Source organism: Carya illinoinensis, chromosome 2 (assembly GCF_018687715.1).
Source record: "Carya illinoinensis cultivar Pawnee chromosome 2, C.illinoinensisPawnee_v1, whole genome shotgun sequence".
Lineage (NCBI taxonomy): Eukaryota > Viridiplantae > Streptophyta > Magnoliopsida > Fagales > Juglandaceae > Carya > Carya illinoinensis.
The window spans coordinates 25,506,056-25,578,144 of NC_056753.1; the positions used below are offsets into that span (position 1 = coordinate 25,506,056).

Genomic DNA, 72,089 nt, shown 5'->3' on the forward strand with positions numbered 1-72,089 from the left:
TTTTCGGCTAGTGTTCATTCTCTGGCTTCACCGTTTTATCTTCTATGTTCCCAGTTTTATTTTTTTTTTCTTTATCGGTTCGCAGTTTATTTTTCCTACAGCTTTTTTCATTTGGATGTTTTCGTGATTATCGTTCAGCTTGTTATTTTTATTCTTTTACATTTATTTTTATATATTAACTTAAAATATTAGCGTTCTTCATTTTTAGACATTTTTCTAATTTAAAAATTATAGGTTAGATTTTTAGCTTGTGATTCAATGACTAACTTATGACCGTTTTAGATTGAATTTTCTTTAAAGTTATAGAATTTTAAATGATTAATTTGATAAATTATATTTCATTTTGCCTATGAGAAGGATTAAAGTTCTATATTCTTGAACTTAATCGATCGCAGATGTAAAGACACATGCTTGAACTTGTAACAAGATTTTGATAGCTTTCTTTCACTTTTATACTTACTATAAAATCTATCAAGCACCTTAATTATACTTAAAAATGTGCTTATTATTTAATTAACCAATCATAATCTCTTGGAATGAGAAAATGGTTGAGAGAATATAAAATTATAGGTAAATTTAACTTCAAATTAGAAATGGGAGAAAATTACATCCCAAGTATTTGTTTTATTGCTTCTTACAAGTTTAATTCAACTTCTATACATTTTCCTTAAATTTCTTGGTTCTTGGTAATTTTAGAAATATAGATTCTCATTTATTTTCATTTCTCGTAGTCGACATATTTGTTACACAAAAATCTCACAAATGCTTTGATAATTCTTTGTCCCTATGGAATACGATCCTGGAATTATTCTTGATACAACTTAACACTTCTACACTTAGAAGCACATTCGAGACCGAGTCAAAACCTGACAAAGCAGAGGGCTACAAGAGCTATTTCTCTTCAGTTTTCCAATCTTCCATGCTAGAACCAGAATGTGTAGACCAGTGTATTTAGGGGATAGAACCTCGAATATCAGTTGATTTGCAACAATATTTAGAAAAGGCTTTTACAGAAAAAGAGGTGAAGGAGGCTCTCATGCAAATGTCCCCTTATAAATCCCCAGGCCTAGATGGATTTAGTGCAGGTTTCTACCAAGACCATTGGAAGTTAGTGGAGACAGATATAACTCAAGCTGTCTTAGAATTTCTGGAAAAGGAAAGGCTGCCTTAGAACCTCAACCACACCTATCTGGTATTAATCCCTAAGGTAAATGCCTCAAACTCAGTGCATGATTTTTGGCCTATCTCCCTGTGCAAGGTAGCTTACAAATTGATCTCCAAAGTTCTGGCCAATAGAATGAAATGGGTTTTGGACAAGGTGATATCTTGAAACTAAAGTGCCTTCATCCCCAAGAGGCTGATCTCGAATAACATTATGGCGGCTTACTAGCTACTTGATTACGTCCAAAGAATAACGCGGTAGTTGTAGCACAGCTTTGGGATGTCGATTCCACAGGGAGACAAATTAAAAGGATAGCAAGAGGAACAAAGAAACTAAAGAAAAAATATTAAATAAGTAATAGAGAACAAAGATTAATTTTAAATGTAAATTCAAGTGAAGCAAAGTGATTAACAGAAAAAGTACTCAAATTTAACAAACAGTAGAGCGTCGGGAATCCCTTGCACAAATCTGGTATTTTAATTATTCTTAATTCATTGGATAACTTAATTAGGAACTCAATTCCCGCAATTCCCAATCGGAAGGTATAGATTTATAAACCAGACTTAAATCAAATGTAACCCTTTGAAAAAAACATTCACCACTTTTAAAAAACCTGAATTACTACCCCTATTGATAAAATCTAATGACGACAATATACTCAGGAAGCGATATTGCAGCAAAAAACTAAATCAATATAGATAAATAATTGATCCAAACATAATCAAAGAACTAATCCATTCAATAGAAAAAGCATGACTGAATCCATAAACACAATAAATTCTATGATTATTCGGAGAAGAAAACATCAATGATGAATTGAGAATGATAAAACAAAAGAGTTTTAGCAATTGAAAATCAAATATATGAATTAAGAATAAATTAGAAATACCATCTAATGTGCAAGTTCATCCCTAACCCTACTTGAGAATTTAGTTACCCATAAATATAATGGACAACAAAAATCTCCAGAGAAAACTGAAGCGAACGGTGGCTATGGAAGTGATTTTTTCCTCTCTTCAGATCTGCCTCTTGTGCCTCTTCCTCTCCTCCATTTCGTGCTAATGATATGCTTATATAGGGTAAGAAAGAAATCCTAATGTCCTCTTGATTTCCGCATAAAAAAATTGCCTAAATTTTAGGACTTATCTTGGCAGCCACGTACAGCCTTCAGGAGTTCGAATTTGGAAATCCTTATTAGAGAAAAAGTTATAGCCCTTTAAGATAGCTTTCCAATGTATCAATAAAATCATCAATCAGATATATGAGTAAAAAGATACAGTTAAAACACTAAAGTATGTCCAGATTGTCTCCTAGCGAATTTCGGACTTGGACTTCTTGTGGTTTCATTTTGTGATTTTTTTCTTTTTCTTTTCTTCAAAATTGCTCTCAAACCCCATGAATGTCCTCCTTTGAATTTGGTTGGGCTTGACTTGCTCTTTTATAAACTCTGAAATTAGACATAAAAAAACTGCTTAAGAGTATCCCAACGTAAATAGAAATTCAATTTAAGAATACACATTAATTCATATGATTTCTATTCACATTTTAGTATTTTAGTCCAATAATAGGATATATAGAGTGCACTTTTGCACACTCATCACACCCCCCAACTTACTCCTTGCTAGTCCCTAGCAATTTTCATGTCAAAACAACGAAAGAGACCAAAGAAAATCACACATAAAGGCCATCAAGTCACACTTTCCAGATTCACATATCAAAACAATCTAAGGAATCCAATAACCCATCAAGATCAATCCACCTATAGCAATCCACAGAGTGTGTGTATTCTCCAAGCCATAACCATCGTACCACTAACCTTGACACATGCAACATCAAGAACATCTTAAGCAAAAGGTTCAACTCCATAACTCACGGGTATAATAGTGTTTCGTGTAAGGGCTCTCTCTATGGAATTGACAATGGGTGTATATACACTCTCATTAAAAATTAGGCAATTATGTACAAGCAACAAGCAAACATTGATCTTATGATAGGAACACTAACAAATGAGACTTCCATTAATCTTTTCAACAGCTTATTTAGGATCAGAATGGTCAACACAAAAGGTTATAATGTGGCTTGGTTTTGGGGTTATATGAAAAAAAAAGGATGAAAGGGATTCAAAAACTTCCAAGTACATACAAATGGAATTTTATTAAATATCTCAATAGACCACACTTCTCACTTAATATACTCTCCAACTTTTCAGATCATCAAATAATAATGCTTTTCCTTCTTCTTCATTTTTTTTTCAACAATTTGATGGACAAACACATGCCACTTTTGTATTCTTTCCATCTCTACCAACTTCTTTTTTTTTTTTTTGGAGCTCACTCAATTGAACACTTTGCAACTTGTACTCTTCTCTTTTTTTCCGTCGTCTTCTTCTTCTCTTTTTTTTTAATTGAAAATGATAAAATTAAAGAAAGAAAATTCAAATTCCACACCTAGTATACACTTGGAAGTAAAAATGGTAAGAAAATCTGTGTATAGGTTATACTCAAATGTGGAGAGACATGGATGATATGGGCATATGAAAAGAAAAAGCTACAAGTGTTTTATTGGCTCAAAGTTGGCTACTATGGGTCTATGATGGAAAGGATAGTTTGAAAGACTCAAACGTTAATTCTAAGTTGACCTTCGTCATATCCCAAGTATATCCACCATTGTACCGCAAACCATGTAATAATATTCTCAAAAGAAGTGCCCAATTCAATAGATCAATGAACGCTTATCACAATTTACTGCATTTGTATGCTCTCAATCCTCTCCAAACTCACATGAAAACTTAAGCAAAAGAGTTCTCTAGCTACATGTGTCAAACCACTATCTTACCACAAAACTTGGATAAGTGCATTAAGGATTATGTGAATGTTTCAGCAAAAAATGATCTGGTGGGTTTGGTGAATTCACGAAGATGGCTATGAATGAGAATGAGTACACGTGTGAAAATGATGCACATGTGATGCAAATTAAAAAAAATTGACACATGAAAATATGTCACAGAGTGCCAACAAGCATTTTAAAAACTAAATTTGCACTACCACCCCCCAACTTAAATGAAACATTGTCCTCAATGTTTAAGAATCAAAATTGAATGGGGAGTAATTGAAAATGGTAGAATACACCTGATAAGTGATGTGGGTAGCTCCCTAAACACCAAAGATGATAATATGAAATGACGAAATGAAACTATCCTGCAATCAAAAACAAAGAAAACAACAGCAAACAAAAAGGAAAAGAAAGAAAATAAGAAAAAAACAAAAACAAAACAAAGCAAAACAAAATAAATAAAGAAACACATACCTTGGTGGTGTGGTCAAGGTTGATAGACTGGATCCACAAGTGGAATGTCTTCCACTTCCGGAACTTGCCTATCAATTAATATTTTAAGGCATTGACCATTTACTTTAAAGATCCGACCATCCTTAGGATCTTCTATTTCTACCGCCCCATTTACAAAAATATTTTTCACTAGAAATGGGTCAGTCCACCTAAACCGAAGTTTTCCTTTGTGCTTGTGAGATCCAAAATCACATAAGCATATTCGGTCATTAGGTTTAAACCTCTTCCTAAGAATATTTTTATCATGAAACGCTTTCATTTTAACCTTATAGACTTTAGACTTAGGCAAAGATTTCAATTTAACTCTTGGTGCTTTCATACTTACAGGAATCTGTTTTCCACATTTCTTAGGCAACTCCTCAAATTTCTGTTGCCAAACCTGTGTGCCATAATCCTGAGTTTCATAAAAAATAGCGCAAATATCAATAACATCAGATGAATCACTAACAGATGTATTAAACTCAGAATTCACAAGGGAATATTCAAGGGGATCAAAATCATGAGTTGTGTGAACTCCCTTGTCTATGAGTGCATCAATCATATACGTTTGGTGGCACTCGTCATCTGTTGGCTGCTTCTCAATATGGAAAATGTTGACCTCCATGGTCATGTTTCCAAAAGATAACTTCATCAATCCATTCCTGCAATTTATAAGTGCATTAGCCGTAGCAAGGAAAGGTCTTCCTAATATGAAAGGAACTTTAGAGTTAGACTCAACAACTGATTGAGTATCCAAAATTAAGAAATCAACAGGATAATAAAACTTGTCAATTTGGATCAAAACATCCTCAACTATCCCTCTCGGTTTCTTAACTGAACGATCAGCCAACTGAAGCACGACAGAAGTATGCTTAATTTCACCCAAACCAAGCTGCAAATAAATGGAATAAGGCATCAAATTAACACTAGCTCCTAGATCTAGCAAGGCTTGCCCAAACTCATGATTCCCAATATTACATGCAATGGTTGGACAACCAGGATCCTTGTACTTAGGAGGAATTCGCTGCTCAATTAGAGCACTAACTTGTTCTGTCAGAAATGCTGTCTTCTTAACATGGTGCTTCCTCTTAACTGTACACAAATCTTTAAGAACTTTTGTATAAGTGGGAACTTGTTTAATAACATGCAAAAGAGGAAGGTTAATCTTTACCTGCCTGAGGTTCTCCAAGATTTCATTACTAGGATCCAAAGTTCGCATACCAGATTTTAAAGCTTGAGGAAATGGTACCTTAACTGGACTCTTGATTACCTCGGCATCCTTGGGGAACTCGGTGCTATCATTGCTTTGTTCCTCTTCAACATCCTCTTGCTTATTAGTTGTTGGGATGTGTAAGGACTTACCACTTCTTGTCATAATAGCATGAACTTCTTTTAAATTTTTTTGTGCCATATGCTGACCTTGGGGTGCGGATTGAGCTTGAGAAGGAAACTTGCCACGCTCATTCACACTCAAGGAGCTCATTATCTTGGATATATGACTCTTTATCTCTTTGTTTTCTTCAACAACCTGCATAATTAAAGATTCAAACTTTTGATTAGTTTTACTCTGTGCCTCAATAAAAGCATGCAAAGTGTCTTCTAAAGGACTCCTAGAAGATGAAGGTGCATGATATGGTGCAGGATATGATCTAGGGGGTTGTGCAGGCGGCTGGTTTTCAGATTTCCAACTAAAATTGGGTTGATTACGCCACTCAGGATTGTAGGTATTAGAGAAATGTGTAAAAGGCTTCTTGGACATACCTAAGGCATTACATTGTTCCTCATACATCCCTCTCATCTCAGCAAATGTGGGACACTCTTGGGCAAGGTGATCTACCCCGCCACACACAAAACATGGTCCAAAAGACTCTGCATGATTAGCCACGTGTGTTGGCTTTAAGTCTTTATTCTTCAACACCTCTAGCTCCCTAGTGAGCATCTCAATCTTAGCCTTTAGGTTATCTTCTTCCCTGAGATGGTAAATTCCACCACCATTTAGGTTTCCTGCAGGTCGTGACCTATTTGTGCTCTCAGTAGCACTAGGTCCAGTCCAAGTGTGAGCTTTTTCAGCAAGCTCATTGAGGTATTCTATGGCCTCATCAGGATCTTTCTGTAAGAACTCACCATTACATATCATCTCCACAAATTGACGCTCTCTAGGTGTAAGTCCCTCATAAAAATAGCTCACTAAGCGCCAATTCTCATACCCATGGTGAGGACACATACTCAATAGCTCCTTAAATCTCTCCCAAGACTGATACAAAGTCTCACTGTCCTTTTATACAAAGGTGGAGATTTGTCTTTTTAAAGCATTGGTCTTATGTTGGGGAAAGTATTTATTAAAAAAGACCTGAGTCATCTCATTCCATGACCCAATAGATCGTGGTCTCAAAGAGTATAGCCAACTCTTAGCTCTATCCTTCAAAGAGAAAGGAAAGAACTTAAGTCTCACAATGTCATCAGTTGCATTTTGACTATGAAAAGTCGCAACTACTTCCTCAAACTCCCTAATGTGCACATATGGATTTTCATTTTCCAAGCCATGAAAAGTAGGGAGTAACTGTATCATCCCCGTTTTAAAATCCAATTGGCGAATATTAGCTGGAAACATGATGCATGATGGTGTGGCTGTGCGTGTAGGGTGGAGGTAATCCTGAAGGGTCCTAGTGGGTTGATCTTCGTGTTCACTCATTTTCTCAAAATTAGAAGAATTATCAAACAAATGATTAGAAAAATTAAACTCTGACTCTAACACAGGTCTACAAGCAAACCGACCCAAGGCGTCTCTATACCTGTGCATGCAAGGTAGAGAAAAACCTAACACTAAAAAAAACTACAAAAAGAAAAAGAAAATAAAAAAAATGCAGCAAGCTAAAATAGGGAACGAAGTTACCGCCTTTACAAACTGTTGAAAAGAAAAACTATCTCACAATTCTTCTACCGTCTCCCCGGCAACGGCGCCAAAATTTGATTACGCCCAAAGAATAACGCGGTAGTTGTAGCACAGCTTTGGGGTGTCGATTCCACAGGGAGACAAATTAAAAGAATAGCAAGAGGAACAAAGAAACTAAAGAAAAAATATTAAATAAGTAATAGAGAACAAAGATTAATTTTAAATGTAAATTCAAGTGAAGCAAAGTGATTAACAGAAAAAGTACTCAAATTTAACAAACAGTAGAGCGTCGGGAATCCCTTGCACAAATCTGGTATTTTAATTATTCTTAATTCATTGGATAACTCAATTAGGAACTCAATTCCCGCAATTCCCAATCGGAAGGTATAGATTTATAAACTAAACTTAAATCAAATGTAACCCTTTGAAAAAAACATTTACCACTTTTAAAAAGCGTGAATTACTACCCTTATTGATAAAATCCAATGACGACAATATATTCAGGAAGCGATATTGCAGCAAAAAACTAAATCAATATAGATAAATAATTGATCCAAACATAATCAAAGAACTAATCCATTCAATAGAAAAAGCATGACTGAATCCATAAACACAATAAATTCTATGATTATTCGGAGAAGAAAACATCAACGATGAATTGAGAATGATAAAACAAAAGAGTTTTAGCAATTGAAAATCAAATACTTGAATTAAGAATAAATTAGAAATACCATCTAATGTGCAAGTCCATCCCTAACCCTACTTGAGAATTTAGTTACCCATAAATATAATGGACAACAAAAATCTCCAGAGAAAACTGAAGTGAACGGTGGCCATGGAAGTGATTTTTTCCTCTCTTCAGATCTGCCTCTTGTGCCTCTTCCCCTCCTCCATTTCGTGCTAATGATATGCTTATATAGGGTAAGAAAGAAACCCTAATGTTCTCTTGATTTCCGCATAAAAAAATCGCCTAAATTTTAGGACTTATCTTGGCAGCCACGTACAGCCTTCAGGAATTCGAATTTGGAAATCCTTATTAGAGACAAAGTTATAGCCCTTTAAGATAGATTTCCAATGCATCAATAATCGCATCAATCCAATATATAAGTAAAAAGATATAGTCAAAACACTAAAGTATGTCCAAACTGTCTCCTAGCGAATTTCGGACTTGGACTTCTTGTGGTTTCATTTTGTGATTTTTTTTTCTTTTTCTTTTCTTCAAAATTGCTCTCAAACCCCATGAATGTCCTCCTTTGAATTTGGTTGGGCTTGACTTGCTCTTTTATAAACTCTGAAATTAGACATAAAAAAACTGCTTAGGAGTATCCCAACGTAAATAGAAATTCAATTTAAGAATACACATTAATTCCTATGATTTCTATTCATATTTTAGTATTTTAGTCCAATAATAGGGTATATAGAGTGCACTTTCGCACACTCATCACTACTCCATACTATGAAATTGAAACAAAAGGGTAAGGAAGGCACCATGGCTATTAAGTTAGATATGTCAAAAGCATACGATAGAGTGGAGTGAAATTTCTTAGAAACTCTAATGCTTAAGATGAGTTTTGGTAAGAAATGGATTGACCTTGTGATGGAGTGTGTAAGGTCAGTCTCTTATGCTGTCATTACTAATGGTGAACCTGGTGAGGCCTTTGTCCCATCCAGAGGATTATGCCAAGGTGACCCATTGTCTCCCTACATGTTCCTAAGTTGTGCTGAAGGCCTTAGTTCCCTACTAATTTTTGCTGAATCTAAGGGCCTGATCAATGGTGCTGCAGTCACAAGGGGTGGTTTTAGGATAAACCACCTCCTTTTCACAGATGACTGTGTAATCTTCTGTAGAGCCAAGTTGGTTGAGTGGTACCAAATCCGTGATCTTCTTGCTCTTTATGAGAGTGCATATGGCCAAACCTTGAACAAAGAAAAAACCAGTGTTTTTTCCAGCTCCAATACCAGGGTGGAAGTAAAGGAGTTCATTTTGCAGCAGGTGAATAGTCTAAAGTGTAATGACTATAATCGATATTTGAGTCTCCTAATTGTGGTTGGGAGGTCAAAGTATAATACTTTCAGGAGTTTAAAGGAGAGAGTATGGGAAAGGATCAATAGTTGGAAGACCAAATTTTTATCCTCAGTAGGGAAAGAGATCCTCATCAAGAGTGTGCTGCAGGTAATCCTAGCCTACACCATGAGTGTTTTCAAATTGCCTGGACTTCTCAAAGAAATTGAAGCCCTCTTGGCTAGATTCTGGTGGTGCCATAGTGGGGAGGGGAAAGGAATCCATTGGAAAGCGTGGAGGGCAATGGGAATGGTCAATAATCAGGGAGGCATGGGGTTTAGGGACCTCAGCAGTTTCAACAAGGCTCTTCTAGCCAAGCAAGGCTGGAGGATGATAAAGGAACCAAATTCACAGGTCTTGGAGGTCTTCAAACAAAAATACTTCCAAAACTGCAACCTGTTGGAGGCAAAGCTGAGAGGTACCCCTTCTTTTATTTGGAGAAGCATTTGGTCCAGCTTGGATCTGATCAAAGAGGGGTCTGTATGGAGAGTTGGTAATGGAACTGACATAAAAATTCGGAAGGATAAATGGCTTCCCAGTCCAGTGACCTACCAGATCCAAACACCCATAAATACTCTTGATCCTGAGTCCACAGTGGATGAACTGATTTAGGAGGGCAACTATGCTTGGAAAAAAGACTTGGTAAAGGCAATTTTTAATGAGAATGAGGCAAAGATTATTTTTTTTAATTCCAATTAGTAAGAGAAGAGCTCATGACAGGTTGATATGGATAGGCTTAGGAAAAGATGAATTCTCTATAAAAAGTGCCTACTTTTTGGAGACAGAGATTGAATAGAATGGCAGGAGAAGCATCAACAAGGGGAGAGGATAATGGGGTCTAGAAAGAAGTATGGCAGCTAGAGGTTCCAAAAAAGGCTAAAATGTTTATTTGGAAGTGTCTCAATAATATTCTTCCTACAAAAGACAATCTTAGTAGGAAGAACAATATTTAGAACAACATATGCCCAATCTGTTTAAGGTCTGTGGGAATGCGCTGCTGCAATAGACGTGTAGGGAGGAGAGATCAGGTTGCTAAGCAAATGGAAGAGGCAATTCTTTGATTTCCATATTTTTTGGAATGAGATGGGTTTAAGCTAGGTAAGGAGGTATTGGGGTTGGCAGCAGTAATGTTCTATCAGCTATGGGCTAGGAGAAATGCCTTCATTTTTCAAAACCAGTTTTCCCAACCTAAGTCTGTTGCTATAAGGGCTTGAGATGACCTATCATTGTTTAAAGAGACCAACAAGTCTAGCTCCAAGTGTGCTAAAGGGTCTCAAGTGAGTGTTCCAATTCCGAAGTGGAAACCTCCTGCGTGGCCATATCTCAAATCTAATTTTGATACATCTTTTGACAAAGATAAAGGCAGTATGGGAGGGGAGTAGTGATCAGAGACTCAGATGGCAGATTGCAACCTGTTTTGACAACATATAAGGATTATATCTCGTTTGCTCTCCAAGCTGAGAGTACTGCTCTCTTTAGAGCTATGGAATTTTGCATTGAGCTTGGTTTTAACCAAGTTTGTTTTGAAGGGGATGCTAAAATTGTTGTTGATGCAATGAACTCTAAAAGGAAAGATAACTCATGGTTGGGTCAAATGATAGAGGATATGCAGCAACTGATGAAGCACAACCAAGCATGGCACCTTAATTTTGTTTATAGATAAGCAAACAAAGCTGCCCACATGGCAGCAAAACTTGCTACTAGGAATGTTAGTGAAACCATATGGCAAGAGGATGGTCCTATGGAGGTTTTAATCTCTGTCTAGGGGTACTCATTCATGAATGATGTAGATGCTTCTTGATCAATGAAAGTTCTTTTCTTCAAAAAAAAAAAAAAAAAAAACCTTCTCCCGACACTCAAACCATCCCTACCTTCGTCTCTTAAAAAAAAAAAAAAAACATCTCCAGCACTCAGCCCTATGCACTGACACTAAAACCCATCAAACCATCCCCTTTTCCCCCAAATGTTAAGAATATCAAATGAAGATACAATAACATTAAACTAAAAAAATGAAAATAACACAATGACATTCAAACCCAAAAAATGAAAATTGATTATCCAAAGAATTAAAAAAAAAAAAAACCAAAAAGATCATAACATGCAATTAAAAAAAAATAGAGAAAAGAACTTCAACAAGAGGAAGAAGAATTCCTTGACAAAAACAAATCAACAAATCAGATGAACTAAAAAAAAAAAAAATCAAGATAATAACATGCAACCCCAAAAAATGAAGACACAATAACAGGAAACCCAAAAAATGAAGGCACAATAACATTTTTTTTTTTTTTGAAAATGGGATACTAATTTCATTGATTATGCTGAAAACAGCTTAGACATTACTGTGGATTGAATGCACACAGGGCACTCTTCAATATCATATACATCCTCTTCTAAAAACAAAGAAGATTTAGCTAGCTTATGAGATGCTTGGTTTCCTTCTCTATTGGCATGTGATGCTTTCCAGCTTCCACAACTTGATAATATCAACTTTGCATCTTCTACAAGGAGACCCCCTAGGCTCCAGTTTCTTTCTACTCCCTTCAAAGGTTGATGACTAGCTGTGAATCTCCTTCTAGGTGGAGTTTTTTGAGGCCTATTTCTTTACAAAAGGTGGCTGCCAAAACTGAATCATAGGCTTCTGCTTCTAGTGCTTTCCTTGCCAGAGCCCTTCTTGCTCTTAGTGCACCTATCACATAGCCTTAATAATCTCTAACGAGTACTCCCAGCCCCATTCTACCTGCTTCTATATTGAGGACGGCATCCCAATTGACCTTATAAGTTCCTCTAGATGGTTTCTTCCATGTCCGTGTATTCTGATGAGTTTCCTGTTTGTGTTCCCTCTTTGAGCTATTTACATCTTTGTAGTTGAGGATGTCTGCTTTGGCTCCTTGTACTATGGTATTTGGATGTTTGAAGCCCTTTCCGGAAGGCATAATAACATTAAACTAACAAAATGAAAATAACACAATGTCATGCAAACCCATAAAATGTAAACCGATTAAGCAAAGAATAAAAAATCCAAAAAGATCGTAACATTCAGTTTAAAAAAAAAAAAAAAAAAAAAAAAAAAAAAAAAAAAAAAAAAAAACTTCAGCAAGAGGAAGGAGATGAGCTTCAGTCAGAGAATGAGGGAGAGGAAAAAAATCCAACCATAGCTAAAAAACTAGTGACAAAGGAAAAAAATGAAAAAACTTCGGTGAGAGGAAGGAGAGGAGCTTCAGTGAGAGGATGAGGGAGAGGAGTTTCGGTGAGAGAACACCAGAGAGGAACTTCTGTAAAAAAAAAAAAGGAACGAACTTCAGAGAGAATAAGGAGTAGAGCTTCAGTTAGAGAATGGGGGAGAGGAAAAAAACCCAACCATAGTAAAAAAAACCGACGACAAAGGAAAAAAAATTGAAAGAAATTTGGCAAGAGGAAGAAGAGCAGCTTTGGTGAAAGAATGAGGGAGGGGGAAAAACCCAACTATTGCCAAAAAAATAGGCGACTGAGGAAAAAAAGAAGAAAGAAATTCAGTGAGAGGAAAAAGAGGAGCTTCAGTGAGAGAATAAGGGAGAGCAATTTCAGTGAGAGAATGCCGGAGAGGAACTTCAATGAGAAAAGAAGAAACACAAACCTGAGAAGAAAAGTTAAGAGAAACTCGATGGGAGAAATGCCAGAGTGAATTAGTGAGAGAATAAGGGGATCGAGGAGTTTCGGTGAGAGTGAGATGAGAGAATGAAGAAACAAGATGAAATGACAAAGGAGAAAACAAGATGAAAAGACAAAAGAAAAGCATAATAAATAAAAAAAATCCACTAACAATTATATCCCTAAACTACACGAAAATGCACAACACCCATGTATTGAACAGAAGGGAAAAACCGGCAAAACACAAAAAAAAAAAAAAAAAAATGGAAGGACAACAATTATCGTAGATCACTGTAGCTACCCAATAGCAACTTATTATATATAATGTTAGACTTTTGGTTTTCCTAAAAAATTATGTCTTTTTTAAGGTGGTTCACTTCATCTAAGATGATACACTTCATGTATCAAATATAGGTAATTTTTCTTAATAAATAAAGTGGTTAACCCTTACTATTTTTTTATGGATGAAATAATGAGGATAGCCCAAAGGTTGTAAAAGTAATAAGTAAAGGTTTTTAGTCTTGCCTATATAAAGGGGCTTGTGTTTTCCATTAGACTCATCCATAAAGTTTTTAGTTTAAAGACTAGAAACATCTTCCCTACGGAAAATTTCTTCTCTCTTTTGTAGGCTTTTCAGTTCTCAAACTCAAATGGCTGAAGGGAAAAGTTTCTATGGATCTCTTTATTCTTTTGAAAGAGTTTTACAGTTGGTATCAGAGTCATACCTTTCAGCTTTGTATTTTATTTATTAGCATTTCAATTTTATTCATATAGTGGGCTTTTGAAATCCAGTTTTATTCCTTATTTTATTCTCTCGATGTGATCAATAGATTTTGTCATAATCTGTGTTGTAAGAGAGTAGCCGGGTCATGATTTAGAGTGCATTTTTCAAAAATAAAATAAAATTTTGATAACAAAAGTCTTTTTAGATGTATTAGAACAATGTTATCCATTTAGTCCATGATTTGTGGTCCTTTGTTCAAACATTTGTGGGCTTGATGAATGAGTCTTTAATGATTTCGGAGATGGACTTGAATTTCGGCTTTTAAGTTTTTTGTCTTTGAATTCTTATCTGGATGGTTATGTACTCAGGACTATATTAATAGATTTCAAAGGCATGTTTTGACTTTGGGCTTAATTTCAAGCTTTATACAAATTGATGGGCCTTTGGGCTAATTTACAGTTAATAGTTTTTTTTTTTTTTACCTATTTTAGAAGATGTCCAGTTGTATTTCTTTTGAATAATGAAGGTAATGCTACAACATCCTTATTATTTAAAAAAATACATAAATAAATTTGGAATCTTATTGTAACTAAATCATAAGTTTTAAGAATAAATCCCTACATGGAGATATTTAATTTTTTTGATTTAATTATTATAAGAAAATGATTTTGGGTATTGATGGTAAAATTTATCTTCTACCTACAGGTGTGGATAGTTTTATTTGTTAATATTCGGAATAATTTGTCTTATAAATAAAGATAAGTAACTTTATGTTGTTATGCAACATTTTCCCACAAGAAGGTTAAAATTTACTTGAATTCATATCATTAAAGTTTTTCTTGGTTTTGCAGCTATCGTTTCACAATCCTTAATTGATGGTGTTTATTTTATTCCTACGCTTGATGGCACTAATTATTCTAACTGGAAAGATTCGGTTCATTTTATCTTGGAGTATATGGACCTTGACTATGCACTCTGTGTGGAGCAACCACCTACTACCACGAATACGGATGCACAGGAAGTCATCAAAAATCGCCAATGGTGGGAGCAATCTAATTGCCTAAGTCTAATACTCATAAAGTCTCGTATATGAGTAAGAGCATTAGAGGTTCTATACAGGCAATTCAGGAACAGTTTGTTCGCTCTGACAAGGCTTTAGCTAGCACTCTTATCAGACAATTCACTACTAAAGCCTTTGACAGTTCTAAGGGTATGTGTGTATACATTACAGAAATGAGAGATATTTTTTCTCAACTTAAGGGCTTAAAGATAGAGATATCTGAGCCAAGGAACCATAATATGCCATCAAAATCCAATAGATCTAAAAGCAAAATAGTGACATGCTTCTTTTGCCAGAAAGAGGGTCAGGTAAAGAAGAGTTGCACTAAGTATAAAGAGTGGCTTGAAAAGAAATGTAGCTCTATCTCTCTTGTGTGTCATGAATCTTTTTTCATTGATGCTCCTAAAAGTTCATGGTGGATTGACTCCAGTTCCTCAATTCATATTGTGAATACATTGTAGGGTTTTCTCACTAGAAGGAAACTAACAACAAGTGAACTTTAAGTTTTAACCGGAAATAAAGGTGTTCACAAGTTGTGCAGTTGGAATTTTTAGAATAATTTTCATATTGGGACATGTTTTGGATTTAAATAATGCCTTTTATATTCTAGAATTTAGTAGAAATTTAATTTTTGTTTCTAAACTTATTATCAAAGGTTACAGTTTACTTTTTGAGAATACTATGACTATTTTTAAGAATAAAACTCTTGTTGGTTCTGGAACTTTAGTTGATAACTTGTTTAAATTAGATATCCATCTTGATTTTAAGGAGAATTATCTATCCCTGCATTTAGTTGGCATTAAGAGCCCTGCATTTAGTTGGCATTAAGAGGAACCTTTAGAATGAAAAATCTTCTCTATTATGGCATAAGAGATTAGGACACATCTCTATAGAAAGGATGAAATAGTTAGTAAAAGAATGGGTCCTACAGGATCTCCATTTTACTGACTTTAAGAATTGTCTGAATTGCATAAAGGGCAAGCAGACCAACAATAATTCTAAAGGTTCAAGAAGGAGCTCAAGTGTTCTAAAGATTTACACACAGATATCTGTACACCATTCCCTACCCCTTGCATGAATGGTCAGAGATATTTTATCTTATTTATTGACGACTATTCTAGGTATATGTGTCTCTGTCTTCTTAATGAGAAGGCTCAAGCATTAGATCCTTTCAAAGTCTATAAAGTCGAAGTAGAGAATCAAAATAAAAAGAAAATCAAGATCGTAAGATCTGATAGAGGAGGGGGATATTATGGTAGGTACACAGAACAGGGACAAATGAATAGTCCATTTGCAAATTTCCTTCAAGAGGAAGGCATTGTTGACAAAATTCAATACCTGGCACACCACAACAAAATGATGTTGCAGAAAGAAGAAACCGTATGTGCTAATGGATATGGTAAGAAATATGATTAGTAAATCTAACATGCAACTTTCCTTATGAAGTGAAACTCTTAAAACTATAGTGTATATATTGAATAGGGTTCCATCCAAGTCTGTTTCTAAAACACATTTTGAGTTGTGGAAAAGGTAGAAACCTAGCTTAAATCATATACACATATGGGGTTGTCTTATTGAAATTAGGATTTATAATCCTAAAATAAAGATGTTAGACCCAAGGACAATTAGTGGTTTCTTTATTGGGTATCCAAGTAACTCTAAAGAATATAAATTTTATTGTCTCAGTCATAGCTCTAGAATTGTCGAATCTAAAAATGCAAGGTTTCTTGAGGATGTTGAACCCAATGGGAGTGTAAATTCTCAAGAGGTCACTTTTAAGGAAACACCTAAATATGCTACTTTGCTTTCTTTTGAAAGAAGAATGGTTGTATTAAGGCAAAATAGATCGCAAGATTATGCGGTAACACCAATTCAAGAACAGCATGTCCTCATAAATAAAGTTCAATCTGAAGTTATACCGCATTTACAGTCTAAGCCAATTGAGTTATCTCCAAATGATGAAATAGTGGTGACTCGTGGTCAAATGTGCTTCCAAGTGTAGAAGTTTCAAGTTGTATAAAGGATAAGTCCAGGATCGTATTCCACAGGGACAATGGGTTATCAAAGCATATAAGAGATTTGTGAGTAACAAATGAATCAAGTATGAGAGATGAAAATAAAATTCAAATGCAATGCAAGAAGATAATCGAAGTTGAAATTAGAGTTTCTAGAACAAACAAATTAACAAACACTTGGGTTGGGTATGAGACTCTCTTTATTTCGGATTCTAGATAATTTTCTTGATTAACAATCCAATCAAGGCATTGCTAATCGGAAGATACAAATTTAAGCTCAAGTTTTTCAATATTTTCCTAATGGATTCTCTACTTTACTAGTCAAACACACATTAACAAACAACTGAGAGAGGCCTTGATAGTTTTCAAGCTTTTGTTGTGCCTTACGTCAACAACAAAACAAGAGCAAGAGCCGCAATCTATTTTCAATTTAAATCTGACTAGTAACATAGTAAAATCAACAATTAACAACAAAATATTGCATCGATCTAGAATCCAAAACAAATCAAGCTTCGTTCCACAACCCAAGCTTCAAAAATTAGCTACACATGATAATTCTTACAACAAAGATTAATCTAAGCAAAGCCATAAAAAAAATCTGTGAGAAGAAATAAAAATGAATAAATAAAACCACAAGCTCCACGCCAACTCAACTAAGAACTTTAGGAAAGAAAACTGGGCAACTAAAAAAAATAATAAAACTGAAAATGATTCCTTTGAAATAACAACTGAAAAACACTACAACGTAAAGCAAAAAAAATGAAACCAGCGTCGCAAAGCCACCGTCTCCCCTGCGTCTCTAAAGTAACTAAGAAAGCAGCCGAAAGAACAATGAAACCCGAGAGAGAGAGAGAGAGAGGAGGCCTTTCGTCCAAAATGTAAAAGAAAAAAATTCAAAGAAATAATATACTCCCAACCGAACAATGATCTGAACTAAGAACAAATAAAAAAAATGGATTCGACTCCTCAAATTAAAAGCTGCCAACGTAAACGAAAAGAGTAACTAAAGCTAAAAATTTCCCCAGGTTTGTAAACCTCAACCTGAAAAATAAAAGCAGAAAAAAGAAAACAAATAACCAGCTGAATGAAAAGTAGAAGAAGCTGCCAAGCAAGAGACAGAGTTCCATCCCATGAAAAAGAAAAAAGAAATAAAACTCAGCTCACTCTACTGCTACCAGCTACACGAAAACAAGAATTAAAACTAAGCTCTACTCTACTGCTACGCTAAAAAGAAAAGAGAGAAATAAAATTCTCAAACCGCCAATGTCTAAACTAATAGGAGAGAAAAATAAAATGTTGCCGAATTCCTCAACGAGGTCTGGAACTGTAAAAAAGAAAAACAGAATACAATAAATGAAAACCAGTAGCAATGAGGTCTAGCGTAAACGAAAAGACCACAAAAAAAAAAACACCCGAGCGAAAACAAAAGGAATGAATAAAAACTAAAACAAACCGCCTTCTCTCCAACGGAAAAAGAAATGCAATAAAAACTCTGCACTACTCTACTTCTTAGCGTCTGAAACGAAAGAAAAGCAAAAGCTCCCTCCTATCTACTGTTGCTTCCAGCTAAATAATAGCTAATCTCCTGCTGTTGCTGCTTCCCGTCCACATGAAAAAGAAAAAGAAATAAAAAGCTCTGCTGCTGCACGCTCAAGTGTTCTGCTTGTGTGAGTGTTCTGCAACATGCAGGTTGTGTGCTGTCCGAATGCTTTGCTGGTTTTGCATGTGTATTGCATGTTGGTCTGCATGTGTGCATGTGTTCCTGCATGCGTGAATGGTGTGAGTGCTGTCCAAGTGCTTTCTTTGCACTTTTCTGCATGTGTGAGTCTTCTTCTCTTGCTGTAGTAGCTGCTGCACATCTGAATGTCTGCAACGTGCTGCTTTCCAAGTGTGCTGTCTGCTGTGTTTGTTCTGCTGGTATGCATGTGTGAGTTTGTATGAGTTTGCACTTTTCTGCATCTGTGCATGTGATCCTGCATGTGTCCGAATGGTCTGCATGTGCATTGTGTGAGTCCACTGCATGGTCCGAATGGTCTGCATGTGCATTGTGTGAGTCCACTGCATGGTCCGAATGGGTGGTTGATGTCCATGTGATTTTCTTTCTTCATGTATGAGTTGGTGTGATCCGAATGATGTTGCATTTGATCTCTATTAGATGAGATTCCATAAAACCATAATTAACTTCTCTATTTTCTCATAGGTCCCATTCTTTCTTTCCTTCCATAAATGCCCTACAATATATAAATGAAATGATATTATAGTTTAAGTATTTCAAGGGCAAATATGAGACTTTGATGTGCAAAAATATTGGCATCAATTAATTTGACATTCAATATTAGAATTTGATGCATAATTAAGTGTTCAATTCTTATTTGATAAAATAAATCACTCATTTAAACAACTTAATTATGCAATTCTAACCCTTTATCAAGTGGCTCTAAGAAGATCCTCAAGAATACATAGGCCTGCTATTCCAGATGATTACATTGTATACTTAATTGAGTTTGATTTTGACGTTGGACTTCCAGAAGACCCAATTACATTTTCACAAGCCATGATTGGAGATAAATCTACATTTTGGTTGGATGCCATGAGGAATGAGTTAGAATCCATTTATAAGAACTAAGTCTGGAATCTCGTCGAATTACGAGAAGGGGTGGTAGCAGTTGGCTACAAATGGGTTTATAAAACCAAACGAGATTTTTCTGGTAATGTCAAAGGATATAAGTCTAGACTTCGCTAAAGGATTCACTCAAAAAGAAGGCATAGATTATTATCAAACCTTCTCTCCGGTCTCTAAGAAGGATTCGTTGAGGATAATCATGACTTTAGTATCTCATTTTGATTTAGAGCTACATCAAATAGATGTGAAAATGACTTTTCTTAATGGAGATCTTGATGAAGTGGTATACATGAAATAACCTAAGGGTTTGAGCGACGACAGTCAGAAAGTATGCAAGTTGAAGAAGTCTCTTTATGGACTAAAACAGGCTTCCCGTCAATGATATTTAAAGTTTCACAAAATTGTTATCTCATACAGTTTTATCGAGAATTTTGTTGATCAATGTATATACCTTAAGGTCAGTGGAAGCAAATACATTTTTCTAATCTTATATGTAAACGATATTCTTCTTGCAAGCAGTGATTTGGGCTTATTATATGAGACTAAATAATTTCTCTCCCAGAAATTTGAAATGAAGGATATGGATAAAACCTCTTATGTCATTGGCATAGGGATTCATAGTGTAAGGAAAGAAAGAGTCTTACGATTATCTCAAAAGACCTACATTGAAAAAGTTTTACAGAGATTCGATATAAAAGATTGTAAAGCCTCTACAGCTCTGATAATCAAGGGTGATAAATTTCATAAAGGTTAATCACCTAAAAATGCATTGGAACAAGAGTAGATGAAAAGTGTGCCTTATGCATTTGCATTGGGTAGCTTGATGTATGCTCGAGTTTGCACCCGTCCAGTTGGATTATTGCGTTGCTATCAAAGTAACCCAGATCTTCAACATTGGATAGTTAGGAACCAAGGACTACATGCTAACCTACAAGCATACAAAAAATTTGCAAGTGGTTGGCTATTCAAATTCATATTTTGCTAGTTGTGTAAACACCAGAAAATCTACTTTTGGATATATCTTTTTTCTTGCTAAATGAGCTATATCTTGGAAGAGTATGAAGCAATCTATAGTTGCTACGTCTACTATGGAGATAGAATTTAGTGCGTGCTATGAAGCAATGATACAAGCCATGTGATTTAAGAATTTTATTTCTGGTCTTAAAGTTGTCGATTTCATTCAAAGATCAATAAAACATTTTTTATGATAACACAACTACCATTTTCTTCTCAAAGAACAATAAGAGCGGAAGCAGAAGCAAGCATATCGAGATAAAGTATTTAAGTGTAAGAGAGAGCATCAAATATAATGTGGTGTATATTAAGCACACTAGTACATATTTGATGTTAGCTGATCTAATGACCAAAGGTTTATTGGTAAAACAGTTTCAGGGTCATGTGGATTGTATGGGCCTATCTAAAGTGCAACCTCTCTCATGTTGCTATATATTCCACAAAGAATAAAGTTGAATTCAGTTTCAATTTTGCACATAAAGTAACAAATTTGTTATATCCATTGGGTGATTAAGTTGGACCCGAATGACTTTTATTAGTTATTCATAAAGTATTTTAAGGGATACTATGTATTGTGACGCATGGAAGGGAAATGTTTACTATAAAGAGCAAGACTGCCATGGTTCATATATAGGATACCTTGACAAAATTAAGGGCATTATTTTTTGGCCATTTCAGTTTTACCTATTAAGTGAACCAAGTGGGAGAATGCTATACTTTTGGTTTCCCTAGAAAACCATTTGTCTTTCCACAGGTGGTTCACTTCATCTATCAAAAATAGATAATTGCCCTTAATAAATAAAATGGTTAATTGTTGCTATTTTTTATGGATGAAATAATCCAAAGGTTGTAGGAGTAATAAGTAAGGATCCATAGTCTTACCTATATAAAGGGGTATGCATTTTCCATTAGACTCACCCATAAAGTTCTAAGGGTAAAGACTAAAAGTCTATTCCCTTCGAAAAATTTCTACTATCTTTTATAGGCTTTTCAGTTCTCAAACTCAAATAGCTGGAGATAAAATATTCTATGGATCTATTTTTTTTATTTGAAAGAGTTTTACATATAATAGATACAGCCAAAGCCCACACAATACATGAAGATTTCGACCTGGTTCCCTAGCTCTAGCCCACTTGTTTTTCTTCTAAGGAAAGAGGACTGTAGTTGATTTCCATTATTATTATTATTATTTTTAGGGAAAGAATATCGTAATTAAAAATTCAAGAATATTGGGATTACGTTAATTGTTTTGCCAACAAATTAATTATAATGAGTGCACAATTTCCCTTTGGAATGGACAATGTATAATAGAACGAACTCTAGAGTTATATATAATGGACAAGTATAACTCACTTGCCTTCGTTAGCTATAATTAATAATAATAATACACAACACGTTTCACATGATTGTCATGTGTTAATTGTTCGTTTTTGCTTCAAATATTCGTCTCAATCGGTTTCAAACATTAGAGCATTAGTATTGGTTTATCTACAAATACAAACACATATTTGAGTAACTAGACCATTAAATTGACCATATTAGATTATGCATGTGTAAATATTTGGGTTGCTATGAATAGTACTTCAACATCTTTGGAGATAGACTGTTCACTCTGCAAATTTTATTTTATTAATTTTCTTCTCTCTCATCTATCTCTCTCTCTCTCTCTCTGCACAACGAGATTATTTTTCCCAAGCTCCCCTTCAACTTTCCTCCTCCCTCTCTCGACTTGAACGTAACCCTTTCTCTCACAAAAATCTGTACAGCTCTCTCTCTCGACGGCTCTCTCGATAGTCAGGTATGATTTTTGCCCTCTATTCTCTATTCCTTCATTATCTCTCTCTGTGGCTGAGTGAATGTTTCCTATTTCTTCCTCCCAAAACTCTTGATCATGTGATGATTTCCAAGGATTCGGTCTCCCACGAGGACGTTGCACTTCCTCTATCACTTAGACTTGGAATCACCACTGCCGCTAAACTTGCTTAGTGTTTTTTGTATCGACTAGCTAGGGAAACATTGATCTCTTTATTTTGCCTAGAGATTTTTATTACATAGATTTCAGTTTTTTGTAATTTTTGTATAAATGCTTTGCTTAATCTAGATTAGGGTTTTGATTTCTAAACTGATTTTAGGGACGAAGTGAGGGCTTTGATTTTTTGATTTTTGTAAATGGGTCATTTGATTTTTGTAAACATATGGGAGCAAGAGGCCATTGGCATTTTATTACTTTGTCCTTTGGTTTTGCTTGATCTAAATTAGGTACCGATTTTCCATTCTTGGTTTTAGATTAGGTTTGTATATTAAATTGAATAATCTATAAAAACTTCTATCATTGTTGGATGTATAATCTGAATTGTTGGATACTTGGTTTCATGTATATTAAATGTATTATTGTTGTATAAACTTCAGTATTGCTTGCTTACTTGTGGCTTACTTGTTTTTTAGCCTTTTCTTAACAACTTGGGATCACTACAACATATTTGGTTTTCAGTGACTGTTGGAAAATTGTGATAGTCCCCAAATTGTCGCTAAAAAGTATTTTATGTGATGGTTTTTGGAAACCGTCACTAAAGACATATGAGATTTTTTTACGTTCGAATGGAGATAAAATTTACATTCGAACATTAAATATACGTTTGAACATTAAGGCTATCGACATGCAAACGTGAAATGTTTTGGCGCCAACGTTTGAACGTTAGTTGTAACTTTAAGTTAACTATGACTCTAATTTAAAAATTATGTGGTTTTTATAGTGCATAATTTGTAAACAAGTCTAAAAAATTATAATATATATTTATATATACACAATTTGTAAAATATAATCATTGATAGATACATTAAATAATATTGTTCCTTACATATATTAAAAGCAAAATACAAAATATGATAGATTTTTATAAACAACATGAATTTTGTAAACAACACTTAGATGAACGTGTTGTTCACAAAATTCGTACTCTGTATCTCCTCAGTCAAGGATTCAGCCTTCTCGTTGAGGATATCTACACGATGGACTATCTCGATGACAGACTTCTCTACAACCATGATCTATCAATCGATATGTGTAGTCAACTGTAAGATCACCGCATCCATCCAAGGTCGCACATCTCTCGTAGATGTACTCCAACTGTTGACTACTACTCCCCATACTGGGCCTGGGCTGCGTCAGAGGAACTAGATCCGTATAAGGGGTGGCTAACGTTGAGGATGCCCTATAGCTTGTCCAATGCTACGTCGATACGTAGTCATGTCGAAGGGGCTCATCTGATCTGTGACTTGGTCACTCGCCTGGATTGGCACGCTCCAATCAAGTAATAGCGTGCTGATGATTACACTGTATGGGAGGTTGTTCGTGGAGATGATGCTCACCTCGTAATGGATCCTCTCAAAGATGCACAGTGGCAAATCAAGGGGATCTCCATGTGCCACTCCAATAAAAAATTGTGCCCGAGTCCGACTAAATGTGGTCTTATGTGCCACAGGATCCACGTTAGTTGCTATAATAAATTGCAACAAGTGAAAGAAAGGTAGCAGATGTATTTGGTTGAATGCATTCTTCCTTTTGATCTGCATGCAGTCTCTCCCGATGAGGATGTAGAAATTCTCATCTCAGCCATCATCCTGAGCCTCACGATCAGTACCCTCAGCCTCTGACCGGTCTGCACCTCTAGCTAATGATGGCTCAACTGGGCCAGTAGAAGTGCCTTCACCTACCTTAAGTGTGCTGTGTGCAGATGTAGATGTGCGAAACCACGGCTGTGTAACCAATTTGAGAGTTAGCTGTAGTCGATGTCTCAACTACTAGACGAATCCCAAGGAGTTTTCAAACGACAAACCGCATACAGTCACGGTGTGAGAGGATGTGTCCTAAGGTAGAGCACATCCCCATATAAAACTCTCAAACCATTGAAAGGTGTACCTTCCCCCTCAATGTGCAAATATTCCCCAGTCTCTACTGAGGAAGACATCTTTGAGACTCGTCTGCTCTCATTTGAGCTCGTCAAACTAATTAATCAGGACCTCTTGCTCCACCATAACAGTGCTAGCCCTGTTTCCTGATATGCAAAGGATGAGTCATATCCTGAAAATAGAAAGGGAAAAATTATTAATACTGTTGATGGGAGAGTAGGATTAATTTTAAATTGCTCTGCATTAACATTCGAACATAATATAACATACGTTCGAACGTTCAGTTAAAACGTTGTCTACAAGACACGTAGCTTATGAGCATATTCTTCCATCTAAACTTTAGTTTAACGATATAACACTACTATATTTTTTTGACATTGTTAATTCAAATAACATGAAAATATTGTTTGTAGTTTTTTTGTAAGATATTGTGAGACATTGCATAAATAATCTTAGACTCGTATAGAAATTAGTGTACATTTATATGTCTGCTAATTCCTGAATTTTCCAGTGTGGAAAGTTTGTGATTATATTATCTGTATTATGTAGTCTCGTTACTCATACTAAACAAGTTTAGTATTAAGTTTTGGTGTCTTCATCTACTGTTCTTCGGGTATATTGTTCGTAGGGTCACAATCCCTCTATGTGAACATGTATACTTGGAGAACTATGAGGAGGTACTGCTGAAGTTTTTACTGACATGAAAAATAGTAGAGTGACAAAATATGTACCATATGAATAATATAATCTCGAATGGGATAGGACCAACTACCTTATCAAAAGAGCAGTTCGAATTGGAGAATGACATGCATGTGAATTTTCTTTGCACATGTTACTAATAGATAGATTTTTTAGAAATGAACAAAAGTTGGATGCGTCTAGATGATAGACTTGGAAATGATTACGTACCCTATGCGGGTGGAGTAAGAACTTTCATTGATTTTGCAAAGGGGTCTGCTGATAATCGTGGTTACATTAAGTGTCCATGTCGAGGTTGTAAAAATTTGTGTGCGATAGGATTGGATGAAGTTGAAAATCATATATGTGTGAATGGTATGGATTTGGGTATACCCGATGGGTACTGCATGGTGGTCATATGCACAGTTAGCGGATGCATTGTTTGGTCACTCGAATTATTTACGGCACGTGGATGATGATTATAAGTGGGATGAGGTGGGAGGAGATGTTGGGTGACATTGGAGCTGAGATGTTTATGGATGAGGTTGACGACAATGCCTCAAGTGGCCAAATGACTAATTCTGAAAATTTTGCTGCAATGTGGGAAGATGCAAAGAACGAGTTTTATCTAAGCTGTACAAAATATTCCAAAATTTCGTTTATTACTTCATATTAAGTCATTGTGTGGGATGTCAACGAAAGCAATAAATATGGTATTGAACTTATTTGATGAAGTGTTTTCCGAAGGGTCTGAATTGCCAAAAAACTTTTATAAAGCGAAACAATTGAGAAATGGATTAGGGTTTAAATACAAGTCCATATATGCATACAAGAATGATTGTGTTTTGTTTTGGAATGAGAAAGAGGAGAAACAAGTGTGTCATGTTTGCGGAGAATGGAGGTGGAAAGGTAAGAAAAACGTGCTAATTAAGGTGTTGCGATATTTTTCCTTGAGACCTAGGTCACAAAGACTCTATACACGTAAGAAAACAGCTTATGATATGAGGTGGCATGTGGAGAAAAAGAGTTAAGGATGACGAATATATGAGGCACCTAGCTAACTCACTTGCGTGGCAATCTTTCGATGATCAATACCCAGAGTTTGGGATAAAAGCTCGGAACATGCGTGGGACTCACAACCGATGGATTCAACCCTTTTGGGAATATAAGTACAAGTTATAGCACTTAGCCCGTAGTGTTGATTCCTTACAATCTTCCACCAGGGAGTGTATAAAGGCGCCGAACTTTTTATTAACTTTACTTATCCGCAGCCTGAGATCACTTGGGAATAACATTGACGTATACATATCGTTGATTGAAGAGCTGAAAGAGTTATGGGAAATAGGAGTAAGAACTTATGATGCATACACGTCGATATCTTTTCAAATGCATGCTACGATAATGTGGACGATAAATGACTTTTTGGCATATGAGAATCTTTCCCGTTGGAGTAATAAAGGAAAGTTAGCGTCTCCGACGTGTAATAAAGAAACTGCTAGTGAGTAGTTAAAATATTCTCAGAAACTCTGTTTCATGGGTCATCGATGTTATCTACCTGTAAATCATGCATGGAGAACAGAATGCACCAAGTTTGATGGAAAAGTAGAGGACATAATTGCACCAAATGAGTTTTCTGGGAACAAATATAGTGGAACAATTGGTACTTAGAGTGAACAATTTTGGCAAATGTCGTCTTAGGCATTGAATTGAATTGAATTGGACAAAGCGTAGTATTTTTTGTTGTATAAAAAAAATAAGGCATAGCAGAATTGAATTGGACAAAGTGTAGTATTTTTTTTTTACTTGTTGTATTGGTGGTCCTGCATATTGCGACATTTTAGATGTAATGCACATAGAGAAGAATATATATGATAATATACTGGGTACATTGATGAGCATTAATAAAAAAAAATGAAGAACACGATCAAGACAATGAAAGATCTTGAGAGAATGAGAATTAAACATAATCTACATTTGCGGATGGAAGGCACTAAGTTGGTCATGCCGCATGCATGTTCTACAATGACAAGGGAGGAGATGATGGATTTCTGCAAATGGTTGCAAGGTATGAAGTTTCTAGATGGGTATACTTCAAATATCGGTAGATGCGTGAGTTCTGATGACTGGAAAATTAGTGAATTGAAAAGTCATAACTGTCACATATTTTTGCAGAAATTATTACCGGTGGGGATTCGTGGGAAGCTAACATCTAATGTACGTGTTGCCATGTCTGAACTCTGTATGTTTTTTAAGGATCTGTGCGCTCGGGTAGTAAATCAAGATATGTTGCAAAAGATAGAAGAAGACATTACTACTATACTACGTAAATTCGAGCAAATCTTTCTACCATCATTTTTTGATGTCATGGTCTATTTAGCAATACATTTACCCCAGAAGGTACTGTTGGGTTGGCCGGTACAGTTCACTTGGATTTATTCAATTGAAAGATATTTGGGTCAACTAAAGCCCACTGTTGGGAATAAATCTAGAGCTGAGGGTTCAATAGCAAAGGCCTATATACACGATGAATGGTTAACATTTTTTTCTTTATATCTTCTTGGTGTTGAGACACGATTTAATTGTCAAGAGCGAAATGCTGATCTTGCTGCTCTGCCTCCTCGTGAGCTATCAATGTTTTCTCAGAATGTACGACCATTGGGTGCACAAACGGGTTACAATTTAATTGATGGAAACTTAGGTAAAGTTTGGTGGTACGTGCTAAATAATTTTCGGGGAGATTGATGACTATCTCAGGTATGTCGTTGCATGTTTTGAATAATTCTCGTTAAAAAAGTTTAAATATAACTTTTGTGCTCAATTATATTTATTTACGTTTATGTATAGTGAGCACATGGACAAACTTAAGACGGAAGGCGTAGAAAATATAGAGGCAAGACACGAGGAAGAATTTTTTAGATGGTTTGAACAACGTGTATGAACTAATTTTACATAATGTTAGATTTTGAAATTTTTAACTCTGGGTAACTTTTAATAAGTATATACTATTTCAATTGATAGATTTTGGAACAACGTGTTTGTGATCTCAAATCAATTTCTCAATAATTGTATGCATTGGCTCGTGGTCCCCCAAATAGAGCACTTCGATACACTGCATGTACAGTTTGAGGTTATAGATTCCATACTTTGGACCATAAATGTAGTAGAAAGACTCAAAATTATGGTATGTTGGTCGAGGGGAGTCATGGAACAAATGATATTGACTATTATGACGTCATACGTGATATTATCAGATTGAAATATCTAGGTGGAATGATAACATATGTCTTTAAATGTGATTGGTGGGATCTAGGCGGTGGTTGGGTTTCGATACATAGGGATAACTACTTTACGAGTGTCAATACTATATCTAAATGGTACGTAGATGATCCATTTGTATTGGCTTGTCAAGCTACCTACCTAAGTCTATTGCTTGATTGATCCAACTAAAAGCGCTAATGAAGATAATGGTGAGATAACTTGGCGAGTCGTATAAAAATTTATCCCTTGATATATGTATAAAGTAGAAACGAGTGCAGATTACGAGAATAGTGGAGATGAAACTGACATTCCTATTGTAAAGGCCTACCAAGAAGATGGAGAGTGTATTAACTTGTTTGTTGATCTCGGTGCACTCGATTTGCTCCCCTTGTGCAGAGATGATGTCCCACCCTTCAATCTTGACCCGTCCGTATTAAATAATCATTCAATTCAAGTAAGTGAGGAAGAAGAAGAAGACGAAGAAGATAAAGAAGAATCAAGGGAGGAAGTGGATAAGGAGGACAAATAAGTGGTTGATGATGACGATGAAGATGCTATTGAGAGAGATTTTGAAACAAGTACGGAAAATACATTTGAAGATAAAGAATAAAAGTAGTAAAAATATTCTACAATATAGTTGATTGTAGAATATTATACTTTTCATAATTTCTTCTAATTAATTTTCTTTATCATATTAATCATTTTGAATGATGCCGTCAAAATGACAAAGAAGAAATGTGCCTCCTCCGCCAAGTTCAAGTCCTGAACCTATTGAGGACTCCCCACCCGAGGAATCCGCTCCTGAAGATCAAGTTAACACGGCAGAGAACGATAGCCAATTGACACTTATCAGTAAGGAAATGTCGTTGATAATTAATTATATATTAATACTTTTGTCTCAATAACTATACAATTTTTTAATTATACTATTATCTATTAGTTAATGCATCCGCTCGTCCCGTTCGTGGCATTTCTCTTGGAAAAAATCAAAGGCACGGAAAACTCAAGGTCACCATTCTTGATAATTCTACTAGATGAGTGGATGATAGTGCAACAGAGTAGTCCATACTTATGCTCCATTGTATGTGAGATCATGGAGAGATGTTCTGAATGAGATTAAGGAGTACATTCGGAATCGTGTGCTGGTGAGTTTACTTTGAGAATCCATTTTTTTTTCACATAGATTAGTATGCCATATTTTTTACGTAATTCACTTATTAGGATGAATTTGACCTCGACTTTAGCCATAGTTAGGTTTTAAAAACTATGAAGGAGTTAATGGCTACATTATTCCAACGTCACAAGGGACGATGTCATGACTACTTCAAGAAGTTTGAGACGTTGGAAGAGACTGTGTAGTTCCTTTTCCAGCAGATGAAGTTAGATGATTAGAAAAAGTATTGTGATTTTTTTGCATCTCCAGATTATCAGGTATTTTAGATTTATTTATTTTAATTATTTACATTTATATTTGTTCTATATTATATATATATTACAATTAACATTCTTAATTAATTTTGTAGCACTTAACTTGTACAAATGCACATAATAGATCCGCTCTTACTGTCTACCATCGTGCCAGTTCAAGGTCATTCCACTGTCTTGTTGAAAAAATAGTAATTAATAAATTATAGAATTAATTTATTTTTCTAATATTCTTTTATATAAGTATTAATACTATCTTTTTAAAATTGCTAATGTTGCTTTGTTAGAAACGTGATGATCTTAAAAACTTTTCCTTCGTTCATATCTATGATGATCCTCACACTAATAAGTATAGTGAGTAGATGGATCCTGCCGCTGCAGATGATTATGTAAGCGGTGTTAATTTTGTTAAATAAATTATGAAACATGTTATATAGATTATTTTTTATTTGTATTTCTTTTAATACGTTACTTATTGTGTATTTTCTTTCAAATTGCAGAAAAAATGATGGAAATGCGGCCAGCTTCTGGGAATCCTCTCTGAGTGACATAAACATATTCACGTAAGTGCTCGAACGTCCCAAGTCTAGTATGGCAAGAGGTTTGGGACGATCTCTCAAGCATTCCTCCGGTTCATCTTCCTCAACCTCATTGACTTCACAAATTAATAATCTTACCTAAAATTTAGAAGCGGCATAGCGTTAGAATGAGTATATGAGATCGAGATAGCAAAAGTTAGAGTTCCTCTTAGAGTGACAGCCTCATTTAGAAATGTGTTTGCAGGACCAACAGAGAGACCAAGAGGAAAGAATACACAGTAAAGTCCAAGAGCAAGTGCAACGGGAGATGATGGCGTAAATGGAGCGTGTTATGTCATTGCAACAAAATCACGGTGGGCAAAGAGGAAAGAAGAAGAAATGGATTTGATCAATTTTATTAATGTATAAACTTTTAATATCTAACTTTGAAACATTATAAGACATTGTTAGCTATTAAACGATGGTGTGTAAATATGATACAATTGGTATGTTTTTTAATGTTATGAAATTAGTATTTATGATCTGTACATTCGAATGTAAATAAAAAATGTTCGAATATTAGTTTACATTCAAACAAATATTTGAACATAATTTAACAAAATTAAGAAATAATGTTGAACATATGATTCAACATTCAAATGTAAATACACTCAAACTAACAAAACATTTGCTTGCTTAAACGATTAACGTTTGAACCAACATCCGAACGTACCCACATTCGTTCGAATGCTTTTTCATTAACATTCGAACTAACCTCCTAACGTTATATATACTAGTTACGTTCGAATATTGGTTTGTTAACGTCTAAACTAAAATTTGAGCGTTTATTGCAGTTAACGTTTGGACATATAGACGTTCGAATGTTTTAATGATACATTTGAACTATAATCAACGAACGTCAACTTCTGCCATCCGAATGCCAATTGGTCAGGTTGATTTTTAAACGTTATGTCATACGTTCGAACGTTACTTTCTATGACAATTTTCAAACGTCCCAAAAAAATTTCACGTTCGAACGTTATACCAAATGGAACACCTTCAACCGTCAGTACTTTTTGTGACGATTGCACAGTAAACTATTATTAATTGTATTCTATGATGCACATTAGGTGACGGTCGAGGTGACGGTTTAAAATTGTCATCAAAATGTATTTGTTGACGTTTTGGTCATTTTTTGTGATGGTTTCCTCTGTTACAAAATACAAATTGTTTTGTAGTGGATATGAATATTGTTTTACTCTAATGAGCTTACAGGTATCATGTAATTGGTTCTAAATTGCTTATAATGTGCAATTAAATATATTATCTATAATGTTTTATGCTTTGAAGTTTAGTTAAATTTAAAACATCCTTTTAGGACTTGATGCATCTAAAGCTTGGATTGGGTGTATTTCACTTATGGAGAATTAATCTAACAAAAATAATTATTATAAAATAATTGAAGCCATGTGTACATGCCTCAATAGCAAGTTGTTTGGCCTATTCAAACTCAAAATCACTACTCTAATATCATATTAAATTGTTAATTAAAATCGTATAAACTAAAACTGAAACTCAATAGGAAGCTTTTTGTACTGCATTTGTTGGTTTTTATTGTATTGGACTTATTGGAGTTGCTGGTGGAGTTGCTGATAGTGGACTTGCAGGTGATTTTGTTGCTAGTTGTTGGTTCCATGAATCATTGCTGGTTGCTGTTTGCTTTTTGGAAATTGATGGATCTGACTTGTATCAAATATATATTCATGTAATGTAATGGAATGATTATGACTTTGATACATGAAATTTGTGTTGTAAACAACTTGGAGGAATTTGTATTAAGTATATGAATTTGTATCAAAATCAACTTTCTGGAATATGTATTATGTTGATTTTGATAGATGGAATTTGTATTGAGTTGATGATATAAAGTGTTGGCAGCACAAGTTATGTAGTGGGTGCTAATTTTAAAATATATAAAAAATTAATAATAATTAAATAATAATATTTTATTATTATTATTTTTTGCTCAAAGATGCATAATGCAATGTGAGATTTTTTTTTTTTTAAATGGTAAAAACAATCTCCAAAATATGTGATTTTACATTTACATATAGATAAACCAATGTCAATACTCTTTAACATTACTATTATTAGTTGCTCTTTTCTAATTTGGAGATCATGAGCTATTCACGTTCTTTTTTCATCATTGCATCATGTCTTATATCATATATTATACTAAATTTTTTAATTTTTTTTGTTATGTTTTATTCTTGCTAAACGATAGAATTCTTCTACTCGTTAATATTCATACACCACGCATAATTTTTTTTTTAATTTTTTCCTGGACATGAAACTGATGTGAGTGACTTTGGATGATGAATTGACTAAAATTCGCAAAAGAAGTGATATAAATTAAGCAAATCAGAAGGACCTAGCTACCTAGCGGCCTACAGAATGCAACATGAGGCCATCAATCACGCTTGATCATCGAGCATCATTGTGGTTCATTCAACCTTACTATTGACAACTCTCAGTCGATTTTGCGTACTAGTATTTAAGTCGTACTGCTACACACATTCATAGATAAATGCTTATATATCTGAAAAAGTTTATGAGACTAACTTATTTTATAAAATCGATTCAATAAAAATAGATTATTTTTAAGATCTTGTCCATAGAGAATATGAGATTTATTTTTCAATAGTCTCTCTCACATACAAGTCAATACTTTTTATGATTTTTGTCATGGAATAAGTAGTATGAGCCTCCCATTTATCCTGTAGCAGGTTCTGATACTATTAAAGAAATTTATGAGCCTAATTCATTTCATAAAACCAGTTCAACAAGAGATAGTTGCTTATAAATATACTTAAAACTTTATCTATAGATAATATGAGATTTATTTTTCAACTATATCATGACCATGATCCAATTATATATGTACGTAATTAAATCCCATGCTAGCTAGGTAGCTAAACCTTATACGTCCCGGCCGGGTCTCTCATCCGATTCTGCATTATACGCGTACATCTTTATTTTTGAGTCGTGCACAATTCGAACACATATTTGTTTGAAATATGGATTTAAATAGACCAAACTAATGAATAGTTGCCGCAAAACAACGCGTCCATATAAATTAAGATCATCAAAAGAAAACGAAGTATCAACTGCAGCAGACCACACAATTAAAAGACCAGACAGATTAAGAGATCGGCAGTTTCCAGGAAACTACCGACCTAGTCTAAATAATTAGGAGTCTAAAGAACTTAAAAATAGGGGAGAAAAAAAAAAAAAAAAAAAAAAGGAGTGTAAAGGGTTTTTAATGAAAGCTAGACTCTGAAATATGGTTGAAGTATTGGGTTCGGGGACGTTAATTCAAGCCTGAACATGACATCTTTGGAACCTCTTGCCACATGAGCGTTTGAACTTGTGGACAGGATATAATATATATGCATTTAGTCACCCAATTAATATATATCCCAATCACTTCAGCCATTTTTCGTGGCATGTGTCGCCTTCTCAACACTCCTTTCAGAGCTAGAATTAAGGCTCACCATATATGGGTTCAAACCGTCCAATATTTAAAAGATAAGGTGTCGCAATTTCTTTTGAAGATCAGAGAGCTACGTACACAGAAGGTGGCCAGGAGCTCGTCAATATCTGTTCATGACTCAAATCAGTCAATCAAGCCGAGCTCATTAATTAATTTATAATGAGCGTGTCCTGTGACATGATTTATAAGATTAATCAATTAACCGCGCACACACACACACATATATATATATATATATATATATATATATGTATATATATTTATGTATGTATGTATGTAAGAACTGGAAAATGAAAGAATCACGGCCCCAACACAGAATGTTAATTTACGTACACGTATAGAATCATGAGCTCAAACCTCGCGTTTGATCTTCGAGCTGCTGTTGGTAAATGAAGAATATTGCCTGCAAATTGAAAACTGGAACGTCTAATTAAAACCTTAATTTCCGGAAACAGATTAAAAAAAAATCGGTATTACTTTAAAGGTAAGTTTTTTTCTATTGGGTTAGCTAGCTAATTAAAGCGAGTTATGATCATGTAATTATAGCTAAAACCTCAGGTACTTAAAGCACCTTCAGCAGTGTCTCAATACAAATTAAGATTTAAAATGAAATTTAAATTAGTCATTTATAATTATAATATAATAAAATATAAGTTATTATATGGAATTTTTTTAAAATTTTCAATAAAATGAGATTTTATTTAAAATTTTTAAATAAATTTTTTTGAATTTATTTAATACAACATAAAATGAGATTTTAATGTAAATTTTATACTTCAATTTAGTAAGATTTTAAAAAATTATTTAAAATATAAATAATTTATTGTATTAAATATTAAATTTAGTATTATGGGATCTTGGACACTTCAAAAAATATAAAATTTATTTGAAATTTTATTTAATAAAATAGTTTTTTTAAAATATTAAAAAAAAAAAACACATCGCTTTTAATTTTAGGACCTTACATAGGCAATGGCCTCAATGTCGGCCTGAGTACGTTAAAAGTACTGTCCTTGTATGCATGTTTATCCGACTATATATTTTATATATATATTACGTGCATTCATGCGAGTATAATGCGACAACACACGATTCAAGAGAAAATTAAGGCGGTCGGATGTTGATAGTTTTTCAAACTTATATATATATATATATAGAATGAGTAAAGCACACGTACGTGCTATTGCTTTAATTAAGTACTTAATACGTACTTAAATAATTTACACGACAGCTTAATTAGGCGCATGCATGTTTAAGCTAGCATGGACAAACTTCATACGTACCGTACGTGCGCGTCTCCCATGTACGTTTGTTTACTCATGTGGAGTACCGTAAGCAGATGTCAAGAATCAAGATTAATTAATTACTAATTAAGCATTTTTTTTCTTAATTCAATTTTCAATTTTTCATTCATGAGGATTAGATCATAGCGATTGATAGCTGACGAATTGTCCTCGCTTATCAAGGACAAAATTCGATCTTTCAATATTGGGAGCTTATTCCGGTCGTCTTTATGATCAGCCTTTAATTAACCTTTCCAACCACGGAAAGCTCAACGACGAACTGGGGGGCCAAAAAAAGAGGATACAGACTAATACATCCCTCTTTTCTTTTCATTTTGATTTGTTTTTTTGGATGTCACGTTCTAATCTTTCACTTTCTGATGTTCTGGTATTTTCCTGATCATGTACGTGAATGCTATTCTGCCTCGACTCTCAACCATATATATTGGCGTACCTGCTGCATGCTAGCTTTGGTATGAATATAACTTTTTTTTCCTCCTCTATAAACACATATATATCTTTTATCGCTGTCAGCCCTGACTCACTCAATCGTGATCGATGCACGCATGCATGCATACAGTCTCGATCGATCAGAAACGTACAGATCGACGCAGAGGAAGATAAAACATAGAAATAAAAGTATCATACATTTGAACGTTGTTTTGTAATGTTTTGTTCCGAAATACAAGGAAAATGGACTGTTTACAGGGAATGTTCCTTTGGATATGCGAACTAGCTAGGATGAGTTGATCTTAGAAGTCATGCATGTTATAAATCTAAACGAAATAAATAATTGCATTGACCCAGCTGGCCTCGTTCGTGAATCTTGGATTATGATTAAGTTTTTGCATGCGAGCGGATCAACAATATTGGCTGTATACATCGACAGAATTAATCAATTAATTAACTGGTATAGGCTCCGTTTGTTTATGGAAACTTAAAATATCTCATTTCATCCGATAGTTACAACTTTTTTAAATCACTTTAAATAAAATATCTCATTTTATCTCGTTTAAATTGTATAACCAAACCAGGACGCGACTCTGAGTTGAAACAGGCCAGTATATGTCTCCAAGAACACGATAAAAAAAAAGTGTCGGGGAGTGCACACAGGCTGGGGCCGTTCAGATCCTTCGGAAATCTTTGAATTACTGTTGTTGATTGCTCACTGTCCCCATGAAATTGCTGCTGAGTTATTCAGGCTTCTTTATCCTCCAAAGTTCAAAACACCAGCGCGTAAAACTAAAGTTTACTCATACCGTGCATGCATGCATGAATGCATATATGCTTAAGCCCTAAATTTTTTCTTCACTTAATTTCATGCATGCATGCATATATGTTTGTACTCAGCCTAGTGTGTAAACTAAAAACTATATATATATATATATATCTATCTTGCATCTTGGGTGCATCTGTATTTCAACTGCATGCACTTGCAAACATGATGTTCTACGATCTTGACATGCAACGACTTACTGAGCAGATACATATGATTTTGCTTAATTTACACTGAAATTATTTCTGCACTACACAAAGTATATGCCTTTGTCCCATGTTGTGGCTATATATATGTCTATGCACTTACAGTGGTAGGAACGTGCATGCAATTTCCGGCCACAGTACTACTGATCTTCCCGGCCAGTGAGAGATGCGAGGCAGACAGTTACGATTCGAAGAATTAAGCTTTAGAAATCAATCGGTACTATTACGGTTAATATCAAGATCAAGATAAAGATCAAGATCAAGATAAAGATCAAGCTCAAGATTAAATTCTTTCTTTATAGGCAACGGCTATAATTTGTACTTGAATAAGACTTAGCATCGTATGCATGTAAATTCACTCTATAAATATTCACGTACACCACCCAAAGCAATTACGGTGGTTTTTACAGAACATTGTCAGGTACTGCTTTTCTTTCCGTATATTTGGGATATATGCAAAGCCAAGACCCAGAAAAAAGGAAAGCCTCTTTAGCAAAAAGTTCTTTTGACCGTTTACGCAAATTATAATGTTACAAAACAATATCTATTCCTTTTCTATTGGGCAGATCAGCATATATATACACACACACACATATATAAATCATGAGCTATAAAAGGAAAGGCCACCCAATTTATGGTATAATTGAAGGAGAAGATGCTTGTGTAATCACGTGGTAGTGAGTATGACAGAGGGTTCTGAACTGGTCCTACCCATTATCCCTGTTTTCATTTTTTCTAAGATCCCTCAGAAACATATAAAATCCAACCAAAGATGGGTAGCTCAAAACGAGTGCAATCAGTGACGTTGATTGCGAAATCAACCATCATATCATGGCATATTCGTTTGCCATCAGATGGATGGCGATTCATCACCCTCACAAAGCAATTAATAGACAAGACACCTTGAGATATTCATATTCCAATCGTATATATATACGATATTATATGCACATAATGGTGAGAAAAATACAGCTCATGTCAAAAGATAGATGGAAAAAAAATAAAATAAACTACCAAAACATGACCACTCCTATATATGCTCACATTACACACTCATACGAGGGACTGGCCTATACTTTGAGAACAAACACACATGCATGCAGACTTGCAGTACTAATATCCGACCGGCCGACTCACCCAAACAAGCTAGGAACCACCATATACAGTATCATGATTGATGCAAGCTCATGAAGCGCGCGCACCACACGTACAGGGAAAAAAAAAAAAAAAAGAGTACGGAAAATTATTAAAAAAGGTAGCGTTGTACAGCAGACGGCACGGATTGTTAAAAGTTTTGTCCAAACTGTACGGCCTCCAAATGTAAGTACTTAATGACCAGTACCTGAGGGCATCCTGATCTGATCGTCAGCCCAACTCGTAAATGTTGTTTTTTCTTTTTTGAAAAAAAAAAATCAGTAAACGGCTCGTGACACCATCGAGATAATCATCTTTGAAACATCACTTACATGACATTCGAAAATTCAATCGTAAGTTTGAAATGGTTTTTGTCATGTTAATAACGTTACATGGATGCATGCTCCATGATGTCACAATTTATAGATTACTCATCAAAATAAGCTATACAATATACTACATGTTTGCTTCTTCTTTTTTTTCCTCATTATAATAATATATTACTGTTCATAAGTTTTTTAAATGATTTTTTATATTTTTAAAGAAAAATCTGAAGTTTGATGAACAGTACTACATCAATTTAATGATGAGAAAATTGGAGTAAAAATGTAGTATATATATAGTTTAGATAGCATCTGGGTATCAACTGCCACGTGGCCACTGGCCTCATAAATTGTGATGGTGGTAGCTTCTGACGGCCCCCATAATTAATAGCGAGTCGCTGCTGCCACGGCTCCCGTGGGCACGGAAGCGCCGATGACGGCGGAAGTGGCGGCCTCGTGTGATACATTAATGGTGGTCACGCGATCTTGATCGTAGAGGAACTGGTCCATGATGATGTCGCTGGGTCCCACCACAAGCTTGTCCCAAGCTTCATCGGCCTCCCGGCGGCCTCGCTTTCTGAACACTTCAGTGGCGTCGAGACGATGCATGCTCCATTCCCACTGGCTGTAGAGCCGATGTATCTTCTGCAATTGGCGACAAGCTAAGTTACGAGTATTTTCTTTGATTTTCGCAATGGCTGCCTTGAGAATCCTGGCTCGGGTCCTCTCATCGGCGGTGGCTTCTATCCGTAGATACTTGTCCAATTCCGGTAACCCGATCGCACGCCTGATTCCCCGCGAGTAATCCGCTTCCAGGTCGAACATTTCCCTCGCCTCGTCCACCAAACCAGCTTCCACCATCCGATCGACCCGCTCCGGTAAATACGAATGGAGAACGGGCAATGATACGTCGACCCAAAGGAAGCAACACTCGTATTTCATACGGAATTCGGCATGGTGGTTTACCAGAGCTTCGATATAAGAATTGGAGCCGCCGGCAATGATCGGGAGCCTGTCCCGGCCGGTGACAGATTCCAAGACTAACGAAGCTTGATGGCAGAAATCTTCGGCTGTGAAGTGGGAGTCAGGATCAATCGTTCCTAGTAAATGGTGCGGAACGCCGAGAGACTCATCTTCGGTGATTTTATTCGTGACTATGTCAAGACCCTTGTAAACCTGAATTTTATCGCAGTTTATAATCTCGGCCGGGGTCTTCTTCGCCAAGTCGATGGCGAGTCTTGACTTTCCTGTGCCGGTTGCTCCCACAACGATAACAACCTTATCTTTCCGACGGAACAAAGGTTCCATGTTCAGATTAACAGGCACCCCAGGAAAGTTCCCAAGCGGCTGTACCTGCTTGCAGGTTGCCGACAGAGAAATCCTGATCATTTTGAACCTGCATAGTTGATCCAGAGTTTACTGTATTAACTATTTGAACCGGCTGGAATTAAACTTTGAAGTAAAAAGTTATAAAATCGATCACAAGCTAAAGACAAAACAAGAAATAAGAGGGAGGGAAAGAGATAATTATTAGAAGCCTGCAAAGTCTATGGAGATCTAGAAGGAAGACAACTCAAGAGAAAACACGCAAGTAAGACACGCCATATATAGGAAGTTGAAAATACCCCACATGGTTTCCAAGGACCACAGTACCTGCAGTAGTGAGATATCAAAAGTCGACGCGGCGACCTGTTGCAGAAAAATGGCGTAGTACGGCTTCTGATCCCTTTATAAGCACAAGAGACACGAAGAAAAAAGAGCCAGAGGGACGGGGGACGGAGGCAGAGAGATGCAGCGCTTAGCCTGGACTGCCTTCTAAAGAACGGTGTGGAATAAAGAGCTGCCTATATATGATAGATGTGGAGCAAAATCTAGTGCATGAAGTGGGTTTTTAAGTTGGTATTTATATATCAGTTCTTCTACAGCTAGTCATGGCTGTAAACGGCATCCAGTCGGCTGATTATATTATAGTTTGTTTTCTTTTTCTTATTCAATTTTTATGCCACATCAGCCTTATATTATATTTAAAAAAAATACAGAAAAGTTCAAATTTTAGTGTGTTCTTCAAGCTTTGTTAAAGCGAAAATGGAATTCTAAATCGAAAACCAACCCAGACAACAAATCGGGGTGTCTTCTTCATGCAATACTCTCAATCGGAAACCAACCCAGACAACAAATCTCAAAAGATCTTAAAAAAAAGTAATCGCCCAAATTGTCCCAAGAACTGAAAAACGTCCGACCAACCCGCAATGAAAACAACCCATCTTCAACGATACACAGAGGACAAAATGTAGTACAAGGAGAGACTTACCACACGAACTCAATACCAAAAACTAGAGATCAACAACAAACCAATTTCATAAACTGCGCAACAGAGGTGCAAGGGTGAAGATATGAACAGTATGCAAGCATAATCATCCAATTTTATCGGCACCCATATTTTACCTTTGCTCAGAGAGCCACTTTCCTCGTGCAATGGGAAAAATCTCTGTATGAACACTGGTGCTCCAAGCTCCTCCTCTAGGGTTGGTGTGCCGTTGTGAGGGGAGGTTTGAGGGCTTGGGAACTATCGGTACAATGATGGAGAGTGGGTGAGAAGTGGGTCTTGGTGCAAGGGTGGCCTGAATTCGTAAGGGGTTTCACACAAAGGGAAAGAAGGGGGAGAAGGGGCGGCCGACGGCCTGAACGAGGGGAGAATTAGAGAGAGAGATAGAGACGGTGTCGTTTTGATTTTTTGGTCTTCGAAAGTTGAAACATAGAGATAGAGATAGAGACGGCGCTGTTTTGGTTTTTTCCACATCAGCGCCGTTTGCATAGCGCTTGCACGTCTTGACTACATCTAGACTTTTTCTTTATATATAGAAAAGACAGCTAGCCTCTTTTGCTATTTCCTATTATGCGAACCACATAATCAGGAATAACATGAGTGTTTATCCCCCATCTATATATATATTAGATATGTACATGTCTATATTTACTCCTTGGATAAGAAATGTATGAACTGCATGCTACGAAGGATTTCTATATCATGTAAAGTACATCTTCATGCTATCGATGATGATCTCTTGAAGCAAGCTAAGTAAATAGCTGTGTCTCTTCAGAAAGCTCGAGGGTGCTTGCAATTTATGGAGCTGAGAAGAGAAAAGAAACAAGCTAGCTAGCGTTTTCATTTCGTGGGCCATGCTGACAAACAAACCGTTGTAAATAATAATAAATAATAATAATAAGAGTAATCTTACGAATAAGTCTCAAAAAAAAAAAAAAAATCGGACAAACTCTTTATAAAAAAAAATAAATTCTATTAATAAAGAATAATTTTTCTTTTATACTTTTCCAACATACTATTCACGTTTTTTTTTAAATAAAAGCTTCCGTAGAGTCTGTCTATTGGAAAGAGTAATTAATAACAGTAATTAATAAGAATTAATTTTTATTCATTCTATTATAAATGATATATCTGAAAGTGAAAGATTAATACTTGCATGCATGCATGCAGGATACAGTTATTCTTGAGCAATTAAGGACAACTACAAAGACCAACATTCTCCTTATAGATGCCTTTTAATTTCTTCCTTGTGCTGCCTTTTTATCTTGGTCAAATACATGCCAATATCGGTGAGCTTTCCTTACGGAATCAACTTGAATATTGGCCTATAGAGCGCTAGAGTTAGGTCAAAGTGTAGATCATTGTAGCATTCGGCCGGGTTGGCGTTAAATATTAAATATGCATGGGACAATATGTATATATATTATACTTGGGACCACCATTTTTTTTTTTTTAATCATATATCGTGCAGGTTTTTAGGGTTAGAAAGCATAACCTCTTGCAAGGAGGGAGAGACTGGCCCCCTATGACATTATATATATATATATACACGTATAAGTAATATTGTTGTATATAGTCGTGGAGTATGCAAGTATTATATAATTATTTTAAAAAAAATAATCTATTATTAAAAAATTAATTTTTTTTCATATAAGTCTCATATTAATTTATAATTTCAAAGTGATTGCACAATACTTACATAATCACAACTGCAATTATTTTATATATATTATATATAAATGATTTATAAAAGCTCTAAATAGATCAATTTCATGTAGATTTTTATTTTTTTAAAAAAAGTGGATCTCACTTTGAAAAAATATAAAAAAAAAATAATATTTTTTTAATTGAATTCCATTATTCTTTCCGAAATCCCTTATTTTCTCCAAACTCAACCTTCTTCACCCTCATCTCTAATTATTGCTTTTCACAAAACCACTACCTTAGAACAACGGAAAAAAAGTCCCTATTTAATAAGAAAACTTTCTCAATCTTATGATCCACCTTATTTTGATTATTATGATTATTAGTAAGTATAGGCAAAAATATTTCTTAAACAAAACAAAGATTTGCATCATTTTTAATTTCTCCATTTTGATAAATTACAGAAAATCAATATACTCCCACGATAGTTTCTATTATGATGGAAATATGATGGACCTACTTTCTTTTATAAAGGACCTACACGAAATTCGTCTATTTGAAACTAATACATAGCATTATTCATATATATATATATATATAATTGGTAAAATAAGAAATGGTCAACTGAAAGAAGTCTAGTAGGACTAGTAGTGGGCTGATGATCATGAGTAGTCAAGATAGGATTCGCATGCATGGAACTCCCTTGATCGACTTTGTTTATTGAGGAACAATTAACTCTCTCTCTCTCTCTCTCTCTCTCTCTCTCTCTCTCTCTCTCTCTCTCTCTCTCTCTCTCTCTCTCTCTCTCTCTCTCTCTCTCTCTCTCTCTCTCTCTCTCTCTCTCTCTCTCTCTCTCTCTCTCCCCTTAATTTGGGTCTAGGTTATGCCCTTATCCCCTAGAAAAAGGATCCACATGCATGCATTACCAACAATTTTGGGTGGGTCTCAAAGCAGCCGGCGAAAATGATTTATTAATTTCCTTTTAGGGCGGTTCGATACCCATATGCTTATTTATGTGGTGTAAAGACTACGACTCGATATATAGTACCCTTTTTATATATGATATATAATTTTCTTATATATATATACACACTATGTTTTGGACTATGCAATGCTGTCTCCCAAATATGTACGTCCACAAAATATGCATATTAGTATAAATATTGAGTTTTTTTATTTATTTATTTTTCTTTAACCATTTTTTAAACATCATTAACCATTAAGAAATATATATTATATATAAATTCACTAATAATCACTTTCTTAACTATTAAAATATATTTATATATATAAGTTGACATATTTAATAGTCATTCTATCATTTTCCATATCTTTTAATTTTTAACATTTGGCCAAAACCATCAGCCAGCAATCGAATTGAATTGAGTGATTATGACATTTATTTTTGTAAAACAGATGATAGTATAAGCTTAAGCTATAAAATGGTCATGATATTGTTGACGTGATAAGATTTGATCATACGAGGATTTGAATTTTTTTTTTAAATTAAATTATGCAATGTCATAATGTGGAAGGTATTATGTCTTCCAAATGGCTTATAGCTAGAAATTTTCTTTACTCGTATAGTATTCAAATTGGAAAATGATAGAATTAACACGCAACCATTTGTACAACATTTTTTATAACCATATATATTTTAAATGGGAGGTATTTTTATCAAATTGAGATGCTAACAAGGATGAGTTTTGCTCATATAATTAATTTATAATATGGTCATTCTCTCATAAAAACCCAGGGGTGTATATTGTCTATAATTTTTAAATTCTCTTTTCTATTGTATTTAATTTGAAGAAAATGATAAATTTCATAGTATATTATTTCTCTTTTAAAATTTATATTTATCTGAATGAAATAAATAAAAATTTGACTGAATAGCTAGCTATATGGCATATAATCTATGTGCTACTTTAAACCTTTTAATATAATTTACCGTTATGCATTATTTAGAAAACTCAATTAAATATTAGCCTGTTTCATTTAAATATTGCAACATATGGAAAGCTTACGCATAAACAATTTTCAATATTATTGGAAGAATAAATTTTCAAAATTTATTTATTTTTATTTCTTATATGTTGACTCACTTTATTTATTGATTGTATTAATTAGTTGATGTTCCTAAAAAATTTTAATTGAACTATTTATTCTAGCCTAAAAATATTCGACACTATAAGAAAAATAGGTTTTTGCGACCAATTTATAGGCTTATACCAATTTTGATTGTTAATAGTCTTTTCATTGCTATAAATTAGTCACAAAAGCTTGTTTTTCGACCCCTCCAAAGTTATAATCCTAGCTTCATCTCTAGTTGCCAAATTATTATTATTATTCTACAAAACTATCTTCCATTTAAAAAAGGTTGTAAAAGAATTGTGTCTATATCATTATTCAATTTAATCTTAATACAAATAGATAAAAATTAGAGCCTAATTGGCGTGACTTTATATGGTATATTAAATTATATTTTGCGGCTACTTTTATTTCTAGTGACTAATATATAGTTGGTAGAAGCCCATTAAAACTACTTGGGTTCAAAACTTATGTAAAAAAAAATTGCCACTTAAAAGACAGTTTTCGACGATTTTGTATCATCGAAAATAATGTTGCATAAAAAAAAATGTATTAATTAGGATTGTTGGGTGCAAAACTCACGACGACATAATAAGTCATCTCTAAAATCTTACTTTCTGGTGAAAATTATAATGTAGTTGGAAATATTTTTGTTGCAAAATACTATATTTTTCAAGTTGACGAGGCTATTATAGGGACAAGTAGACCGCCACTAAAGGTTGAATATCGACCATAATGTGGGGAAAACTTTCAAATTTCCTGTCCCGCTCCTTATTTTTCACTTAGCCTACTCTGATATTCTCTATCTCTTCTCTATCTACTTGTTGGAATTGTCAGTGCCTTAGACTGTCCAGCCGCCTACTGCCACCTTCTCGACTGATCCTCTCAATGCTAATGATCATTTTTTATTATAAAATAAATTTAACGTATCACATCAAACCATACAATGAATCAGTAAATTTTCTAAATTTCTAACCATTGTTTTCAAGGTGAAAAGAAAGAACGAAGAAAAAATGTCCTAGAATATGACCGGTATATTCGCTAGCTCATGCCCAAAGCTTTTCTCTTTCTACTTGCAATGATTGTTTTATCTCTTTGTCAACATATATATATATATATATATACACACATTTTGTTGGGAATTTGGACCTCCCAAATTCACCTCCCTTAAGATCTACTCTTTGCAGGAATAACAAAAAAAATAGAGAAATAATAACAATACAAGAAATTTACTTGTAAACTCCAAAATAGGAGAAAAACCACCAGACTCATAAAAGAAAATTCACTATATGAAAAATTGTTACAATTGCACAATTTTTCTCCTCACGCCAAACACACCCACAAAACTTTCCCCACTAGTAAAACTTTAACTCACATATCTTCCCATTTTACAAAATGGATAACAGAGAAATTTAATTAGAGTCAAAAGTTACTAATTAAGCATTTGACTGGTGCACTTAAACTAAGAGGCTAATCCCCTTATTTATAAGCATGAGGATTTACTCCTTCATTATTTCCCACCGGTGTGGGACTAAACAAAGGAGCAATTTAGTCAACAATCTCCAGCTTGCGACTTTGACTGGTCCCACAGCCAAGCTCCACCTCGATAAAGATCTTCATAACTTCCGCTATCATGCTTCACCATAAAAACATACCTACTCAGAATAAACCAATTCCAAATATTTCACTTCGGCCCATGTCGAAAACAACATTGCTGAAAAATTATGTGTAACTTCCACATTTGGCTCTATTGGAAGTTCAACAGCCATCGACATGAATTTCTACCACACACCCTGCATCAATGCCAAACCAATGCCTGTGTGCAAATTTGTGGACCCGCTAACATTAACACATCCTCTATCATGACACCTTTGGGAATTAGCGACATGCCATGAGGATGTACATGTCTCTTTTTAAAGATCAAAATCTTCCATGGAGAGAGACACAACATTATCATAATTTTCAGTATCTTCATTTACTGACTTGGAGTCACTTGCTGAATCTACTTATTGTACTAGTTGTTTCAGCAGTCGATAGTATCACTGCTAACTTCAGGAGTTGATCTGCCCTCAACGACGTCTTGTGTAAACCAATTTTTTCACATCAAATTTGACAAGATTTGAAACCCAACTTCCTGACATTACTTTAATGAATTTACCGTATAAATGAATAGTACCTCACTAAGTCAGTTCCCAGGAAAGATTGGAGGGTCACAATGGACACACTTAAAATTTTCAATCTCTTAGACAGAACCTCCTTAGACTATACGTATCCACACTACCACACCAAAACTCCACCCTACAAAAGAATCTAGTGGCTCTGATATCAATTGTTGAAAATTTGGACCTCCCAAATTCACCTCCTAGGATCTACCCTTTGCAAGAATAACAAGAAAACTAGAGAAATAATAACAATACAAGAAATCTACGTGGAAACTTCAAAACAGGAGAAAAACCACAAACCCAGAGAAGAAAATTCACTATGTGAAAAATTGTGTGATAAAAAATTGTTACAATCATACAATTTTTCTCCTCACCCCAAACACACCCACAAAGCTTTCCCCACTAGTAAAACTCCAACTCACACCTCTTCCCATTTTACAAAATGGACAGCAGAGAAATTTAACTAGAGTCAAAAGTTATTAACTAAGTATTTGACTAGTGCACTTAAACTATGAGGCTAAACCCCTTATTTATAAGCATGAGGATTTGCTCCTTTAGTATTTTCTACCGGTGTGAGACTAAACAAAGAAGCAATTTAGTCAACACACTTATCATCACGACGCTTGGCAGTTAAAGCGGGTTGGGTTGCGATATATGCATGCATGAATATTACCGGTTTCTTCATAGTTTTCATGATTATAATTTTACGGTCATCTAAATTTAGGGTACTTACAAGATCATGACAATTAGAAACGTCTAAGCTAATCAAGCTAACTTTGACCAGCTAATTCATAGTTTTCGATGCATCGATATACATTTACCATGCGCGTACAATACTACTATATATATATATATGAGTAATGTTATATATACAGTTACTTTTATGTATTTTTTATACACTCCACTAATGTAATTGACTATATCAATTATCTTTTAATATACAAATAATTATATCAATGAAGTATGTAAAAAAATATATAAAAATAACTGTACATAAAATTTTTATTTGTGTAATCTATTTATGTCTAGAGAATGAACATATTAAATATTGTGGGCCGGGTCCATTAATTTTCTTCTTTATTGAGCACTAGTACTACCAGTAGTAGTATTGATCGATCGTTGACCAAGCATGCGCGCGCGCATTATTGTAAATGCCTACATTAAGCTTGAGAGCTGGATCATTAACCTCGTGACCGTAATGATCAGTAGCATTAATGCAAATTATTTTCAAAAGTTTAGGCTCCTTCTCATTATTACTATGATATATATAATATATGTATATATATCTATATATATATATGATGTGGAGCTCCCAAATCAGCCGTATTTGTATGGTGAAAATATTTAATTCATCTTATCTCATTTTATCATTACAATTTTCACAAATTTCTATACATAAAATATAATAAACAATTCAATTTTTTCAAATCTCAAAATAAGAATAATTTTAAAAAAATAATATTTTAACAATATTTTATTCAACTTTTAAGTACTTTTATCTAAAACTATCTCATTTCATCTCACTATCTAAATCGCGCCTTAATATAAGATATTAAACTGCAATAATTAATTAATTAGTCATTATTTATTAATTATATATATATGTACACTAAATGCAACAAAAACATGAGCCAACGTACGATAGAATTAGAAATTACTGGCCAATTTTGCCGTGTCAATATTATAATTACTAGCTATCATGTACAGTTAGTTAATATGCATTAATCCAGAAATATCATGAGCTAGGCATCAAAAGGGGGCGTAAAGGTGAATTATGAGTTTTATATCCCACGCACGCACGATGGATCGATCAAAGTTTTATTTAGCACTCGAATGAAGTAGTGGACATTATATATACCAATTACCAACTCAAGAATCATTAGGAAGATAATACAATATATACTTATATTCAACATTATCTCAAGTACCAGCTTGTTGCTTAATTTATGTTGGAAATGATTGTACAAATAATATTATTCTTTAAGGCTTTGAGGTTGATGAAAATGGAAGTCGAGAACAGGAGAATGTGTACATATATAGCTATATTTTTTTCTCATCACCGGCCATCATGATCATGGGATATCTAGCTAGCTTTAAAGAGCGTGGCCACGAACTCCTTGATCTATCATTTCTATGTCAAATCTCAAATGGAAGTGGCACTACATATAATTATTATGAGAGGATATAAAATAAATAGATAAAAAATAAAGCACCTACCACGATCATGCAGATATATTTTATGTATGAATTCTTTGTTTCTTTTTTTTTTTCAGCCATTTCTATGCATATTCAACTCACTAGATACAAACCAGTTATCATTCCATGAAATTAACTTTCTATCAGATTAAGCGTGGCCCATTTTTTATTAATTGTCGTTTAATTTGCTTGCTTTTGGTGCTGCGCGCTTGTATATATGAAAGGATCTATATATGGTTTGGCACATGTACACGTGCGTACTTGAGATAGAGAGAGCATATATCTCATGGTGTTACCCAAAAAGATATATATATATATATATATATATATATATATATATATTACTTAATAAGTCTTCGATACCCACAAAAGAGCAATATGTCAAATTGATTTAACCTTTGACAGTATTTTTGAGTAGATTTCTTCTTTTGAGGAATCACACGCCGCACACAAAAAGACTCAAAATTATATGCAATCATCATGAGCAAGTCAATAATGGGTCGGGGGTTTCTTGCAATTAATTAATAATATACCTTAAATTTATATTTATATATATATATAATACAATTAAATGCACTCATGAATTACATTAAATAACATTAAAGGAATCACCCCCCGTGCGACGAAAGTATGTTAAATTAATATATTAATATGACAATAATTTATACTTCCAAGAGGCGTTAGAATACTGATCATGATTAATTTCCATGTTAATTTAATATTCAAGGGTCAGTTATTCATCTGACCCCCCACCTTTCTTTTGATTCCCAATTAACTACGTACCCCACTTACATTCCTTGCAATATTGGTTCGAAAATTCCAAATGATCATCGGACTTAATATAGAAATTCGATAATGATGCATGACCCATTAGTACTTTGCATTATTCCTCTTCTTCTTCTTCTTCTTCTTTTATGCAGATTCGCCCACTCCCCTTAATTCCATGGAATTTCTCGATCCTGGTCTTGAAGCGCTACTACGTACGGTCGTCTTCTTCTACAGTCAAACAAAGATCAGCAAAAAAAAAAAAAAAAAAAAAAAAAAAAAAAAAGGGAAAGAAACTACAAGAATCGTGTCTAATATTTGAATATATGCAATATTAATGTCAACGCATGCAAATGGTCTCTTGTCATATGTCCGGATCATCTTCTCCTTGGTGTCACCGCGAATATTGGATCATTTAAATGGTCACTTTTTTAGGTCAATCTGGTTTTCATTTGATTAGCATTAATCTTTACCTACCATTGACCAAATGAAAAGCTTTTCTTGGCATACCATATGGATCGTGGAAAATGGTTGGGTGGTACTTGAGCAGCATTTCTAGAAAGTAGCTAGGGCAAACAAACATGGAGATTTTTTAGTTTTGACAGTTCCATTCATCAGGGATCCATGTTCTACCTCGAAAACAACTTAGATCTGATAACATTCTTTACTTTGTTTTTAAGGATGTCCTTATCTACGGACATGATGATCATATCATCTGAATCTGCCCCCCAATTAAGTACTGCTCAAAACCTCTGCAACTTGTAAATATAGATGCAATGGCCATCGTTGAAGCATTCAACCCATGCAACATTTGGGCGCGAAACCCTCCTAAGTGGCCCTTTAGAGCGCAAGGAAAATGACCGATGCTCCCAAATAAATTTACAACTTAAATGGAAACAGTACACCTACTGTAGCTTGTAGAACCAAAAGAATAGCTAGGGATGATGATGACTCATAACTGACTGGGACTTATTTCTAACTTATCATGCATGTTAATGGTCGTCGGACCTTAATATTAGGGCTAGGGAGAGTTGAATGAAGGACCAAAAATGGTAGATATATAGGTAGGTTATTGCATGCGGTATTACTGTCGAAGTCATACCTTTTAGCCTACTACCAGTACCAAGACTGATGCCTGTAAATTGGGTGCATGTCATGACACCTAATTCAGTCCAAACCATTACCAAAGGCAAAGAGACCAGCAAGTCCCAAAAACCGGCGGCATGAAATATATCATTTTAAAAAAAGTGACTAATTACGGAATTTATTTGATAAAAAAATTAATTTTATAATAATAAATCTTACTATTTTTTAAAAGGATTACAAAGCGCTTACGTACTTCACACGCTTCACAATTATATATAGCATTATTCATTTTATTTACCTTTTCTCTAAATTAATTCTACTAGTTTGAACAGTACGGCCACGTTTGGGTGGGAGAATATTTTTAATTTTCCCCTTTTGGGGGAATTTTTCTTTATCATGGCTGACAAACATATAATTTAAGGCAAAGAGCACTCTTGAAGATTTTCAAAATCTAATTCATTATCAGGTCCCATGCACCACTTTTTTCTATACTGCAGGCATATCAAACCTGTCTCACCCCCCACCACAATATTAATTTACCGCATCTACACTTTTATAAATTTATAGAAATATAAATAAATATATATTTTTTTTAACTAAAACATAATTTTTAGTACCCACCACATATTAATCTCAATCGGATTTTGCTATACAGGAATCTCTTGCACTACACACCACATATGTTTTGTTTTTTAAATTTTATTCCTACTAAATTATTGCGTTCTTCTACTCATCGGCCTACTAGAATTTTTCATCTAAAAAAGTTGGTTAGTTAGGACGAGAAACTCCAAATCCAGTCTAGTCTCTCGGCATTTTTGGTGCAATGGGAAGAAAGGGTCTGGGCCGATGCTTAAGAAAAGGTAGAGCCCAAAATCTTCCGGCGAAGGATGTGTAGACTGGCCTGTAGTTAGGCTTGTGAGAACTACACAAATACAAACGTTTCCAATGGGACCAGTTTTCCTTATTTTTGGGCTCCAAATGTGCCAATGAAATAACCCATACCAATATCAGAATCTTTGCACTACTCTTCATTTGGATGGTTTTCACCCTTTGGATTTACATTTATATAAATATATATATATATTTAAGTCCATTTTAAATGGCTAGATTTTGTCATTTTAATTTGTTGATATAAGTGACCGTCAATATAAGTGATAAGTATAGCAAATCACTTAAAATATATTAAATCAATAAGCTGTCATTTCAAAGACAAAAATCTATGATAAAGAGTTACTATTATTATTATTATTTTTTTTAATTTCACATAAAGATTACTAAGCAAAGAAGAAAAATCAATAAGAAAAGAATGTTTGAGATAATATTAAATCAAGACTCTTAATTTAATATTATCCCGATATGATTTTGATAATTATAAAATCAAAATTGATTAGAATACTACCTAGATTAAGTTGATGTGTATTACTTTGATTATTATAACACTTCTTTATTTTACTTGGACTCTTTCTCTATAAATTGGGGTCTATGTCTTATGAATATTCATGTACACTTGAGAATAGAAAAGATGCAATCATCAAATTCTCTCCCTCATTCTCTCTTCTCCATCACTTTATTTTTCCCCTATTATGGTATCAGAGCCACATGTTCCCTAAGGATAATTTGCATAAAATTTTTGGCAATTTTTTTCGGCAAGCCTATCATCACTAGGTAATTTTCCAACCCTTTTTTTTTTCCTTTTTTTTCCCCCTAACAAGCTTGTTGCAACTCGGTGCTTTGCAACTTTCGTTGTTGCTCATTTTGAAACCAAATTTTAGAATCAAGTTTGCAAGGTATAGATGATTCAATTTGTGAAAGGCCCAATCACATATGCCATCACACGCGCTACCACAACCCACTAGAACATTCGACACTCAACACCATGATTAGTTACCAATGTTTTCTTTTGCAAATTTGTAATAACATATTCCAAATGGTCTGGGGGAAGTATGGACTGAAATTCTAAATAAAATAAAAAAACCAAAAAAGAAAATGACAAAATATACTTAAAAATGATTACAATCCATCTAGCCATAAACAACCTACTAAGTACTTATAAAACAATATTACAAGTTACTTCACAACTATAGTAACATAAAATGTATATAACAACCACCTAAATAAGCAAAAAGAAATCAACACAAGATTACATCATCACAATCATCAAGTTTCAACCCTCCACAAGTCTCAACAAGTCCACAACTCCAACTCTCTACGACTCTACAAGTCACAACTCCAAGTCTTCAACTCTTCACAAGTCACAATACATAATCAAATGATTAAACTGCAAAAACATAACAATCAAACGAAAAATATTTTAGTTTCAAATTTCTATTATTTGAAGATGTAGTAAAAGATTCAAAAGGAGTTAAATGACTAATGTAGTAGCATATTATTCTCACCTTAGTCATCGTCAATTGGTGTAGAGATTGTATTCAATGTCTCCGTGGAATTTTTGACCTCCCCCACAGATTCTATACATAAAAGATAAAATAAAATAAATTATATAAATTTACATCATAAATAAATCATAAAAGATGGCAAAGAAAATAAATTGTTAAATCCCCTATTTTTGTTTAATATTCCAATCATTAATTACTAACATCAATTACGTGATAAACATATTGATCATATTCTGCTCTATTATGAAATAACACATCATCTGTCACGTTGCCAAACAACTCAAGAAATGTAAAACAGAATGAGCAACAGACTCACACGAACAAGTAGTCATTTGTATAAATGTTTAGGGATATTTCAGGATTTTATATTGTATAGGTTTAACTGATTCCTTCTATATATTCGTAGTCACTGTACAACATGAAATATACAACATTTTACAGACTTGTTCCCTTTTCGTGCTCTACCGTTTACTGTCTCCTGCTCTGTTTTCCTTTCATCATTTACCATGCTTAATGTTGCTCAGCTTCATTTTTGCCAACTCTGACATGCTCCACTATCAGTTATCTATATTCTTCAAGAACAAAAAAAGCATAACAATCTACTCCACCCCCTCCATTCTTATGTTAAATGAAAATTAACACAAATCTGAAATACCAAGCATCAAGCATGCCAAGCAATAGATTCATATAATGGAGTTCACGGATTTACATAAATTCAATGAAAAAAATTTTCAATTCCAAGTGATAATGTAATAAGAAATTAAGAATATCATTGTACAAAACATAATAATGGATACACAAACCCAAATACCCAATTCACAAAACCCCCATGTAGCCGTTTGGATTAATCTCCCGTACATGGTTGAAGATTTAAATAGAAATTCACAACTTGAATAAAATGGTTTATGTACCTTATATGTAGTGTTTCTATACGATGGAGGAGCAAGGAGTTCTGATGGCAGGGCTGGGAGCTAGGGCTTTTTTAAAGGAGCTGGAAGTCAAGAGATGAGAGACAGAGAGAGTGAAGTCGGGACTCAACCTAAGCAATTTTGTGTTGGTCCTGTAATAAAGAGGCGCCGTTTGGAGAAAGTTTTAATTTGAACGCATGGTTTCAATACACGAATATTAAAAAAAAACTGAGTTGTCGTTTCATGCAACTCAACTTTCATCCACCAGCGTCAATTGGATCTAAACGGCCTAGATCCAATTTCATTCTAAACAGCGCTACTTCGTATGGGAATTGGGAACAAGTTTTCTTTTCTTTTCTTTTTTTTTTCTTTTTTTGCAAAAAAATTAATAACAAAATTATTTAAAGTGCTAAAATTAAAATTAGCTCATTAAATTGTAGATTATATAGCTAACACATTAAAAAATAATTAATTCTAATAATTTTTATAATGTTAATTGTTAATTTGTTACTAATGTAGTGTATATGTATGTAAATGTATTATAATAGTCAATAGTCAATGTATAGTTGGCTATATGAAAATTTTAACATTTTTTATATGATAAAATTATTAATGAATAATTTTCATTGACTCATTGAACATATATACTTCTTACTTAATTGTCATTTAACATTTTATATTGTCAACTTAGTACTTAATAGTTAATTGTATGTAAATCGTACTATGATATATAAATATCTAATGCATAATGGCCTATATTAATATTTTAATGACTTATATATGGTTAATGACCATAGATACTTCATACTTACAAGCAACTTAGGTATTGTACAAAAAATTTGCTTTATTGCAAGCAACTTATGTACTGTACAATTTACGAATTGTATTGGCTGGTAAGAAGCTTGTAAAAGCAAGTCGGTGTTAGGTAGACTATATGTTGATCTTAGGTGAGGAAAAGGGTAGGGTACATGTATGAATTGGTTTAATGCATGTATTGGATAGATTTACCATATATAATGAATAGTCCATCTTAAGCATGAGTACGCTATGTTTAAACCTTAGAGTTGACTTAAAGTTGTGTATTATACTTGGTTTGGATTATGATGAAGTGTTGATTAGATTATACATAGACAAAGGAAGGGATGTATGTATTTATTAGGATTGAGATGTATGATTTGGTTGGTTCAAGTTATGCATTGGAATGGATGGTTTGGTAAGAAGAGTGTGATGAAGGTGATAGTGTGTATTAACATTTAAAGTGAATCAAAAAGGTTCACCTTAAAAGAAAAGGACATAAAGTAGAATGCTATATATCTATTAGGAAGGTGACCTCAAGTGGGTCCCAAGCTATTGGTATGAGAATTTAAAGAATGATGATACAAGAAAGTATGAAGGATGGAATTGGATAGTAGAGTATGTCTAAGTGAAACAAGTCCAATAGTTTATGCATTTTCTACATTTTAGTTGCTTATGCACTAGAGGAAATGAATGATTTAAAGTTATGTATACATGTAGGTTGTCATCTGACAAGCATATGAATGGACTGCATGAAATAAATATAGCATGGAGTTCAAGTAAGTATTATGTTCATACTCTTTTAAAGTTTTCTAATAATATGAAAATGAAAAAGAAAGGCTTCTATGAAAAATGTTCTTTTGTGCAATGAAGGAAAATAAAAGGATGTTTTACAAAAGTATGTTATGTATTACTTTTTAAAGGTATATAAAGGCCTTATTTGGCAATCTTTATTTATGCACCCAAAGTAATAGTTGTATGTATGTAAATAAATGTTATATGTAGTAGCTATTGTCTTTATTTTCCATGAAATGAATTGTTGAGATTTATACTTGATGCTAAAAAATGATATTTATATGTAATAACTATTGTCTTTATTTTCCATGAAATGAATTGTTGATGTTACCAGTTTGGTTCCTCAATTCCTCTCAACTCATATTATCTAATTATTATAACTTTTTTAAATTCTAATACAATATATAATAAACAATTTAACTTTTCAAAACTCAAAATAATAATAATATTAAAAAAATAAAATTATAACAATATTTTATTCAACTTTCATCTTAACTCAATTCAACTTAACTCAACATCCAAACGCAGTACTTGATGCTAAGAAATGATATTTAAATGATGTGATGAAAGTGTATTTAAATGACGCTATGAAATGATGTTTAATGGATGCTATGAAATGATGTTTAAATGATAATATCTATGCTTATGCTTTTAAATGATGCTTATCAAATGAAATAAACCAATGACTGAAATGAATGAAAAGGAAATTACTAAAAGGAATGAATGAAAGGAAAGGAAAATGAATGAATAAATTATGGTACCAATGGATTGAGTAGATTGCAATGCCAGGTAAGTAGTACTGATAGTACACCTAGTGCTGCTCTTGACTAAATGGGATTCCTAATCTGTAGCCATGGGCGTAATCCAGGTTTAAAAGTCCGCTAACCCCAACACACGAGGTGTAATAGTATGTTCCGGCCAGAGGAAATGAAAAGAGTAATTGAATGTATGAATGATTTAGTTTCTTTATGATTGAATATACAAGGTGTGAGAAATATTTTATGAGAAATGAAAACCTTTTTAAAGAAAAACCATACCTTGTATTGTTTTGGAATGAAATGAATTCTTTATGTAAAGAATGTAGAGGAATGTCAAATGCATGACTAAAAATCTATGTTAGTATATTTTTACAATATGACGTAATACTTACTGAGTATTCGACTCATTTTATTTTTATGTATATCCCTCCCTCTTACAGGAACAAAATGAGTAAGAAGTGTTGGGACAGACATGGCACAAGGGAAGATTGATAGAAGCCTAGGCAGATTTTTATGTAATGTATGAAAGTAAATTTTTGTAAAATGACTTTTATTTTAATTTAATATTTCTGTTGTAAACTCTCTTTTAATTTATAGAACATGTTTTAATTTTAAACATAGAATCTTTTATATCTTGGGAAGGAAAGGGAAAAAGTTTTAAAAGATTCAGTAATTCCCATCTCATTTTTTAAAATCATTTTCTAAAGTTTCAACACAAGGACGGGCATTACAACTATACATCTGGCTTAATTAATGCTAGATTTTGGTAATTCACTGGTGAATATTGTCCTATTCTTTTGGGTAACTTGTCTACCACAATCATCTTCATTTTCTAATTTCTTATACTTGAGGCAACTTCTTTGATTGAGGTATAAATTGTCCGCATCTTGGAGGTTGTTAATGTAGGAAAATATCAACTATATCAATATATAAGTATAATTTGTTTTCCATAATTCCAACAAATTAAAGAACAGAATAGTGATTATAGGGAACTCAAAATTAAATAAAACATGTAATTTTGTTTCAATAGTTCTAAATTATACAATTGAATCTAGTTACATTTATAACATTAATTTGAAGATACTAGTCTTAGCAATTCTGTAATACAATAATTTTGGTCCAATTCTTTTCAAATCCATTAGTTCAGATTGGTCATATTAAAATCCTTATTGAAGAAGCAGTATTAGCTCTTAATAAAGTCACATATAATTATTCATGTGAAAAAACAAGTTCACGCAAATATATCCTAACAAAATCTAATATTTGTCCTTGTGATTTATTTATGCTCATTGCAAAATTTAATTTGATATGGAATTGATTTTGCTTGAATGGGAAGCCACTATTTTTATCAACATTTGGTAAGAATGAGATTCTTGGTATAAAAACCTTTTTCTACTATGATGTCCAACTGCAATTTCTGCATTAATGACATTATGATCAATGTTGTGACAAATTAGATGTGTTCCATTGGATAGTCCTTCTGAAAGATTAATGGTCCTAAACAACAATTCATGCAGAGGAAGTCCATTTGGTGTCAAAACATTTAAAAAATCATCCGTAATAGCTTGTTCAGATGGATCTATTGCTTCATCAAAGCTATAATATTGTGTAAGTTCACCAGGAAATGTTTGAATTAGCAATGTATTTTTTTTATCCACATAATTATTCTTTGTGTTAATATGGCCCAATTCATCATATTTGAAAGATTTACTAAATAATCATGAATATAAAAAATGGCATCTATTAAATGATCCTAATAAGTCGTATAATTTTCATAAGAAATAACCATTTCATCAGGAATTTTTATGTTCTCATCAATTGTAATTGGTGGCATTCCATTGCCTAATTTCAATACATATTTTGAAAATCTTAAATCTAATCTTGCCCCCATATTTTCAGTTAAGTGAATCTTGATCAATGTAGGCTAGGCCATAAATAAGAAAAAACAAACTGGCATAAATCTGTTCCTGGCTTGTTTCTTTACGAATCATAAGTAAATTTGAAGAAAATCTCTGCCAAACACAACAACTTTGTGACAAAATAGTAATTCTGAATCATTGATGTCTCGAATCATTTTATCCAGTGCTTTTATAGATTTCTTTCTAGACATAGGAGCTTTATCCCATATGATTAATTTTGTAACATGCAATAACCTTGCAAGTGCACTTTGTTTGCTAACACTACATATCCTATGTTTATCAATATCCAATAGAATTTTAAATTGTGAATGTGATGTTTGACCTTAAGGTAGAATAGATGCTACAACACCAGATAAAACAGTTGCAAGTGCTACTAATTATTTCAAGCTGATTGTAGCAATAAGTGTCTTGTATAGAAATTTTTTTTCCTGTCCCACCAGGACCATCAACAACGAATACAACAACTTTATTTGACAAGACCTTTTTCAACACTAAATTATAAACATGCATGTAAAGAGATTTTCCCTCTCTAATGGTTGGTTCGTATAGTAATCCAATAAGGGGCCTCGGGGGGAAAGAAGAAAGCCCAACCAGACCCAACAACCCTCCTCTAAAAGGAGTCACTAGACCTTTACAAAATAATCGGCCCATGAGCAAAACCAACCCGTGAAACAACCCTCACGTGAGAGAGATGGACGGTAGGGGCAGATGGGACTCGTCATCTTGACACTCTCCAATGACACCTAGCCCTCAAGAACATGTACATGCAGGTGGGCAAGAAATGCAAGGAACTCTCGATCTCTTGAAAATAGGCATGGAGTTACATGTCTTTCATATGCCTGCAACAACCCGTTCTCAAACAACTTGAGAACAAGAGGAAGCAACTTCAACAAACATGGAAGCAAGGCTCACAACGATGTAGCAACTAGTAGGAAAACTAACTACCGAAGTAAAGACCATCCGAAAAAAGAATGAGGCACTCAGAGTAGCCACCAACAGACTAGAAAAAGATGTAGGGCAAAGCAACAGTGAGCATGTAGAATCTAGGAATGCAGGAGGGGGAGGTGACACGGAGAAAGAAAGAAGAAACATGCAGAATGAGCTATGTAACCTCAAAGGAAAATATGAAGATATGGCACAAAAGATGGGCATGTTGTCATCAATAGACCAACTGCTTGCTAGCACGAGCTTACCCTACAGTGAGAAGTTGATGGTCATTCCCCTACCATTGAAGTTTCAAGTTCCCCTATGGACATGTACGATGAGGCAGGGACCTCCTGGAACACCTGGAGACCTTCAAAACCCACATGACCCTGCATGGTTTCCGAGGAGAAATGGCTTGTAAAGCTTTCCCGCTAACCTTGAAGGGACCAGAGAGAGTATGCTTTGGGTCCTTGGCACCCGAGTCCATAGACAGCTTTGGGGAGTTAACTTGTCTGTTCGTTACATAGTTTATGACAAGCAAAAGAAGGAGAAGCTTCACGGAGTATCTCATTACCATCAAGCAGGGGGAAGATGGCAGTTTAAAAGCCTACCTATCCAGGTTCAACAAAGACCACGTGACTATGGATGACCAAGATGAGAAGATAACTTTGGCAATGCTTTTATGAGGAGTATGGCCCCTATCCCAATTCATGGTAGAATTAGCAAGGAGGACTCCCACCATACTTCGAGGGTTTATAGGTCAACCCAAAAATTTCATCAAAGTCAAATACACACTTCGAGTCCTGACTAAACAAAAGAACTAGAGCAAGAAAATAGGAAAAGGAAGGCACCAACCGAGAGCAAGGCTCGTGAGAAGCAAGAAAAAGGACCATGTGACAACAGGAGGGAGGAAGCCCCTACGAGAGGCCTGGGCTTTCGATTTGACAGGACGGTGGTCACCATCCAAAAAGATGATCAGCTAGTCTCCCAAGAAGACGGCTACAAGAGCACTAGTCGCCGCTATTACACTTACCATCAGTCCAACACTTAAAACACATAAGATTGCATTTCCTTGAAAAAGGAAAGATAACAAGTTGGGCAACCAAGGCCGTTGTATCCTCCTGTCCAAAGGCCAAAGCGGGAGTGGAAGAGGAGATCACGGGAAAGAAGTGCAAAAAGGGCTAACAAGCCAAGGAGGGAAGGGAGCCCTAGGCAAAGGGTAGCTGAGAAGGGACCCCCGCTGGGCAAAATCAAAACCATCGAGGGAGGATTCACATGCAAGCGCACAACCTCGTTCAATTGCAAGGTGCTCACCAGCCAAGCACGATACTGAGAATTGTACTTAGCAGAGTACCACCCTACCCCACCAAATACAGGAAAAGTGAGCCAGCCCCATCGTCTGCTTTGGAGAACTCAAGGAGGAGGGGGTCCTCTATCCACACGATGACAACCTGGTGGTGACTATATTGGTTGCCAACTTCACCACTGGGAGGATCCTTGTTGAAAATGGCAACTCCGTAGATATCCTCTTATGGGAAGTTGTCACTCAAATGGGAATAAATACCTTAAGACTCTAACCAGCTCCCATTCCACTGAAGGGCTTCTCTTGGAACATGGTCCAGCCGGTTGGCACCATCACACTGTTTGTCTTGACTGGTAGAACCCCCTTTACGGCTTTCGTCATGGTCGACTTCTTAGTGGTAAAAGCTCCTTCATTGTACAATGCAATACTAGGCAAACTTACCCTTAACAACCTGAGGGCGGTGACGTCGACCTTTTACTTGAAGATGAAGTTCCCGACTCCCCAAGGAGTGGGTGAAATTCAGGAAAAGTAGGTCCTAGCACGGGAGTGTTACGTGTAAGAATTGAAGCCAAGGGATGGCGGGGTGCATGTAGTCCACAACCTAGATGATGACCATGTTCTCTTGCCCCCGCCCGAACACACCACAATAGATGGAGAAATCCGAGATGAACAGACACTCAGGAAAGTGGAGCCAAATGACCTACTAGAGTTAATCCCCTTAAACACAAGTTGCCCAAAAGCTACGTCCAGGATTGATAGTGGGATGACACTCGAAATAAGGTATTCCATGCAATAGCTTCTCACGAAACACCAGGATGTCTTCACATGGAATCATAAGGACATGCTTGGAATCGACCTAGAAATCATGCAACACCACCTAAGCATGGACCCAAAAGCCAAGGGAGTAAGGCAGAAATGCCAAAACTTCAACACTAAGAAAAATACTGCCATCGCCATGGAAGTTGACCGATTACTCACGGCAGGCTTCATATGGGAAGCACATTACCTGGACTGAATATCCAACATTGTGTTGGTGAAGAAGAAAAATACCAAGTGGAGAATGTGTGTTGACTTCACTAACTTGAATAAGAGTTGTCCAAAAGATAACTTCTTGCTACCCCGCATCGATTTGATCATCAACTCCAGGTAGGTCATTGCATGCTTAGCTTTATGGATGCTTACTCTGGGTACAACTAAATCCGCATGAACCCGACGATGAGGAGAAGACTTCATTCATCACCGATTAGGGATTATACTTTACTCTGCCTTACTGTTTGGATTAAAAAATGCAGGGGCCACCTACTAGCAGCTGGTCAACCACATGATCAAGAATCAGATTGAGAGAAACATGGAGGTCTACGTGGATGATTTGTTGGTCAAAAGTGGAGCTTCTGAGCAACACCTCGACGACCTCTGAGAAGCCTTTATAGTATTGAGGTCATACTAGATGAAACTGAACCTTGCAAAGTGTGCCTTTGGTATAGGCTTCAAGAAATTCTTGGGTTTATGGTTTCAGAGCGAGGGATAGAAGCTCCACATGGCCCCTCCTTGAAGCATCAATGAAGTGCAGAAACACGCCAGACAGATAGAGGCCTTTAATAGGTTCTTGTTAACGTCCACCAACAAGTGCCTACCCTTTTCTATGGTAATGCAAAAAGCATGAACGTGTAATAATAAGTGCAACCGAGCGTTCAAGGCCCTCAAGAAATATCTCGCCAGCCCTCCACTACTCAATCAACCTAAATGCTGAGAAACTTTGGTCCTGTACCGATCAGTCTCCCCCCAAGCAACTTCCGTAGGCATAGTACAAGAAGAAAGGGGAATCCAAAAGCCCATGTACGACACTAGTTGGGCTTACCAAGGAACAGAGACTAGATACCCATGCATAGAGCAGCTCAACTTCGCCTTAGTGGTGACCACTTGACGACTACACCCGTATTTCTAGGCTCACCCAGTGCAGGTCCTCATCGAGCTTACCAAGGTGCCTTACAAACTAGGTCATGGAACTGAGTGAGTTCAACATTGAATATGCACCGAAAAATTCTGTTAAATGGAAAGTGTTGGAAAATTTTGTGATAGAATTCACTAGCTTCCCAGAAAGGGTCTTATATGCACCTCCCATGAAATTCTGGCAAGTCTTGGTTAATGGCTCATCCTGCGTGGCTGGAGGGGGAGTGAGGGTGCATATTGTTACAAATGTGTGCGAAGAGCATGACTAATCTATTAAGTTAGCATTTAAAACCACAAATAATAAGGCAGAGTATGAGACACAGTTCTTTGATCCAGTGATCGCGAAGTCGTTGGGTGCCAAAGAAGCATAGGTGTGACCCAATTCTCAAGTAGTGGTCAATAAAGTACAAGGAGAGTTTGCTACTAAGAGCAAAAAATTGAAGAAGTATCTAACACTGATGAAGGCGAACGCGACCACTTTAGATATTTTCAAATCCAACAAGTGTCGAGAATCGAGAATCAAGAGGTGGATAAGTTGGCATGAGTGGCATCTGGGCAAGAAGATTCTCCTCTATTGGAACAAACGGTGATCAAGATTGTTAAAATACCTGCTGTGGAAATCAAAGTTGTAGAAGTAAAGCCGGGAACTCCAGAATGGGCATTGGATATTATCAAGTACATAGCTACCAATGACCTGACAACAAATGGGAAGCTAGAAAGATCAGGAACAGCTTAGCACGTTACACTCTACTCCAAGGAATCATGTATAGGGGGGTACTTCACACCTCTCCTAAGGTGCATCTCATTCGAAGAGGCACAATATATGCTAGCAGAAGTGTATGAGGGAATCTGTGATGACCACTCCAGGGGAAAGGTGTTGGCAGGCAAAGTGATGAGGGTGGGATATTACTAGCCTCACACCCTCCAGGATGTTGACGAGTACGTGCGAAAATGTAGGAAATGTTAGGAATACTCCAAAGTGTCTCATTGCCCACCAGAGGAACTGACGTCAATCACCTCACCATGACCCTTCGTTCAGTGGGGAGTTAATCTAGTGGACCCCCTCCCCCAGGCAAAGGAGGGGTGAAATTTGTAATGGTAATAGTGGATTCCTTCACTAAGTGGATAAAGGTCGAGGCGTTAGCAACAATCACAGCAAGCAACATCACCCATTTATTGTGGAACACTATCATATTCAGATTGGGCATCCCTCCTCTCATCATATCGAGAAATGGAAGGAAATTTGACTCTGACTATTGTCGAGACTAGGCTGGGACTTGGGGATCAAATTTGGATACTCGTCTTCAGGACATCCTTAGTCCAATAAGCAGGTGGAGGAGACCAACAAGGCACTAATGAGTGTACTCAAAAGAAGCTTAGCAACAGAAAGTGCGCCTGGGCAGAGGAACTTCCCAAAATTTTATAGGCATACTGGATCACAGTAAGGACCCTGATAGGAGAAACCCCTTTAACACTCACTTACGGTCATGAGGAATGAGAGGAAGAGGAATAGCTTTGGTGAGAGAAAAGGGGAGAGGGAAAAAAACCCAACAATAGCAAAAAAAATCAGCAACAAAAGGAAAAAAAAGGAAAGAAATTCGGTTAGAAAAAGAAGATGAGCTTTGATGAGAGAATGAGGGATAGCAGTTTCAGTGAGAAAATACCGAAGAGGAACTTTAATGAGAGAAGCAAAAAAAAAAAGAAACACAAACTGGAAAAGAAAGTCGAAGAGAAACTCAGTGGGAGAAATGCCAGAGACTAAATTGGTGAGAGAATGAGGGGAGGAGTTTCAGTAAGAGCGAGATGAGAGGATGAAGAAAGAAGATGAAATGACAGAGAAGAAAAGAAGACAAAAAGATAAAAGAAAAGCAAAATTAAAAAAAAAATCCACTAACAATTATAACCCTAAACTACATGGAAATGTACAGCACCTATGTATTGAATAGAAGGGCAAAATCGGCAAAACACAAAAAAAAAAAAAAGGAATGACAAAAATTACTGTAGATCACTATAGCTACCCAATAGCCACTTATTATATATAATAGATATAGCCAAAGCCCACACAATACATGAAGATTTTGACCTTGTTCCCTAGCTCTGGCCCACTTGTTTTTCTTGTAGGGAAAGAACATCGTAATTACAAACTCAAGAATATTGGGATTACGTTAATTGTTTTGCCAACAAATTAATTATAATGAGTGAAAAATTTCCCTTTGGAATGGACAACGTATAATAGAACAAACTCTGGAGTTATATACAATGGACAAGGTATAATTTACTTGCCTTTGTTAGCTATAATATATAATAATAATAATAATAATATATGACATGTTTTAAATGATTGTCACGTGTTAATTGTGTGTTTTTGCTTCAAATATTCATCTCAATCGATTTCAAACATAAGAGCATTGGCATTGGTTTATCTATATACAAATAGAAACACATATTTGAGTAACTAGACATTTAAATTGACTACATTAGATTATGCATATGTAAGTATTTGGGTTGCTATGAACAGTACTTCAACATCTTTGCAGATGGATTGTTCACTCTAAAGATTATATTTTATTAATTCTCTCTCTCTCTCTCTCTCTCTCTCTCTCTCTCTCTCTCTCTCTCTCTCTCTCTCTCGGCACAATGAGATTATTTTTCCCGTGCTTCCCTTCAACATTCCTCCTCTCCCTCCCTTGACTTGAATAGAACCCTTTCTCTCTCAAAAACCCACATAGTCCTCTCTCTCGATGGCTCTTGACGGATCTATCGATGGATCTTGCAATGGCTCTTGACAAATCTTGCGACGGTCAAGTATGATTTTCTCCCTATATTCTCTATTTCTTCATTCTTTCTGTCTCTCTAGTCTAGTGAAGGTTCCCTATTTCTCCCTCCCAAAACTCTTGATCATGTGATGATTTTCAAGGATTTGGTCTCCCACAAGGATGTTGCACTTCTTTCATCGCTTGGACTTGGAAATCACCATTGCCGCTATACTTGCTTGGTGTTTTCTATATTGACTAGTTAGGGTAAATGAAACATTGATCTCTCTATTTTCCTTGGGATTTTTATTACATAGATTTCAGTTTTTTTTAATTATTGAATAAAAGCTTTGCTTAATCTAGATTAGGATTTTGATATTTGAACTGATTTCAGGGATGAATTTAGGATTTCTATTTTCTGATTTTGTAAATGGGTCCTCTAATTTTTGTAAACATGTTGGAGCAAAAGGATGGTATTTTATTGCTTTGTCTTCTGGTTTTGCTTAATCTAGATTAGGTATTGATTTTCTTTTCTTGATTTTAGATTAGGTTTGTATATTAGTTTGAATAATCAGTAAAAACTTCAGTCATTGTTGGATGTATAATTTGAATTGTTGGATGCTTGGTCCATGTATATTAAATGTATTATTGTTGTATAAACTTCAGTCTTGCTTGCTTACTTATGGCTAGGGGTATAACCGGTCCAGTTCGGTCCAGTTTTGCTGATTTTTTCTATATATTATATAGTATATAATAATATAGTGGTAATATATTATAATATTTTATAATACATAGCAATATAGTATTAGTATAACTATTAATACAATAGACTATAGTGATATAGGATTTTGAAATTTAGTATTATATTTATTAGTAATTTATCATATAATACAAAATTATTTTATATATAATTATATATATTATAATTATAAATATAATTATAAAGACTAATTTTAAATTATTATATATTTGCAAATATATTTTAAAATCATATATAATTTTAAATTATTTTATATCATATATATAAAATAATATATAACTCTTGCTTTATTTAGTGACCTTGTCCACTTTGACTGTTTTCCTGATTTAACTCTTACTTTATATGATACAAATATTTTAAAAGCTTTAACTTTGAATATTTTGACCTCTAGTTATGATATGGAAGAATGTAGTAAACCTCTTGCCATAGTTTATCATATTTACTATAGAGTTTTAAAAACTAATTTAAATCCTAACACTATTTTAAAATCCTCAGGAAATAAAACTATATTAATTCAAAGTTCTACTCCTGATTCAAATGTCCAAGTTCCCAAAATAATTTATTGGAAAGATATTGTCCTTCCAAATGAATGGACTTTAGAACACGAAGTTTTTGTTTTAGCTGATGAGCTCAACCTTGATTATATTCAGTAGTATCTTGATGGCACTGTAAAAATTAGTTTTGATCAACCTCTAGTTATCAATGAAAGAAGAAATTCGTTCGCATGTGCTAGATCTTCTTTTACCTCTAAAATCCTAGAAAGAAGAGACCAAAATCTCAAAAAATTTATGGAAAATTCAGTCAAAACTGTCAAGTCTGTCAACTCTGATTTAAAACTGAAATGAGTCTCTACCTCCTCTCAGGTTACTTCTACTTACTATACTACCAAGGATGGTGAAACATCCAAGGATAAATCCATAAAGGAAGAAGCTGACAAAAAAGAAGAAGATGCTTCATCTTTTTCCCCAACAGCTTCAAATATGATTGCTCCTATTGCACCTACTTATCATAGCCAGCTTACTATGATAAACAGAGCTTTTGAAATTGATTTGATTTCTCTTTTTAATGAATACAACTCTGTTGAAAATCGTGATGATAGAAAAACTTATCATGCTACTTTTTCTAGTTCTGAAAAATTACGTGTTAAGAGAAAATGGAAAGAGAAAATGTATGTGCTCCAAAAGCATATACTTTTCTTTGATTTTCTTCAAAATTACTATCTTTCAAAGCCCAGTTTAAATGTTGTTAAAACTAGTTTTGTCAAGGACAAAGAAAAGGCTGTGGTTAAATCTAGCCACCTTCATTTGGAGACAATTATTATTTCTCACTTCGGAGAACAAATAAAAGCCTCTCCTATTAAAATTCTTGATCCTAGTCCAGATTCTACCACTTATACGGAGACAAAGAAAATCATTCAAAAAAATAATTTTATTAACAAAAGTCTCCATATTATTGGTCAACAATTGGATCAGATTGAAGACAAAGTAGAAAAACCTCTTTCTACTTCATCCTCAAATATTTCAAAACTTGTTAAAAAATCTTTGATTATTTTACTAGAAAATAGGCCAAATATTGATTTCAAAACTAAGCAGGCCAAAACTCTTGATAAAATTGATCAAATACTTAATGATATTAAAAAGAAAAACCCTCTACTAGTGCTTTAAACAGCAATGGAAAAGATAATTTTGCACTTCATACTACGAATGAATCATCTGACAGTGATTCTTCTACTATTAAAGATCTTGTTTTAATTGAAAAGAATTTCAAGATATTGATTTACAGAATAGACTTGAAATTACCAGATTTTCTTCAGAAGGACCCAAACCAATGAATCTGACAAAAAATTGGTATTCTAGGCCAATTCCTCCTGATTTACAGTTTGAAAATATAATTTTTCAAACCCAGTATTCTGTTTTAGTAGGCAAATTTTACGAATGGAATATTGATGGACTATCTGAACAAGAAATCCTCAATATCCTGAGTAAAATGTCTATAGTTGCAAATGCTTATACTAATAATGATCACATACAACCTGAGATTGTTAATATTTTAATTATTGGTTTTTCAGGTATGCTTCGACATTGGTGGGACAAACATCTCACCATAGAAACAAAGGAAACCATTCAGAATGCTATCAAGCATAATGACGAAGGGTTACCTATTTTTGATGAAACCATATGAATGAGAATTCCTAATTTTGTCAATACTTTAATTTATACCATTATTAAACATTTTATTGGAACTCTTTCCAATATTACTAATCGTATTTGTGATTATTTGAATAATTTAAGATGCCGTCAAATGTCTGATTATAGATAGTATCAAGATGCTTTTTATATTCATAGTTATGCTTAGAGACGACAGTGACAAACCATATTGGAAAGAAAAAGTTATTGATAGTTTACCTCACTTATTTGCTCACAAAGTTAAGAATGAACTTACTGATATCTCAGGATTCCTTAATTATGATAATTATACTTATGCTGATATTATCAATACAATTAAGAAGCTTGGTATTAGTATCTATAATGATCAAAGAATACTTCATCAACAGATGAAGAATAGTAAGAAAGCCAAATATGAAATGAGAAATTTTTGTGAACAATTTGGCCTTCCTCCTATTGCCAGTGATCAAGAAGATCTAATTCGCCTCCTTGAATCAAAATCCTTTGCATCATCTAACAACAATGAATTTAATTCTAGTGATTCAAAATATCACTCAGAAACAGATTCATTTGATTCTCCCAATATGAAATTTGGTTGTAATGATTTTTGTTGGAAACATTTGGGTAAAACAATTAATGTGTTATCCAAATCTGAGGAACAAGAAAATCTTTTATTGACTTTAATTTCTCAAATTACAAACCCAAAGCTTAAAGAAGAATATCTTCACAAGCTCAAGAAGACGATGGTTCATCAAGAACCAGAGACTTCTAAATAAAAATTTATTTTCAAGAAACTTTGGGAAGATTTGAAAAGAAAAAACCCAAAGAGATTTCTACCAATGATTTACAACATGAACTTAGTTTTATTAAAAAAGAAATTATTGAACTCAAAACAGAGATCAATAATCTCAAATATGAAAATGACTCTTTTGAACAAGAATTATTGTGTTTAAAGATTGATAAACAATTTGATCAGGAAATTCCTTCTGATAATGAGCATTTAAATGATTCTGATTCTAGTCAAAAGGAAGATAATCCTACCGACAACCAAATTTGTTTAATACGTCATACTATTCGTCCCAAATGGTTTTCTAAAATTACTATCATTGTTTGTCATGAATTTGAATTTTCTGTGATTGCTATGATTGATTCTGGCTCGGATATGAATTATATTCGAGAATGAATAATTTTTGATAAATATTACGAAAAATCTACTGAAAGATTGTTTTCAACAAATAGATCTCAGATGAAGATCAAGTATGTGCTCAATACTACTCATGTTTGCCAAGATAATGTTTATTTTAAAATTCCTTATGTGCTTGTCAAAAATATGACTAACAAGATCATATCAGGCATTCCTTTTATTTCCTCTTTATATCCATTTCTTTCTAAAAATGATTGTATTACCACTGATTCTTTTGGCCAGAAAGTCAAGTTTAAATTTGCTTCAAAATTTGAAATTGATACTGACAAAAGTTTGAAATCTTTACTTTATGCAAAAACCAAGCATTCGAATTTCCTTCAACAGGAAATCAGATTCAAAAAGATTTCTGAACAATTATCTAGTAAATTATTTCAATAAAAAATTGATAACTTTAACAATAGATTGATTGTTGATATTTATTCTAATCTTCCAAATGCCTTTTGGCATAGGAAGAAATATGTTCTTTCTTTACCTTATATTAAGGATTTTTCTGAAAGAAATATTCCAAATAAAGCTCAGCTTATTCAAATGAATAGTGAGACTTTAAAATTTTACAAAAATGAAATTAATTATTTACTTTCCAAAATATTATCAAGCATAGTAAGTCTCCTTAGTCTTGTACTGCTTTTTATGTTCAGAAAAATGTAGAAATTAAGAGAGGAACACCCCGTCTAGTTATTAATTATAAACCTTTGAACAAAGTCTTAAAGTGAATTAGGTACCCTATTCCCAACAAGAATGACTTGATTCATAGGTTGTATGATGCAGTGGTATTTTCCAAGTTTGACCTAAAGTTCGGGTTTTGCCAAATCCAGATTAGTGAGTCAGACAGATATAAGACTACTTTTACTACCCCATTTGGTCACTATGAGTGGAACGTGATGCCTTTTGGCCTAAAAAATGCCCCTAGTGAATTCTAAAATATTATAAATGATATATTCAATTCATACACTCATTTCACTATTGTTTACATTGATGATGTTTTTATATTTTCAAAGTCTATTAATGAGCACTGGAAACATTTGTCCTCATTTCTAGATATCATTAGACAAAATGGTCTTGTTGTTTCAATCAAAAAGATTAAACTATTCCAAACCAAGATTAAGTTCTTTGGTTATGATATTTCTGAAAGCAAAATTCGACCCATCAATAGTGCTATCGAATTTGCTGGCAAATTTTCTAATGTTATTCTTGACAAAAACCAGTTGCAAAGATTTCTTGGTTCTCTCAACTATGTTGTTGAATTCTACAAGGATATGCAAAAGCAATGTGGTCCACTTTTTGAAAGACTTCATTCCAATCCTCCTCATTGGACAAATATTCATACTAATCTTGTTAAACAAATTAAGACACATGTCAAAATTCTTCCGTGTCTCGGAATCCCTACTTCTGATTTTTTCAAAATAGTTGAAACAAATGTCTCTGACATTGGTTATGGTGGCAGTTTGAAACAAATAGTTTCATTAGACTTGTATGGACAAATTGTTCAATTCCATTCTAGAGTCTGGAATAGTGCATAACTTAATTATAGTATTATTAAAAAAGAAATATTATCTATAGTACTATGCATTTCTAAATTTCAGAGTGATTTATTAAACAAAAATTTTTTATTACACATTGATTGCAGAAGTGCTAAGTATGTTTTAGAAAAAAATGTTGAAAACATTGCATCAAAGCATATTTTTACATGTTGGTAAACTATTTTAAGTGTTTTTTTTTTAATTTCAATATTGAATATATAAAGGGATCTGATAATTCCATTCCTAATTTTCTTACCCATGAATTCCTGCAGAAACTATGAGCAAGAAAAAAGGACAAAAAGAAGAAGAAAGAAACAGAGTCTCCTTCCCCAATTTCACATAAATTACTTCTAAAACATGAACTTGCATCTCCATTAGATATTGCTAATAGGTTTACTACACTTGGTAGTATTCCTACCATCCAACCTATTTCATTTTCCTCCGCTATTTCAACTTCTTATGACCCGTATGCTAAACATATTTCTACGGTTAAGCCAACCCAATATTTTCTTGCTTCAAAAACAGATTGTATCAAAAATGCATATTTCCAAAATCTATTTTACATTGAACTACACCGGTCCATGTATACAGATCCATTCAAAATTGATTCTACTTATTTTTCCCCAATTTCCATTGGATTCCTGAGAGTCCAGGAAAAAATCTCCAATTTTACTTTGAGATTTTGTTTCAAACAAAATCTCTTACCATTAAACCTATTTTCAACAAAATTGATAAAACCAAGATTATTTTCCACAGTGCTTATATTCTAAAAGTGATTACTAAAGAAGAATAGGGAACTCATCCCTATACTTCCAAAAAATTACCACAATCAGATATAGTTTACTGTTATTTTGATTATATTGATGCTTGGTTTAAATTCACAATGTTTCAAACCCAAGACCAATCACACTCTTGGTTTTTCAATTTTGATAAGAAAGCCAAGCATACTTTCCGGTTTTGATTTTAACGTTGGTGGAACCAATTTAGTCCTATTTCTGAAATCTTTCGTAAAAGATTTCAAATAGTTATAAAATATTTCTCCTTTGCGGCCCTTCCAAAGATGGACCATCATAATGCCAAATTTCCCTCCTTACTCTATTTATGCAAGAGGTACAAGGTCCCTTGGATCTTAAAATGGAGTTATGAAAATAATGGTGATATTTTACTTAGACACTATTTTGCCAAATGGTGGGACAAATTTCCCCACTTAGAAGACATTATTTCCTCCATAGCTAGAGACTATTCTCAGACTACTCCAAATATTCTAAGCCTGAAGGATTTCTCTACGGTGAAGACACCTGCTTTGCCTGAATATCTACTTGCTCAATACACTACTTCAAATACTTTAGAGAAATCATCTTCTAAGTCTAAAAAGAAGATCATTCTTGATGGATTAAAGAAGAAATATTTAATTAAAATATTAAAAGCCTCCCTTGAAGCTGAAAAAGATTCTGAGTTTGACTCAGATGCATCCTTCAAGGCTCCAGTTACTAGTAATGACCCATTCAACAACTTCTTTGGCCATGATTCTAAAGGCACACCAAAGCTTTTAGATGATTAATTTACTAAAGTAAACTGTCAAATATTTTACAAAGTTCCACA

General features: G+C 34.4%; 1 protein-coding gene and 1 non-coding gene across 2 annotated transcripts; one reads left to right on the plus strand and one right to left on the minus strand.

The window, feature by feature from the left end:
* Window positions 1-6,690: 6,690 nt before the first annotated feature.
* Window positions 6,691-6,798, plus strand: LOC122302050. Its single transcript, XR_006240299.1, has one exon. It is a non-coding gene; the product is annotated as a small nucleolar RNA R71 (small nucleolar RNA).
* Window positions 6,799-37,525: 30,727 nt separating this feature from the next.
* On the minus strand, window positions 37,526-39,978 carry LOC122294782 (adenylate isopentenyltransferase 5, chloroplastic-like). Its single transcript, XM_043103747.1, has 2 exons — window positions 39,721-39,978; window positions 37,526-39,463 (listed from the first exon to the last, which is right to left on the minus strand). The coding sequence occupies exon 2, from the start codon at window positions 39,454-39,456 to the stop codon at window positions 38,452-38,454; it is 1,005 nt and encodes a 334-aa protein (XP_042959681.1). The 5' UTR covers window positions 39,457-39,463; window positions 39,721-39,978; the 3' UTR covers window positions 37,526-38,451.
* Between the last annotated feature and the right edge of the window lie 32,111 nt (window positions 39,979-72,089).

Bases quoted from the DNA above. Each gene is read 5' to 3' on its own strand.
- LOC122294782 (XM_043103747.1), bottom strand. From the start codon at position 39,456: ATGATCAGGATTTCTCTGTCGGCAACCTGCAAGCAGGTACAGCCGCTT.